Below are 72,089 nucleotides of genomic sequence, written 5' to 3' on the forward strand. Positions count from 1 at the left end.
TAATGTTATTTTGTCAGTGCAACTGAGTTTGTATTTTGTGTTATGGCTGCATGTTTGTTGAAACCCATTGACTTGTTTGCTTATTGCTAGTAGAAGGCATTGGGAGCTATTTTAGTGGAATAAATGATATTTAGTAATTATTCAATTCTACATGAAAATACCTAAACATATGCTCATATATGGATTTACATACCATTTCACAATATAATTAGTTAGGGAAAATTTAACATGAACAGTCACAATAAGATATAAAATTAAAAAATTCTCCCTCAACAATCAACATATATAACATTGTTAAACCAGAAACCTGCAATATGAGTAGAACTATGTCAAAAGGGCTGGAGATTTGGTTTAAGATTTAAGAGCATGGGTTGCTTACCCAAAGGACCCAGGTTCCATTTCAAGTACCCACATGGCATTTCTCAGCTGTCTACAGTTCCATTTCCAGTGATCTGACATCCTCAGACAGACATGCATGCAGGCAAACACCAATGTACATCAAATAAACATTGTCATGGTTCCATGCCCCAACATAAACTATTTTCCCCTCTCTTTGGACTGGTGTGGGGGCACGGGAATAATTGAGACACAGTTCACACAGAAATATCAGAAGCGAGTCTCAAGATTCATCCAAATCCTGAAGATCACCTGTGTTTATTATCCAAACCCCTTTTATCCCCTAAGGTAAACTAAGGTGGAAGTTCATTAGCATTCTGTTTCCGGGGTAGCAGGACTAAAGTCTGTCCATAGCTCAGTCACTAGCTTGGAATTCACACCTCTTTTCAGGCAATCTACATAAATACCAAAGAAAAGGAACAGCATTTCCTGAGCTTTTGTTAGGGTAGCAACAGCCCATCTAGAAGGGCACATGACTGCTCCAGATACTAACCATGGCCTGAGAAATTGGTTGTCACACCATGTAGAAATATGGGCCTACAATCCACTCTCTCTTATTAATTTTACTAAAACCGGTGGTTCTGCAACTGGACAGAATGATCACACCTGGCTTGGGCAAAGACCTCTTTATTTATTCAAGTTTTCCCATCTTTGGAATAGTCATTTATATATGCAAGCTCCTGTATTAGGCATCTGGGAAGAAGCTTCAAACCCATCATTGACTGCTGATCTCTGTGAAAAAAAAGAGATTAATGGAGAGAGACACTTTTGGGCCTTGTGTTGAAAGACCCTCAGAGAGGACCTTTCCTCTCCGATGAAGACCCCAGAACCAGGACACTCCGAGACCAGGCCACAGGATGCAATTAGCAAGAGGTTTATTGAGTAAACACAGGTACCTGCGGGCAGCAAGTCTTTCGGAGGACTTGCGCGCCTGCAGACTCTGGGGAGGTCTTTTTATAGGGAAGAGCAAAAAGCAAGTTTACAGAAGCAAAAGCGTGGTTATCGGTCGACCGGAATGAGGCAGGGGCATGAATGGTTTCCTCTCTCAGCAAGGGTGTCAACAAAAAGCAAGCTTACAGAAGCAAAAGCGTGGTTATCGGTTGACCGGAATGAGGCGGGGGCATGAATGGTTTCCTCTCTCAGCATGGATGCCTGGCAACAGTCATCCTGTTCCTATCTTATAGCTAACCTGCTTTGTTGATATCCTATCTTATTGACATCTTGCCTTGCAGTCTTTCTATCTCTATCTCCTGCTCTCTCAGGCACATGGGATGTTCTTACGGGAGCAGGCTGGCTGCTGATCTGGAGAGTTTTTTTAAAGCAAACAGGACGTTCCCCCTGGAGCATGCTAGCTGCGGGTTTTGAGGAGGGGGTCTGTAGGGTCTTTCAGTGTCTCAGAGCCATACTTTCTTGTCAGGATAAATTATAATGCTTTATGAATAATTATGTTCCCAAAGGTTATAGTCTCCTATTTAAAGGAGAAGAGAATAGCCTGAGTTGAAAACATTTCTTCCGCTAGCTTAGAGCACTTCTTAAATCTTTTACAGCATATCAAGATCTAAAATTCTTTAACATATGCATTAATTCCAAACATTTACAGGGTGTCAAACTTTTCTCAGCAGTTGACAGGTCAATATCATAATTCTTAGCATTGTTGGTCAATATCAACTTTTCCAAATATCTTTGTCAGTACCATAACTCTCAGCATTGTTGGTCAATAACAACTCTTCCAAATCTCTTTAGGTCAGTACCGTGATTCTCGACATTATTGGTCAATACCAACTTTTCTCAACATCTTTTATGCAGTTACAATTATCAGGTCAAGACGAGTAAGAGTACAATGACATTGCTGTTATCAAATACCAGTTTCAGTCTCCGAGTAGCTGTAAAATCCTTAGGCTGCCTCTTAACTGAAGCAGGCTTCAGTCATTTCTTATTTTGAGTCTTTCTTTCCTGAGGGGAAAGCTTAGGTCTTAGTTCTCAGGTACAATATTTTACCCAAAATGAATTCTGTGTCCCAGAAATTAAAACAGTCAAATGTGCAGTCTGCATCTTAGTAAAAGTAAACAGGATTCTTACTTCAGCAAGTGCAGCCGTTGCAGTCACTCAGCAGGGTCTCTTTGTCTGGAATGTCTGGAGGCAAGAATGGCGCTGTGCAGTCAATATGGTGCAGCAGTGCCAGTGGGTCCTGAATCAGGCATTCCTTTCTGTGGCAGCTGGAAATGCTGGATCACAGATTCCTCTTCCATCTCCTCTCAGTTCATTTCTCCTGCTGAGCCATTGTCAATTATGATGTCATCAGGTATGGTATCCTGCTGAATGCACTGAACTAGTTGCTCTGGGAACCAGTCATCCTGGGAAAAACACAGACATGCCCTTGACCCCAAATTAATATGGGGTCTGGCCCTTTCCATATTCCAGTGTAAGGGTTTCTCCACCTTGCTTTAGCAAAGCTGCTCTTTGTACTATTATGCCACAATCTGTCTGCTGATGATCGCTCATGGACATCCATATTTAGAAAACTTAGTGTAAACAGTGCATGATTTAAGGCATTATGCGACATCTGAGGTTACAACTTTCCTGCTTTTTTTTGGACTTGTGTTTTCAAGGAGCTATGCACACATTCCACAGTTCCTTGCCCTTGAGGATTATAAGGAATACTGGCCTTATTATGATATTTCGTTGGTTACAAAATCTTTGAAATGTTCTGTTAACATGTCTGGACCCATCATCTGTTTTTATTACTTTCGGGTTTCCCATGCACGAAAAGCATTTCAAGCAATGAGTTATTACATGCTTGGCAGCTTCACCAGTTTGTGCAGTGGCCATCATGAATCCTGAATACATATCGATTGTCACATGCACATATCTCAATTTTCCAAATTCAGTAACATGAATAACATCCATTTGCCATATATGATTAAGAAGCAGTCCTTGGGGATTTACCCCCAAATGAAGCATGGGTAGATATTGTGGGCATCTCTCACATTGCTTAACAATTTGGCGAGTAGCTTCTCTGGTCAGCTTAAATTGTTTTCTTAAACAGTTTTGATGGTGCAAAGCATGCAACTGCTGAGCAGGTTCAGTCTGAGATAGAACAATTATTTTTGTAAGTTTGTCAGCTAAAGCATTATCTTCAGCTAATGGACCAGGAAGATTTGAATGTGCTCTGATATGTCCCTTAAAACATGGTAACTTTGAATGTTGCATGGCCTCCTGAATCTTCTGAAACAATATCTCAAATTGTTTATTACTAGTCCCTATATAAGGAATGGTTTCCAATATTTGTAAAGCATTATAAATATACTGGCTATCAGTATATAGATTAAAATTTTTTTTGCAAAATTTTGAAACACTAAAGCTACAGCTCACACCTCAACTATTTGAGCTGAAGCTGGTTCTGTCTGCACTACATGTCCTTTAATATTGACCACATAAGCAGCCTTCTCTAGATGAGCCATCAGTGAAAATTAACAAAGCATCTTTTATGGCATCTTTTGCCACCATTTTAGGAAAAATGAATGATTGCAGTTGTATAAACTGCAGTTACTGGTCAGCTGGAAAAAGATTATTGATCTGACCTTGAAATTGAGCAAATGCAATTGCCCAAGAATCACTATTTTGGAATAACCATTCTATTTGCTGCTTAGTGTATGGAACATTGATCACAGCTGGTTCTTTGCCAAAATATTTCCTAGATTCTATTACTGATCTTCTGTGCTAAGCATGCTACTGCTTCAAAATAAGGATTTAATACTTTAACTGGCAATACAAGAAGGTGCAGCGACAAAAGTGATCCATTTTTGCCATAAAACTGCTGTAGAAGCTAGTCTTGTAGGTAAAATACATGCCTGCCATGTTTGGCTGTAATAAATATAGCATACCTGTTGTTTCTGTATAGCCTGCTCTATCTGTGAGAGAACCTGTCTGGCAGTTTCTGAAAGCTGTCTGCTGGAATTTGGATCATTATCTCCTCTAAGGATTTCACTTATAGGCTTGAGGTCTCCTGTAGGAAACCTTAGCTAAGGCCTCAGCCATTGTATATTTCCTAACAACTTTTTAAAGTCATTAAGAGTTTTTAAATCATCCTTCTTAATTTCTATCTTCTGAGGCTTAATTTCTTTGGGATATAATATATGACCTAAATATTGAAAAGATGGTTGCCTCTGTACTTTCTTGGGAGTAATAATTAGTCTGTATGGCTTAGACTCTGTTGTAATAATCCATGTTTCTAGTAGAATTTCCTCATCTCTATAAGCAAGCAGGATATCATTCATATAATGGATAATATAAACCTTGGAAATTGATCTCTAACTTTTTGTATACCCTGAGCTACAAACTTCTGGCATAAGGTGGTGTTATTTCCCATGCCCTGAGGTAAGACACTCCATTGATATCTCTTCATTGGCTCTCTGAAATTAACTGAGGGAATATTAAAAGCAAACCTTTGGCAATCTTGTGGCACCAAAGGGATGGTATAAAAGCAATCTTCTAAGTCTAAAATAATTTTATGGGTGCCTTTTGGTATTGCTATAGAAGAAGGCAGCCTTAGCTGTAATGCCCCCATTTGCTGAATGGTTGCATTAACCTCCCTTAAGTTCTGAATCAATCTCCACTTTCCTGATTCTTTTAATAACAAAAATTGGAGAGTTCCATGGCGAATTAGATGGTGAAGTTTGCTCATTATCCATCTGTTCCTGCACTAACTGCTGGGCAGCTTGTACTTTTTCTTGCGTTAGAGGCTACTGATTTACCCATACAGGTTCATCACTTTTCCGTACTATTTGGTCTGCATGGAGTGCTAGTCCAATGCTTTTCTCTCTTGTATCTCCTACATAATCCTGGTTCTCTTCTAGTACTAGGGCTTTTTCTCCTACCAGAACATCATCTGACCTGATGCCCCAGAAGACTGCAACCAAAACAGCCTCTAGGTATTCCTGTAATTTGCATTCTCCCTGGGGCTAGGTCTCCTTGCTGGGATAAGGCATAATTAATTGTCTTTCTCTGTAAGGCAGCAGCTATGGCCATTCCTTGTGTATATGATTGGCTAATATCTGAGCAAATTTGGATATAATCTGCAATGTTACCCTTCTTTTAAAAAGGTCTTATAGCCACCCTACATACAGAATTGCTGTTCTCAAAGGCTCACTGTTTAATTATCTATCCTGCTTCTGAGTCTCCAATCAACCTATTAGATACCTGTGTTATTCTGGAAACAAAGTCCTGAAATAACTCATCTGGTCCATGTCTTATACTAGATAACTCCTCAGTCTGTTCTTTTAACAATGTTCTTTTTACTACAGGCCTTCTTGGCTGCTGCACTAACTTGGACATATACTGCTATATCACATTCTAACTGTTGATTTGTCCTGTATAAGGTCTGTCACCTACAAGCATCTCATCTGGTGAGTCCTGTTTCTCTCAGCTGTGGCCTGACACTGTTCTGTGAATTCAGTTTTCCACAATAGATAATCTCCTCCTGACAGGCAAGTCTTGGCTATCTGCATCCAATCCACTGGTGGCAGAGCTTCTACAGCTATATTTTCCACCAGTAAAGCATGCCGTGGCACCGTATTGAGTGCAAGCAGTTTTTAATTATTTGAGTAGCTTAAATGATATTAGGAGTATGTATTCTAAGCAGATTTCCTTGCCCATCTCTCTGCTCCATTACTGTGAACAATTGAAATCCTTACCTCTCTTCCCCTCTGCTAGTGGCTTCTCTGCTACAAGCTTGTAGAGGAGATTCACTGCTATTGTTATGCTTCTGTTTAGCTCTCTGTGAATTGCTCTTCTGACAAGCGTCTTGTATCTGCAGTTTCTAGTCTTTGTAATAGCAAGGTTACAATCCTTCTCAAGCCTTTTATTTCTTTCTTAACCCTATTATCCTGTCTCTATCTTCTCAGGGCTGCTGTTTGCTAGTGAGGGAGATGAAGACTCCCTTTCATAGTCTAAATCATTAGTCTCTGGCCTATTGTAACTGCCTTGCTTTGTAAGAGTATCTAGCAACTCCTCAGGTGGCACGGATGGAATTTTCTCCTGCTGTAGGATTTAAGTCCAACCTTTCCTGTATTAGCATCCAGAAATAAGGCATATCTTCAGGGATGCTTCCTGGTTCATAATTACAATAACGTTGTTGGATCCTCATTCCCACTCCTTTCCATGCTGCCACATCTAAGGTCCTGCACTCGGAAAACCGAGGACATATCTCCTCTATGAATTCTAAAAATGCCTGTATCTGATGCTGCTGTACTCTCTCCTCTGTCTTTTAATATGTCTTCTATTAACTGTATAGGCATTTGATTGTTTTTTCTTGCCCCATATGTCTATATTTACAAATTTTTACTCCTGATATTACTGTCCTGCTTTATTTATCTGAATGCTCACTACTCACGTATCCATGTGTGGTGAATTTTTTTTCCTGCATGTTTCTCATGTTCTCATCCATACTTCTGGTCCCTTCTCTGGCATTTCTCGGGGTTCAGGGGTCAGTCTCACATTGCAGGTACCACTATGTCGGGGTCCGATGCCCCAACCTAAACCATTTTTCCCTCTCTCTGGACCAGTGTGGAGGCACAGGAATAATTGAGACACAGTTCACACAACAATATCGGAAGGGAGCCTTAGGATTCATTCAAATCCTAAAGAACACCCATGTTTATTATCCAACCACCTTTTATCCCCCAAAGTAAACTAAAATGAAAGTTCATTAGCATTCTGTTTCTGGGATAGCAGTAGTACAGTCAGGTCCACAACTAGGTCACTAGCTTGGAATTAACACCCCTCTCAGGCATCTACATAATTACAAAAGAAAAGGAGCAACATATCCTGAGCTTTTGTTAGGGTAGCGACAGCCTGTCTGGAAGGGTCCATGACTGCTCCGGGTACCAACCATGGCAGTATCTCCATAGAATGAGTTTGCAGTGATTCATAATTAATAATAAATAAATAAATAAATAATAAAATATCCTATAAAAAGAATGCTGTATTGATGATAGATTTATCAATGTGGAAATTTGATAATTTTTTGAAACTTGAGCTAGAGATAGATCTCAATACTAGATTTGCTTTGTTAGCAAACAAAAAGTCCCAGATTTATCTCCAGGACAACAATAAAAGGAGGTTGATAAAAAAAAATGAAAATTATATTGGTTTTCTATCACAGTGTGGAAATCACAAAATTAAATTGTTCTAAAATTTTCTTTCATTGTTAATATTTTGCAACACTTGGATTTGTTACACCTTTGGCATCATACAACCCATGAGAAATTAATGTTATTAAAACATGTTGTGAATTAAATTGATCACTGGAACAAAATGTCTTTGTGAGAAAGTATTACGTTTTAATTAAAAAAAAAACCCTGAAAACTTTCAATGACTTGTAAATGTCAAATTTGATTTTCATGTTTATCTAAGATCAAATGAGGAATTCTTAAAAGTCTCTTTGTCATGAAAGGAAAGAAAAGAAAATGTTCATTTTTAACAGGTGCCTTGTTGGAGGCCTTTAAGTTTTTTTTCACATTTAGTTGTTAGCATCACATATTCATTCTCAGCTGTGTATATAATAATATAAATGGAAAAGAATTAAATCCTCTTTAGTCATAATACATTTCTCTAAGATTGAAGTATAAAGTAACAGAAGCAAGTAATCTCATTTTGAGTGAACATTTAAAGACAAGAAAACTGACTACAATGTTCACTTTCATTACTTTCAATTTTTTCTATATTCCAAGGTATTTTCAACAACAGAAAATTATTTGATTTTATCATAGCAACTAATAAGGGTCAAGGTAAGAAGAGAGATCTCACTCTGGAGTTGGACTGTTTGGCTTAGAATTATGACTGCAATATTTCCTGTTATATGATTTTGAACCAATCTCAACACCTACTTGATCCATAACTTTCTTTTCTCATTCTAAGTGTACTGATGATTATAATTCCCCCTTTCAGGTGTATGAGGAAACATGTCACTAAACATTAAGTATTTTTCTTAGAAGTTTTGTCTTTTTTTAAAAAAATCTCATTTAACAATAGCTTTATCATTTGAATAATGAGCACATCATAAATCCTATGAATTTAACATTTTCTTTAAGCATGACATGGTGGGTGACAAATTTAGACCTAACAATAGGCATTTGATCCAGTGAGTTTGTTCCCATTATGGTCTTATCTATTTTATTGATTCAGGTTGGCTCACTAACTTAGAGACAACTAAGTTAATCATTAAAATTATTTTTCTAGACTCTTAACCCTTATATTTTACATAAATGATTCAGAGGAAAAATTGAACATAGGAGGAAAAGTGCATATTGAGAAAGCAAACTGGTGAGTTGTTGTAATAGAAGAGGTGGTACAGCTGGTTAAGGACAGCGGGGTGGTGTGCCCAGTCCACCGTCAGGCACCTTGGAGATCAGCTCACAATGCTGACAGAAGTCATATTTGGAGAATTATATAAGATTTTCAAGAGTGAATGTTGAAAGGATGAGATGATAGAAAATTATAAAATTATAAATCTGTCCCTTTTTTCAACTGAAGAGAAATTGAAACCAAAACATTGAAATTCCTCTTGTTGTATAATTGGGAAACACTTAACGGTAGGTTTGGATGATTTTTTATTTATACAAGTTACTGTGGTAAGTTATTTAAAAATACATGTACCTGTTTGTACTTAAATAGGAGTTGTTTGTGTTTTATTATTTAATGGTTTCACCATCCTTTTAGGTTTAAGGGTTTCATGGTCTTTTATCAGTTTGTTGACAGATCGTGTTCGCTTGCCCCGCAGCACAGAATGTACTATTTGTGTTGGAAACACTCCAGAGCCTTGGCTCAAAACTTATCTTTAATTCTAGAGTACTGGCCTTCGTGTGCAACTTATGCTAAGCAGAAGTTTATATATTTTTCTGTTGGGTGGTATTGGTGGATAAATACTGATTTAAGACAGAATCCAATGTACAATTCAGAGAAATTATGAATTATTTTAAGTAAAACAGCCATAACTTGAATAATTTTTATGTAATATATCTTCCTAACATTTTAGAATGTTAAAAACTAGAAAAATAAAGCATGGACACTTTCAACACTTAGAGATAGTCAGTGAGATATAGATGATAAAATTACATGTGAAGATTAGAGAAACTCTAATATTTTAATGATCCTGATACTAAATTGTTCACTATAAAGATATTTAACTATGGGACTTCTAGGCTACAAACTACTAATGGCAAGAGTAGGTAAGCTGTCTCTTGTTGGTCATATTAATTCATTTTCATAATGTCTTAGTGTGGCATCAGTTTCAGGAAGAATCCAATATGAATAATTTTGCAAACAATTAGCATTTACATATGCAAACTGGAAAAATAGAGATATAAATACAAATTAGAGTTTACTACTTTTTAAACATTTAGACCAAGTTTCTTCTAATTATATGGCTTCTGTTTTCCTAAGCAGAGTTTAAGCTAAATGCCTACATTTAAGTTTGATTTATTAAGAGGAATTCTGAATTTATACTCTAGTCCTTCCTCTTTAATATTTATCATGAAATAATAAGACACCCATTTTATAAGATTGATTTAAAAAAGGCTTTGATAATATTATGTTTAATTTTCAGTTAGATATTTTATTTTATTTTTTTAAAACAATCTTTTTTTAGTTTACATATCCATCCCAGTTCCCTCTCCCTCCTTAACTCTCACTCCTCCCACGTATTCCCCCCAGCCCCTATTCACTCCTCAGAGAGGGTGGGTCCTCCTAAGGGAAGTCAACAAAGTCTGTCCCATAACTTGAGGCAGACCAAGGCATGTTCCCTCCCCTGTCTAGGCTAAGGAAGTTATTCTTCCATAGGCAATGGGCTTAAAAAACTCAGTTTATGCCTAGGAATAAATATTGGCTTCACTGTCAATCTCCCTAAAAACTGCCCAAGCCACACATCAGATTTTTTAATGTTAAGTAAGATTTTTAATTTTTTCTTACATATTTTATCTTGCATTATGTATATTTAAGGAATATTATGCTATTCAAATAATTACTAAATTGGGGTTGTCAGCATTCCACTTCATAATTTTTTTTATAAACCTGTAATCGATGCCTCCAATACATAGGTGATTTATATTTCACAATAGCCTATCGAATGCCTTTTGAGTCACTACAGGAAATGAGGCTCCACAAAAGTTATGATGGGGACCAAGAAACATTACATAATCTGTTTTCCTAAGTATGCACTGTGTATGTGTATTTTGATACTACAAAGTATCTATAAATGTTGTACATGCTTTCTTGAAAATTTAAGTATCTAAGATTCTTGAGAGAAACTGTTTTCTTGTTTAGATGATATCAAATTTGAATGTTCATATATATATATATATAATCGAACTCAAAGCCACATATTTACTAGGCAATGGACTATGTCCTTAGCTCTATTTGACATTATTATTACATAAAATTTCTTATTTATATACAAGGTATTGTAAACAGATTCCCTTCCCTTTTATCTTCTCTAAGTCCTATACCCACAGTTTTAATGTCTTTTGTAACTAGTCCAACTTCTTTTTCTTTATTTTTCTGTGCAAGACTTGGGCATATGATCATATTTGCTATGCATTTACACTTGCAACTCATGTTTAATCCATAAGGCAAGGTGTTACAGTGTTTAACTCTGTCCAGATCTTAGATTCTTCTTTTTTATTTTTTATAAAAACAACAAACTATGTTTTTTCATTTTACCTACTCATCCCAGTTCCCACTCCCACCTCTCCTTCCATCATCCCTTCTGCCCCACCTTCCATCAGAGAGGGTAAGAAACACTGCTTTGGTGAAGTTCCAAGGTCCTCTCTGCTATATCTTGGCTGAGCAAGATATTCCTCCAGAAAATATGGTTCCCAAAAAGCTAGTACAAGCAGTAGGGATACATCCTGGTGCTACTGCAAATGGACCCGCAGTCTGCCCAGTCATATAACTGTCGCCCACATTCAGAGGGTCTAGTTTGGTCCTATGTTGCATCCTTCCCTGTCTGGCTGGAGTTGGTAAGCTCCTATTAGCTCACATAAACTGTTCAGTGGGTGTCCCGATCATGATCTTGAGCTCTTTGCTCATGTTCTCACTTCTCTCAGTCTTCAACTGGACTCCGGGAGCTATCATCTCTGCCCTTCCTCTACTATCTCGTTCACTCAAGTTTTCCTACCCACTAGCCTTCTCCCCTTCTTTTCTATCTTCCCTTATCCCCATACCCCTATGATTCATCACAGAAAACATTAAAACCAACGAATTCTTAGATTCTTTTTCTTTTAAATTAACAATTATTTTATATGGTTGTCTGCTTTGCTTGCATGCTTATCTTGCACTGTGTGTATGAAGTGCCCTCACAGGCTTAAAAAGGAAGTTGTATTCTCGGGAACTGGAGAGTTGTAGGGAGTTGGGAATTAAATGTTGGTGTAGAGCATCAAACACAGGTCCTCTGGAAGAGCAGAGGACACTATTAATGCCTGAGACATCACTCCAATCCCAAGTTCTTACTATATTTCCAGACACTCTTCCATGATGTTTTCTGGGTCCCATTGTGAATAACATAGAGTTGGGGCTGAACTCAGTCCTTTGAAGAGTTATGAGTCATTGCTTTGACTGTCACCCATTGCTAAAGAGTTCTTTGTATAAGAATAAGACATATTTCAATCTTTGGTGGTAAATATAAGTATGTAGAAAACAATTCAACTGCATGTTTATTTAACAAAACATTAGTAATAGCTCTATCATAAGACCCATGTTCTCCCAGGCCATAAATAATTGACCATGTTTACAATACTGTGTTTCAGTTTTGAAGGTGATTACATGGAATCTTTAGTTTTCTTTTGGTAGGATGTTCATTTTTACTATGTTAATTCTCCTGAGCTGTGAGCATGGGTGTTCTTTTCATCTTCTGATATCTTCACTTTCTTTTTTCAAGTACTTGATGTTTTTGTTGTACAAGTCTTTCACTTGCTTGGCTAGAGTTACCCCTAAGGTATTTTGTATTGTTGGATGCTGTTGTGAAAGTTCTTTCTCTGATTTTTTTCTCAGTCTGTTTGCCATTTGTGTATCGAGGGCTAGTCATTTTTAAATCTTGTTTCCAATCACTTCACTGATTATGTTTATCAGATTTAGGAGTTCCTTGCTGGAATTTTTGGGGTCACTTTTATATACTCTGGTATAATCTGCAAATCTCCACCAGTTTTCTTACTGCTCTAGCTAGAACTTCAAATACTATATTGAATAGATATGGAGAGAGTGTACAACCTTTCATGTTCTTGATTTTAGTGGCGTTGTCGTGAATTTCTCTCCATTGAATTTGGTTAAACAAGTAATTACTATGAATGGGTATTATATTGTAAAGTAGAGCTTCAGAAATATTGCTAAAATAAAAAATACACTGACTTTCAGTTAGACATATTATCAAATTCTGCCATTGTCAATTATTAAATAAGACAAATTGACTTAGTTACTCTGGTTCTGTGTGTATGTTTTTGTGTATATTGCAAGCCTTAGAATTGACTGTAATATATATTTTCTGGTATAGTGTTCACTTACTAAAAATGAGGAACTTAGTGTATGTCTATTACAGCCATTTAGTGGGAACATAAGAGAATTTACTGATGATTTGCTAGGACTAGGAATATTATGTCCGAAGGAAACCTTTAATACACTTTGGTTCAGAAAGGGGAATGTGTAAATATTAATATATTTATAATAAAAATCAAACAATTCAAGGGTATAATCTCCAAACTTGTCACAGATAAAACATTTACTAATTTTACCTGAGAATATAAATGTAGACTAAAACAAAAACATTTTTCAGTTGCATATATACCATTTTCCTAAGGATAGTGGGTCATAGGAAGAGCACGGATTATCATGGAAGTGTGGAACTGCCTGTGAAATATGAAAAAGTATTGTTTTGTTAAAGGTAGTGTTCATGCAGTTTGTTGGGGAAAGGAGCAAAGAGGAGCATCAGTATTGACAGAGGAATAATTAAACCTGTATCAGTCTTGTTATTTTTCTCAGGTCTGATATGTTCTCCTTTATTCTCGTTAATGAGTGATAGTACCTTCAAAAACCTAGATGTTTAGCATTTCTCTTTTTCTTGCTATTAGGCAACTGTGGACCATAATGTTTGCAATCCTTTACAGTTTATAAATAACTAGTACTTGAATATTGATTCACGTTAGTTTTTATTTTATTGTTCTCTTTCCCCCCTTTTTTTAATTTTTATTTTTCAGGAATAAAGTGGTTGTTAGAAAAAAACACTAAAAACATCATAGCAAAATGAAGTTCTTCCTTCTGCTTTCCTTCATTGGGTTCTGCTGGGCTCAGTATGACCCACATACTCTATATGGACGAAGCTCTATTGTCCACCTGTTTGAGTGGCGCTGGGCTGATATTGCCAAGGAATGTGAGAGATACTTAGCTCCTAACGGATTTGCAGGGGTGCAGGTAATATTTGTTCACAATTTAAATGCAGAGTGCACTGTGGTTATATAAAAATGTTTTCTGTTACATTTTTGATTATTTTTAAGCAATGTTTTACTTCACACATACTTTCTTGAGGAAGAAAAGAGTTTAGGGGATGGTAACTTTGTGTCTTGTTTTAGGACACCAGGAGGCTTTCTCCATTGTGCTGTCAATGATTTTAGTGGTCTAACACAGCAGATCCACAAGTGCACAACCTAAGAATTGCAGGATCATCCATAGTTTTTTTTTAAATATTTATTTATTATGTAAACAATATTCCATCTGTGTGTAATACATGCAAGGCCAGAAGAGGGCACCAAACCCCATTACAGATGGTTGTGAGCCACCATATGGTTGCTGGGAATTGAACGCAGGACCTTTGGAAGAGCAGGCAATGCTCTTAACCTCTGAGCCATTTATCCAGCCCTCATTCATAGTTTTCTACAGGATTTGTTTATGTAAAGTAAGCCATAACTAATCTGATAATCTTAATTATTTTATGTGTAGGTCTCTCCACCCAATGAAAATCTTGTAGTTAACAATCCTTCAAGACCTTGGTGGGAAAGATACCAACCAATTAGCTACAAAATATGTTCAAGGTCTGGAAATGAAGATGAATTCAGAGACATGGTGACTAGGTGTAACAATGTTGGGGTAAGTGAAATCATATTTCCTTTGAAGTTATTATCTGAAAAACCATTTTCTGTCTTATGTTTTCTATTCTTCTTGAAAAGAAACATTCAGACTTTAATTTTTCTTTACATTTTAGCTACAACTCAAAATTAACTTCCTCTTTTATGGTCAATTTTTTAAAAATTTTCTTTTCTTTAATATGAACCATTTAAAGAAAAGTTTAGGGGGATGGGAACTTTGTATCTTCTTTTATAACACAAGGAGGCCCTCTCCATTTTACTATCAACATTTTTAGTGGTTCTAACAGACCATAAAGCAAAACTTGGACTATTTATCCTTGTAACCACACTCATTTTCTACCAACCATTTTCTATTAAGGTAATAGAAATTTTAAGTGCAATACTTACTTTCACTTTTCTAGTAAATAGCTATTTCTCCTTCTAATAATAACCAGTATCTACCATTTTTTTCCTTCAGAAACTAAAAATGACTCACATTAACTCCTTTTAAGAACAATAATGTCTATTTTTCTTAACCTAATTGTATATTATTTTAAAATAACACATTTCATTTGATTTTAGTGATAACAGTTTCTGGGATTTCATTTATGAGCTTTATACATCCTCAAGCTGATATTAGGGCTGTTCATGATTGTCATTTCACATTGGTTCTTTTTTTCACACTTGACTTTTTGTCTTGTCTAAAATTAAACTATAAAACAGCATATCTATCTATCTATCTATCTATCTATCTATCTATCATCTATCTATCCATTTACCTATATATTTGAGTGCTCTGTGCAGTCTAATTATATACAGTTTATCTTTCTATTTTAATTTGAATAACACACTTTTTTGTTCAGGTCCGTATTTATGTGGATGCTGTCATTAACCACATGTGTGGAGAAGGGGCTCAAGCAGGAACCAGCAGTACATGTGGAAGTTATTTCAACCCACAAACCAGGGACTTCTCTGGAGTTCCATACTCGGGTTGGGATTTTAACGATGGCAAATGTAGAACGGGAAGTGGAGGCATTGAAAGCTACAATGATGCTGCTCAGGTGAGGACAATGATCAGCATAAAAAATTTTGTTCTCAGTATGCACATAGAACTTTTGGAATACTATTTGAAATGTAGTTTAGATTCCTTAAGCAATGCATTACTAGGTGTTAGAAATGCAAATAAATCTTCAAAAACATTTCTAGTTATTTAATGTTTTAAAGTTTGATTTGTGTACCAGTATAAAAGAAAGAAATAAAAGGAATGGAAAAGAGAGAGGAAGACAAAGGGTTTTCTCAATCAACTATAATATTACCTATGTCATTTCCTCATTGTTCCATCTTCATCCTGGAAAATATTTTTAGGGTGTATTCACAATAGAACGTGAATGTTCCCACTGCCCATGAATAGGCTTTATGAAGCTTCCTAATAGACCAATTGGTAAATATGTGACTAGTCAAATGGAGTGTGAGGTGACAGGTGACATTTAAATCTATCACCATTTTGTTTTGCTTGTTTTTTTTTTTTTGCTTGTTTGTTTCAATAGGTCAGAGACTGTCGTCTTACCGGTCTTTTGGATCTTGCACTTGGGAAAGATTATGTTCGTGGCAAAGTGGCTGACTATATGAACCATCTCATTGACATTGGTGTAGCAGGGTTCAGACTTGATGCTTCTAAGCACATGTGGCCTGGAGACATAAAGGCAGTTTTGGATAAACTGCATAACCTAAATACAAAATGGTTCTCTGAAGGAAGCAGACCTTTCATTTTTCAAGAGGTAAGGTAATACACACACACACACACACACACACACACACACACACACACACACACATATGTATATATATATATATATATATATATATATATATATATATATATATATATATATAAATGACATCAGTTTTGCTAGCCAAAAGATGGATGGAAGATTTTATTAAACATAATTTCAATAAATAAATGTCTGAATACATTATTAAATGTGAAATTTCTTTAACTCTTTTTTATTTAGATATAACAGACTTAATTCTTTTCCAGAATAAGGGTTTAAAGGAGTGTAGAGAATTTGTGTAGCCTGCAATACTATTGGTTAAATTAGTATATACTCAAGGATGATTATGCCAAGCAGAAAATTTATAGTCATTGACTCCAGCTTGTCTTTCTAAATTTGACTCCTGTCTGAAGTATTATTCAATGTGTAAAATTTGGGTAAGCTGGTAATATTTCTGTGCACATTTTTCATATGAAGAGGTTAGTCCTGTTTTGTAATTGATTTCTTTAGAAAACTACAAGAATTTTAATTGCTGAACTCATCTGTAAGTAAGTACTTTGAAGGTCTGAATTTCTGAATTTTAAATTATATATTAAATTTAAATATTATTTATTGGACAAAAATGTCATTGTCACCAAATTTCTTTCAATTATAAAGAAATTGGAAAACCTAATTTGAGCATCAACAGCATAGAGAATTTAAAAGATATTATTTTGACATTGAATATTTTAATATTACTTTATCCAATTTATGACAGTTTCCTCTATATCTCTACTAGGTAATTGATCTGGGTGGTGAGGCAATTACAAGTAGTGAGTATTTTGGAAATGGCCGTGTGACAGAATTCAAGTATGGAGCAAAACTGGGCACAGTTATGCGCAAGTGGAATGGAGAGAAGATGGCCTATTTAAGGTAAATACATCATGCTTTGTATTGTGTCTGTCACATGTGTGTTGTCAACCAAATACATGGACATCTTAGAACACTCTAATTTATTAACTATATATCAAGAAATTTGTTATCAAGAAGGTTCACTGCTCTTGAAATCACAATTAATCATCTGTAATTAATCATTTTAATTTTAATTGTCAATAACAAGGAGGCATTTAGAAACATCAAGCATCACCTAGAGTTTTTTTTCCTGAGATATAAGCCAAGTAGGGTTTGATAATTATAATCTGTTGAAGTCAGGATATTATTTCAAAAACCATTCTACTCATAAATCAAACTATAATGTGGACACACTATTATGTTTATGCATTGCAAAAATTAGTTTGAAATGTTAAACTGTTTATAAAATACAGTGTAATATTCAATCATATCTTATTTTTCATTTTTTCATAATGTGATATAGATATTTACCCTTCATGAATTTATCTACATTACATTTTTACATGAGCAATGTGAATGAAATACAAATAAGCTTACCATACCTAGAATCATGGGATCTGTTAGGCAATTATATATGTGTATATACACATACCTGGGAGAATTTTTTTCCTGTGGAATAATCTTTTAGTTATATAATCAGTAGTTAAATGAAAATAGATTACAGAAAGAGATACAGATTTAGGGTAACCTAAAGGTATTGTCAAACAATAATCATATTTTTTAAAAATAGGAACTGGGGCGAAGGTTGGGGTTTCATGCCTTCTGATAGAGCCCTTGTCTTTGTGGACAACCATGATAATCAGCGAGGTCATGGGGCTGGAGGATCATCCATCCTGACCTTCTGGGATGCTAGGTAGGCAAAACCACTTTTCACTGCTTTGTTACTTGTCCTTTATGGATGATAAATTTTCTATTCTTCTATTATAATATTATTTTGTAATTTTCAGACTCTATAAAATGGCAGTTGGATTTATGTTGGCTCATCCTTATGGATTCACACGAGTAATGTCAAGTTACCGTTGGCCAAGATATTTTCAGAACGGAAAAGTAAGTTTAAATATATTTTTTTCAATAAAAGGGAAGAGGTTATAATTTCACACAAAATTTGTTGCATAAAAAACATGCCACCAAATCTTAATATACTGTAATTTTAGTAAGTATATTGTAAAAGTACCAACTTCTTTATCATTATGAGAAAATCTTGAAAATTAGAGATCAAGGTACAAAAGGGAAAACATAGGAGTTTAATAATACTTACCTCTTCAATGATATATAGAAATTGTGCATAGGAACACCTGCAAAGATGATAAACAATTCATTTGATGTTGGACTAGAGTTTTGCCTTATCCCTGGGTAGCACCTGCCAGGGCTGAAGGAGTCCCGGAAAGAAGTACCAGAGAGAACAGCAAGAGACTTTTGGAGAACAGCTCTTTTATTAGGAGAGGGCAGGGAACAGATATACCCCAGAAAGAAAAGCTGGTTGGACCCCTGTGGTGGTATGTTACTGGTTGGGGGCAGGAACAACCAGTATGCTTCATGTACATACACGGGAACAGCAAGGGCCAGGGCAAGAAACCTTATAAGGTCATATAGAAAAGAAAGAACTTCCAGCCTGGGATATTTTTCTATTCCGATATACAGCAACGAACGAGTCCTCATAGCCTTGGAGAAACATGAGCTTATCAGTTCCTACATCCACCAGGGTACAGTAGCACCCTGGGGTGTCTATCTGTTGGGGTTTGTTGGTGCAGAGCAGGCAGGGGATGTGGGATATGGGTGAGGCATATGGAGCGGGGAGCAGTCAAACTCCTGCTGCTCTCAGGATGAGAAAATCTGGGGATTTTGGAATGCTTCTACCTCATCTTAGTTTTGGGCCAGCCCTGCCATTTAAAACTTGAGCAAGATAAATATTTGGTAAATACTTTTAGAATATTTTGATGGAAAGAAAAGAAATCATTTGGTGTAACTGAGATTAACTAATATTTATACATATATATAATATTCATACATATGAATTATGTTAAATGAATCAAATAAATTTGAAGACTGATTCAAGAATACTAAGCATTACGAAAATATCATGCAAAACTTTAACTGAACCATTTCAAAAAGCAACCAAAAGCCTGGGGAGATGACATAGAGGGTAAAGCTCTTGAAGACAGTACAGGGGTTCATCTCCCTGGCATGTTGCAATATTGAGCAGTTTGGTGCCTCATCTGTAACACAACTACCAAACAGATAGGAACCACAGATTTGTAGGTCATCAAATTGGATAGTTCTTTGTTTAGAAGAGAGACCTTTCCTCTATTGTCAATAGAGAGACTGTTCAATTGTTTTAGGAAGATGTGTAAATGTGTTGGCAATCATGAAATGCATATTAAAACTTTGGAAAATGTATTACAGAATATTAGAATATATTTATTAGTACTTTTATTTATAAGATGGTATGAAACCTAAGCTTATATTAATTTGAAAATTAATTATACTTGATAAGGAAGTTCTACAGATATTGATATTTTATAGTAAGCAAACAATATTTCTATTTTATAGATGATGAGATTCAGGGATAGAGGACTTATGTATCTTGAATGAGTTTTTTTTTTTAAGACATTGGTACTGGATTCTGTCCTTCTTTAATCTTTCTGATACAAATGCTCTTACTACTTTAGTGATACAAAAGAAATTAGAGAGATATTAAGAAGTTATTGCTTGGAAAGGCACTGAGCGAAAAAAAGTGTGTATAATAAAAGTGTCATATTTCTCTGAAATATGACTCTAGAGAAATACTCAATAATGTTCCAAAGTTAGACACTAAGTATATACTATAGAGAATCAGGTAGCAGAACTTTTTTAGTTTAGTGCAATGAAAATGGAACATGAATGTTAAAATCCTGCAATTTTTTCTTGTAATTAAGGATATCAACGATTGGGTTGGACCACCAAATGACAATGGAGCAACTAAAGAAGTTACGATTAATGCAGACACCACTTGTGGCAATGGCTGGGTCTGTGAACATCGATGGCGCCAGATCAGGTTGGGAGTGTCCCCTACAGATCTTGTCTAATAAGAGAATTGTTTAACTTTTTGTTTTAAATTGTTGAATATAAAGGGTACGAGCATTTTACGTGATATTGTGCTTCTAGGAACATGGTTGCCTTCAGAAACGTAGTCGGTTTTCAGCCTTTCTCAAACTGGTGGGATAATGGCAGCAACCAAGTAGCTTTTGGCAGAGGAAACAAAGGATTCATTGTCTTTAACAATGATGACTGGTAAGTGGAAATCAATTAAAGTAGGATTGTATACTTTTATAATTTTACCTCCTTCCTTTTGCTTCCTGTTCATTTGTAGCTGAAAATATTTTTTGTTAATGGATTTAAGAAAGCACAGTTACCTGAAAACAAGAAAAAAAAAGATGCTTCTCTCAATTTGTTTCTCCATTTTTTATAAATTTTGTTTTAAGTAGAATTTATTTTGCTGTTGTTTTTGGTGTATTCTTACACTGTCATATTCATATATTCTCATTCATATACTCATGTGATATCTGTACAAAGCATATAAACATTCAGCAAGTCTTAAAATCAGTGAACATATGAGATGAGTATTATTAGATTCAAAATACTTTCCCCCATCTCCTAGCTCTGTATCACAATATTTATTTTTCTGTTCCCTGGTTATCTAAACTTAAATTTTCTGCCTCTGTGTGATGAATACTTTCAGATACTGGCTGTTGGTTTTTCTCAGGAGGCAATTGAGGTTTTTTCTACAGTTGTAGATTATTGCCCTTCTGATTTTGATGCATGTATGTGTTTTCTTCTCCTTGAACATTTTCTTATATACAACTATACGTAGAGAATCTTTGTGCAAGTAGTTGGCAATCTCAGTGTCAAGTTTCATTTTTTTTCCTTATTTTGGATTATTATTAGTTTCTTTTCTGATGCTGTGATCAAACATCATGAGCATGTCAGCTTGCAGAAGAAAGATTTTATTTGGGCTTGCAATTCGAGGTCATTAGAATGGAAAAGCAAGGTATGAGGGCAGGAATAGGAAGATGATTACTCACACTTTGAACCGCAGTACAATACAGAAAGTGCTCACTGGAGAAGGTAGGAGTCTTTCTCTGTCAAAGGCTGCTTTCAGTGACACAGTTCCTCCACATCCACATTAGCTAGCCTCCCCAAACTATGCCACCACAGGGAACCAAATTTTTAATTTAACAAGTGCTCTTTTTACATATTTATCTATGTATCATAATCTATATCTATTCCTGTATCATTTATCATCTATCTATGTATCTATCTTTCTTTCTATCTCTATCATAATCTATCTATCTATCTATCTATCTATCTATCTATCTATCTATCTATCTATCATCTATCTATCTATCTATCTATCTATCTATCTATCTATCTATCGTCTATCTATATCGATCTGTCTATCTTTATGGCTAGTAAATTGTAACTTATAATTACACACCACACAGTTTAGGAAGTTACTTAATTTGGAGATGGTCTGCTTTCTTGAATTTGTTTGAATTTGACTCTTTTTTCCTTTTCAGGTCATTGTCAACAACTTTACAAACTGGTCTCCCTGAAGGCACGTACTGTGATATCATTTCTGGAGATAAAATTGATGGCTATTGCACCGGAATTAAAGTCTATGTTTCTGGTGATGGCACTGCACAGTTTTCTATTAGTAATACTGCTGAAGACCCATTTATTGCAATTCATGTTGAATCAAAACTCTAAAATTTAAAATAAATTTATACTGAGAGCATCAATCATTTGTATTTCTTTTCTTTTGCATAATTTAATTTTTATACTTCATTCAACTTATAAAATCTGTAATAGTAATGATCTTGAATTGTTAAAAATGCTATTTAAATCAATGTAATTTTGTGAAAATTATATACAGGGATTTTAAAATGTTTTAGAAGATTCTCTTTAAGTTGTTTGTTAATGGTAATTCTCAGATCTATGAAGATATCCTGAGAAATATATTGTTTTTATCTCAAGTATCATTTGTTTCATAGTACCCTAATTTCTCTTCTTTCATATATATGTATGTATACACACTCACACATATATATATGTATATATATATACTCACTTTGATCTTATTCATTTCCTTTTCTTCCATTTTCTCTCCCATTTTTCACCAGATTTCTTCTTATTCAATACAAACATTCCCTTCCCCGTTTTTTTTATGACTTTTTTTTGACCATAGGTAGGGTTGCCTGCAAGAGCATGGATAGAAAGTTATTACTTGAGCATTATTACTTGAATAAAAGCAAATGGCCAGTATATAAAACACTGAGGAATATATCTACCCCATGTTAGCAACTGCTAATTGCTTATAGCCTCCCAAGAAGGGATGGGGCCAATTCATAGTGGAATCTTTGAGTGCCAAGTATCAAGCAGTACTTGTGAAGTTAGTTAATACTCTCAGAGTTTATGAAAGCAAGAGTTTTTTCATGTACCAATGACATCATCTCACAACACTCCCTTCAATCCTGTTCTTTTGCTTTTTTTCCACCACCTCTGATATTCCTTGATCTTTGAATGGGGTTTTATAGATGTCATTGCCGTGCACCGCGCCCCCGTGTCTGCGCTTCGTGCGCTATTACCCAGTTCGCGAGCTTCGGGGAGGGGAGCTGGAGGTTAAGATACACAGACACACACAGACAGAGAGACAGCGACACGGGTCATCCTTGAATTCCCCAAGAATGCCTCCTTTATTGTGTTCAGGGGCAGATTATATAGAGATAGCCATGGCCCAGCCAAACCCACCAGAAACCACTCTCCTGCCATCAGGAACTCCTGAAGGTCTCATGCTCAGAGCAGCTGTAGGCACTCAGATCAGAGGATTACAAGAAATTCAGAATCTGGGGTCTCACTTCTCCCAACATGTCCCTTTCTAGGATGAGTGCTCATCAGTCTCTTAATGTTATCACTTTGACCAGTATGAGTTTCTGCTTTGTCTGTCACTCAGAAAAAGAAACTTCACTGACCAAGGGTTAAAACAATACAAATCAATGGTATGAACATAACCGTGTAGAAAATAGAAACAATAATGTCTGCTTAGCAAAAGATCCATAGTAGTTTTTCTCAAAAGTTCATTTACATACTGAACTATGAGCTTTTGGTTAGGTTTAGAGTACCAGGTAAGATTTCCTCTTGTGAAGTGAGTATGCAATCCAGTCATTATAGATTTGATTATCTCCATAGCCATTATGCTATCTCTATACTAGTGGGTACATCTTGCCTGGCATGTTGGTTTTGTAGCTGACAGAAATTATAGTTAGATATGTCCTCTGATGACTTTTCTATCCTCAAAGTCTGTATAGAACCTTTCAAAACTAAGAAAACTATCAACCTAGAAGGAAACATCTAGCTCAGTTATGGTTTGATTTTTTTTAATGTTCTGTCTTCAAAATATCCTAAGTAATAAGGGCTTACTTAAGATGATTCAGGCTAACACACTACTCTAGTCAGGATTTGAGGCAAGACTAGACCACAAATGATACAGCTAACTCTTCCAGGACTTCACAATTAACCCAACCTTTTCTTTTCAGGGTCCCTTAAAGATATTGTCACACCCAGACAGCAATAATCAAAAATAAGAATAAGACAACCACATTCACGAGAGGTCGTGTGGGTGGTTTTTGGTTAGCCAATAGGTTATGGACATATGTCATTGTTTAGCTGGTTGGTTATAACCTGTTGTTGGTAATGGATATTAGTCAGAAAAAAAGCTAAACAAAGATAATTAGATCCAAGAAGCTTGTTTTGAAAGGAAGATATATAGATATAGATATAATAACATAAAAGGTAGATTATTGGATCGACTTTTAAAAACAACTATTAGTTTTAAATGTTTTACATTGGATTGGACTTTTGCATATTGTATAAAATTTTGTATATTGATACAATTTTGAGATTAAATTTATTAGAAATACTGTACAGACCATTCTACTCTTTTCCAATCTAAATTAATAAAAATGAGTATATACAACTCATTTAACAATGTAATGTAAATTTCTAGTCCTTGAAAATTATTATTACCAACTGTTTAAGATAATAAGATAATGCAGGTTAGTAGTTAATTACCTATAATAGTCAAACACGTGATCACATTAGGTGTGTTTTCAAGGTCAAATAATATTTTACATAGACAGGTCATCTTCAAACACTATAGAGATCTAAACATAATGACATATAAGAAGTTTTGAAGCACTATGCAAGACTTACATAGATCTAATCTACATGGTAAGTAGAAAAAAACAAGATCTCCTGATTATATTGGGAGCATGGGGACTTTGGGGGAGGGTTGAAGAGGTGAGGGGAAAAGCAGGGAAGGGTACAGGGAAATTTTTAGAGCTCAGTAAATATCAATAAAAAACAAAAATACAAACAAAAAATAAAATAAGAACAGGAATTATAAAAAAAGATGAAACTTGTAAGTGTTTATATAGTATAATAATTGATTTTGATTTTCTTTTTCATAATTTTTTGTTGATTTAATTTTCATTTAATGTAAAACAGGAAATAGAACCAAGTTCATTATTATATTTTGTAATTAGTTTGATATTTAAATAAATATAACATTTGTAAATAAGAAATATTTATATATTGTGTTTGGTTGTGAGGTTAAACTTTAATGGCTAGACATCTTTCCAGTCCATATATATTGTATATTATAAATAAGTGTTGGCCTAGTTACAATATGTAGACACAGAGGTATTGGACATCTAGGAAGGAACTAAGGGGAAATCTGTAGCTCTTCTTAGGTACGGGAGATAAAACAGATTTTATAGGTGGACTGCAGCTGGAGGAGGGGAGAACTAGAACAGGAGGATTAGGTAGGAAGAAAGAGGGTAGATAATGATGATGGAGGGAATTCAGTGAGAGACAGCTAGAATTAAGGCGCAATTGAGGGGTGGTATAGAAACTTAGTTCAGTGAAATATATAAAGGCAATCTTAATAAAGTCTCCAAGTAACAAGGAAAAGCGGTCCCCAAAAGGCCATCTCTTGTTACCAAGCAAAACTTCCAGTACTGATAATTGGTGGTATCTAATGAATTTGTTGGCCACAAGGGTTCAGTGAAAATCCCAAACAACTCAGTCTGTTGCCAAGACAAGAGATAGCACTCCAAAAACTGAAGCAAGATCCCATTGGTAAAGAAAACATTCATACAACTCATTGAATATTGAGACTTTAATTAGTACCTACATAGGACCTTCACCTCCATGGACTTGTGTCTTAGGTATGGGAAGGTATTCTGTTGCCTTCCAGAAAAGAACCATAAACATGAACCCAAACACAACCTTGTGATCTACAATTTATTTGTAGCATATTCTGCAAAATATGCTACAGCAATGGTGGCACAAGGCTTATGGAGGTAACCAACCAATGTCTGACTTGACTTAAGGCCACCTCCCAAAGAATCCATTCTTGGCATTGCTTGGGTGACCAGGAACCAAAGACTAGATGGCCTGGAGACCAAATATAAGACCAAAAAAAACTTCTGTGCCAGAATGGATGGAGGACATCAGCATTAACCGTCTAAATCAATTGAGCAAATCGCCAATAACCTCATAGAGACTGAAGCAGCACTCACTTGGCCTACACAGATCTGCGGCATGGACTTTGTGACTCTATTACTTAGGAATATAAATGAGGCTTGGTCACTTGAGTCTTTAAGACTTGAAATTTGTACATAATTGTGATGAAAGTCTACACAAAAAGATCTAGATGTCCTTCTTCATATCCAAGATTTTTGTGGGCTGACTAGTTATCCATTACCAAGTAGCATTCCAAGTTTAGCCAGAGAAAAACAATATACTCTACCTACAGTCTTATGACACATGGGTTATTATACATAAATAACTAATGTGACAGAAGACAGTAAGGGAGGTGAGTATAGAGGATAGGATAGGAGGGACATTTCTATAGTTTGAATGTAAATATTAAATGTTCCTCATGGGCTCATGAACTTGATAAGTTTGTACTCCAATTGTGGTAAGTTTAGAGAAGCTAATGAACCTCTAGGAGATGGAGCCTTACTAGGAGAGGATACTCACTAGAAGAAGATTCAAAGTTTTATATTATTGCCCCATTTCTTTTGTCCTCTCTGCTTGTTTTTGCAGGGCAGTACATGGAGGCTGTGATCTCTACTCTTTTGGTTTGTATTCCTTCCAACATTAAGCTGTTTCTTTCTAAGTCATTTCTTATTAGCAATTAATACCAAGAAGTAACTCTTAAAGTCCACATAATGTGTAGGCTTTGAAACAACTTTGATGGACAAATAAAGAAGAGTTTGGAACTGGGCACTAGAAAGTCATTAAATGCTGAAAGTATAGAGTATTGGGTTTTCGTCTTTTGTTTTCTGTTTTTTTTTTTTTTTTTGGCTTGATTGGGAAGACTAGAAAACAAAGAGAATTACTAAAAATGGAAGTCATGTTCAAGAGATTTCACAGAATAACATGGTCTCTGGAAGCTGCTGGTCTTGAAGTTCTTCACATGATAGTTGGACAAAAAATCTGCTGTAAAAAAATTATGGGCTAATGTAAGTTATAAGAGTTATAAGAAGCTTGAGCTAATAGGCCAACAAGTTTATAATCAATGTAAAAAAAAGTATCTGGCTGTATTTTTCTGACACCTAGACTGAGACTGGATTTTAACATGGTGGAATAATGAGATTGGCAGAAGAAATTTCAAAGGAGAGTACAAATAGACTGTGGAATGATTGTGCTCACAATTCTAACCAAGATGCATATAGTAAATGGCAATAAATACAGTAGGAATATATTATTAAAATGTTCAGTTTTGGCAAATAAATGATTCACAAGCAATAGGAAAAGCTTGTTCTTGAAAAGCAATTGTAATACTTAAAGAAAAAAACCTCTTGCTAATCACTGAGACAAATAAAGAGCTGTCCTAAAGGGATTGTTCCACACATCATAGGCTTCATTTTATGGAAATGCACATTCAATTTAAAAGATGAAGTCACTTAAGTAATTTCCCGGACTTAGAAAGCAACTTTTGGAAGCAGGATTTCTTCAAGGTCAACATGATAACCAGTCTGAAGACCCGAAAACTTTACAGGTTAGCCCTTTAAAGAGCTAAAGCATATTACTCTTGTGAGAAAATTCAGAAAATAAAAAAATTAGGTATGTGATATTCAGGATGAAAAATAGCAAAAGAAATTTCAGTAGGTTTCCATTTGTGTTCTAAAATAACTTTCCTGAAAAATTATTCCATAAAGATGCAGTAATAATTTTGAATATAAATGGTCTGTTGTCAGTCACTCCTGCATTGTCCTATATGTAGGAAATATTATTATATACCTCTAATGTAGTCATACAATAAAATGTGAAATAACTTAAGGATTTTTAAAATTATAAAATAGTCTTAGGATAGTAGTTTAGAGTTAGAATGCCTACAATTTACATATTCAATTGAATTCTCATAAAAATTTCACCACTATTATCACAGACATGGAAAACATGATCTTAAAATTCTGGAAGCAAAAGAGATCACAGATACCTAAGAGAATTATAAGGAATGAGAAATAATAATACTAGAAGGATCGCATAACCGAGTTGAAGTTGTGATGTGTAACCGTAGTGCTAAAACTATCATTGGCATAAGCTCAGAAACAACCACATAAATAAATGGAGTAAAATAGAGGGTCCACACAAAAGCCAACAGGACGAATAGTGGTTAGGTTATTGGAGTTGTTCTTGGTTTCCCACTAGAACTAAACACTAAGAACTTATTACTTAGGGTAGTTTGGAGACAGGACATAGAGAAATCAAACCATAACTGAGCTGGATGTTTCCTTCTAGGTTGCTAGTTTCTTTTGTGTTCAGAATTTCTATGCAGACTATGAAGGTTAAAATTTATCAAAGGACATACCTAATGTAAATTCTGTCAGCTACAAAACCTAAATGCCAGGAAGATGTACCCACTAGTACATTGGTAGCATAATTGATATAGAGATAATCAATCCACAATGACTGGATTGCATACTCACTTCACAAGAGGAACTCTTTCCCGGTACTCTAAACCTAATGAAAAGCTAATAGTCCAGCATGGCAATGAACCTTGAAGAAAAATACTATGGCTGTTTAGCTAAGGAGACACCATGGTGTCCATTTATTTTCTACACGGTTATGTTCATATCCATTTTTTGTATTGTTCTAGCACTTGTACAGTGAGGTTTCCTTTTCTGTGGGTGACAGATACAGCAGAAACTCATACTGGTATAAGTAATAACATTAAGAAACTGATGAGCACTCATCCTAGAAGGGGACATCTATAAACCCCATTCAAAGTTCATGGAATATCATAGAAGAGGTGGTGGAAAGAAAACAAAAGAACAAGATTGAAGGGAGTGTTGTGAGATGATGTCATAGGTAGATGAAAGGACTCTTGCTTTCATATACTCAGTGAGTATTGACTAACTACACAAGTTCTGCTTGATACTTGGCACTCAAAGATTCCACTATGGTTTGGCCCCTATCACTTCCTGGGGAGCTATAAGCAATTAACAGTTTTTTAACATGGGGTATATATGATCCTCAGTGTTTAATATACTGGCAAGTTACTTTTGTCAATGACTAATGTTCAAGTAATAACTTTCTACCCATGCTTTTTCCGGCCAACATATCTAAGAGCAGTTGGTCAAAACAAGATATAAAATTGGGAGGGAAAATGGAAGATAAGGAAGCGAATAAGATAAAAAGTAATTATATTTGAGTACAAGAAAAATATTTAATAACGAAGAGAAATTATGGTACTCTGACACAAATAGTACATGAGATTAAACTATATATTTGTCAGGATGTCTTCAAAGATCTGAGAATTGCCATTGACTAATAATTTAAGGAGAATCTTCTAAAATACATTAAAGTCCCTGTATATAATTTTCACAAAATTACATTGATTTCAATAAACAATTTTTACCAATTGAAGTTCATTTCTGTAACAGATTATATAAGTGTAAATGAAGTATAAAAGTTAAATTATGCAAAAGAAAAGAAATACAAATGATTGATGCTCTCAGTATGAATTTATTTTAAATTTTAGAGTTTTGATTCTACATGGATTGCAATAAATGGGTCTCCAGCAGTGTTACTAATAAAAAATTGTGCATTGCCATCACCAGAAACATAGACTTTAATTCCGGTGCAATTGCCATCAATTTTATCTCCAGAAATGACATCACAGTATGTGCCTTCAGGGAGACCAGTTTGTAGGGTTGTTGACAATGACCTGAAAAGGAAAAAAGAAGTCAGATTTAAACCGACAAATTCAAAAAAGCAGAATACCTCCAAATTGAGTACTTTCTTAAACTTGTGGTGTGTAAATATAAGTTGTAACTTACTAGCCATAAAGTTAGATAGATGGATATAGATGATAGATAGATAGAGGAATAGATAAAGATTATGATATACAGGTAGATGCTTGAAAAGAGCACTTGTTACGTTAAAATTTGGTTTTCATGTGGTGGCATAGTTTGGGGAGTTTAGCTAATGTGGATGTGGAGGAACTGTGTCACTGAAGGCAGGCCTTGATAGGGAAAGACTCTGACCTTCTTTAGTTAACATTTTCTGCATTGTAGTTGGTTTCAAAGTGTGATTCATCAGCTTCCTATTCCTGCCCTCATACCATGTTTTCCAGTTGTAACCCCCTGGGATTGCCAGCTCAAATAAAATCTTTCTTCGGTAAGGTGACTTGCTCATGCTGTTTAATCATAGCATCAAAAAGGAAGCTAATACAAAAATCCAAATGAGCAAAAAATGGGACTTGACACTGAGATTGTCATCTACCTGCACAAAGATTCTCTAAGTACAGTTGTATACAAATAGGAAAATGTTCAAAAAGATGGAAATATATGCATGCATCAAAAGCAGAAGGCCTGTAATCTAGACTGTAGAAGCAAACTCAATTTCCTCCTGGGAAAAAGCATCAGCCAGAGAAATAATAAAATTTGTCACACAGAGAGAGAAAATTTATGATTATATAACAAGGGAACAGAAAAATAAATATTGTGATACAGAGTTAGGAAATGGGGAATTTTTTGAATCTAATAATGCCCATACTATCACTGATTTTAAGACATGCTGAATGTTTATATGCTTTGTACAGATATCACATGAGTATATGAATGAGAATATATGCATATAACAGTGTAGGAATACACCAAAAACAACAGCAAAACAAAATTATACTTGAAACAAAATCTGCTTTAAAAATGGAGAAAGAAATGAAGAGCAAGCATCTTTTTCCTATACTTTTCAGGTTCTGAAATTCATTAACAAATCTTAAATTCATTAACAAAATTTATTTTTCAGCTACAAAAGAGCAGGAAACAAAAGGAAGGATGTAAAGGTATAAAAGTATACAATCTTACTTTAATTGATTTCCACTTACCAGTCATCATTGTTAAAGACAATGAAGCCTTTGTTTCCTCTGCCAAAAGCTACTTGGTTGCTGCCATTATCCCACCAGTTTGACAAAGGCTGACCATTGACTACGTTTCTGAAGGCAACCATGTTCCTAAAAGCACAATATCACGTAAAATGCTTATACACTTTGTATTTAACAATTTCAAATAAAAAGTTAAACCATTTTCATATTTGACAAGATCTGTAGGGGACACTCCCAACCTTATCTGGCGCCATCGATGTTCACAGACCCAGCCATTGCCACAAGTGGTGTCTGCATTAATCGTCACTTCTTTGGTTGCTCCATTGTCATTTGGTGGTCCAAACCAATTGTTGATATCCTTTATTACAGAAAAATGCATTAATTTATAATTCATATTGCATTTTCATTGCACTAAAGTTAAAAATTTCTGCTACCTGACTCTCCATAGTATATTTAAATTCCAAATTAATCTTAGTTTAGGTTCTATACTATCTTTTAGATAAAAGTACTAATAAATATATTCTAATACTCTGTAATAAATTTTCCAAAATTTCATGATTGTCAACACATTTACACATTTTCCTGAAACAAGTGAACAAGCATTCTCTCCATTGTCAATAGAGTAACCTTTTCTCCCCTAAACCCAGAATAGCGAATATGGTGGTCCAGAAATTTGTGACCTCCACCTATCGGGCAATTGTGTTAAAGTTGAGAAGACAAACTTCTCAGCATTGAAAGATGTCAAGGAACTGAACACTTTTTCCTCCTGCAATAGTTTTACCCTCTAAGTCATCTCCCTAGACCGGTACTGCTTTTTAAAATTGTTCACAGTAATGCAGTACCTTACTATGAACTAATATTTTGCAATGCTTAGTATTCCTGAATGTGTCTTCAAAGTTGTTTGCTTTATTTAACATACTTTCTTAGGTAACCTCAATTAAACTGAATGATTTAGTTTAACGACATAACAACACGTGAATCCAATTGGCCTTTCTTCCTGGGCTCTAACAATTTGCTGCTTCCTCCTAATAAATGAGCTTTCCTTCAACTATCCTCTTTCAGTCCTGGCTGGTGCAATGCCCAAGATGAGGCAGGACTCCAGTATAGAATTAAGCAATTTTGTTTCCCTTCTTTATAGATGTTATTATGCACAATCTCCATATCAAATTGACAAGGTAAGTATGATTAGATGCCTGTGTTTTGCTTTGTGTACCTTGTTCTACAATTATCAAGATTTTTTATAGTGACAAATCAGTGAATACTTATGCAATGTACTTATATTGCTCATATTACAGTAGATAAATATTTGATGGCATATATTTTACATAAATATTTTTATATTAAACTAAAACAGGACTGCAACCATTTCCTTGGAAAAATGTATTCAAACTTACATTTCCATTCTCAAAATATCTTGGCCAGTAATAACTTGACATTACTCGTGTGAATCCATAAGGATGAGCCAACATAAATCCAACTGCCATTTTATAGAGTCTGAAAATTACAAAATAATATTATGATAGAACAATAAAAAATGTGCAATCACTAAAGGGCAAGTAACAAATCTTCAACGAATGGTTTTATTTACCTAGCATCCCAGAATGTCAGGATGGTTGATCCTCCGACTCCATGACCTCGTTGATTATCATGGTTGTCCACAAAGACCAGGGCTCTATCAGAAGGTATGAGACCCCAACCTTCGCCCCAGTTCCTATTTTTAAAAAATATTAATACATTATTATTTTACACTACCTTTAGTTTATCCTATGTCCATACCACTTTCAATAATCTATTTATATTCATTTAACTACTGATTCTATAAATAAAAGTTTATACCACAGAAGAATTTCTTCTAGGTATGTGTATATACACATATGTAATTGCCTAACATATCCTATGATTTTCTGTATAGTAAGTTTATTTGCTTTCCATTCACATTGCTCCTGTAACATTGTAATGTAGATAAACTCAAGAAGAGTAAATATCCATATCTCAATATGTAAAATGAAAAACAAATAAGTTAAGATTGAATATTACACTGTTTTTATAAATATTTTATAAAATCTTTTTTATAAACATTTTATAAAATAAAACAGTTTAACCTTTCAGACTAATTTATTGCAATACATAAGTATAACAATATGTTTGCATTATAGCTCTATATATGAGTAATGGTTTTTAAAGTAATATCTTGACTTTAGCAGATTAGAATTACCAAACTCTAGTTGGCTTATATCTCAGACAGAAAACGAAATCTCTAGGTGATATTTTATGTTTCTAGAGTTTCACCTTGTTATTGGCAATTAAACTGAAATAATTAATTCCAGAAGATTAATTGTGATTTAGAGAGCAGTGAACCTTCTCAATAGTTAACTTCTTGATAAATATTTAATATTTAATAAGTTAGAATGTTCTAATATGATCGTGTCCTGGGGTGACAACACATATGTGACAGAAACAATAACAAAGCATGGTGTGTTTACCTTAAATAGGCCATCTTCTCTCCATTCCACTTGCGGATAACTGTGCCCAGTGATATTCCATACTTGAATTCTGTCACAAGGCCAGTTCCAAAATACTCACTGCTTTTAATTACATCACCACCCAGATCAACTACCTAGTAGAGATATTCAAAATACGGTCATTTGAATAAAGAAATATTAAAATGTTCACTGTCAAAATAATATCTTTAAAATTCTCTATGCTGTTGATACTCAAATTGGTTTTCCCTATTACTTTATAAATTATATGCACCACTATTGAAAGAAAGTTGCTGACAATGTCATTTTTATACAGTAAATAATATTTACATTTAATAGATAATTTAAAATTTAGAAATTCATACCTTCAAAGTACTTATTGACAGAAAAGTTCAGCAATTAAAATTCATTTAGTTTTCCAAAGAAATCAAATGCAAAACAGTACTAACCTCTTCACTTGCCAAACGAGCACAGAAATATTAATCAGTTTACCCAAATTTTACACATAGAATAATACCTGAGACAAGAGACATATTTAGAAAGACAGGCTGGAGTCAATGACTAAGATTTTCTGCCTGTTATAATCATCCCCAAATATACACTAATTGATCCATTACTGTCACAGCCTACACAAATTCTCCACAATCCTAATTTAAACCCTTATTCTGGAAAAGAATTAAGTCTATTATATCTAAATAAAAGGGATTTAAAGAAATTTTGTATTTAATACGGTACTCGGACATTAACCTATTGAAATTATGTTTAATAAAATCTTCCATCCATCTTCTGGCTAGCAAAACTGATGTCATTTATATATACACACGTGTATTACTTTACCTCTTGAATAATGGAAGGTCTGCTTCCTTGAGGGAACCATTTTGTATTTAAATTGTGCAGTTTGTCCAAAACTGCCTGTATGTCTCCAGGCCAAATGTGCTTAGCAGCATCAATTCTGAACCCTGCTACACCAATGTCAATGAGATGGTTCATATAGTCAGCCACCTTGGTACGAACATAATCTTTCCCAAGTGCGAGATCCAGTAGGTAAGACATACGACAGTCTCTGACCTATTGAAACAAATTAAAACAATCCAGACAGAAGGTGATTGATTTAAATGTCATCTGTTACTTCGGACTCCCTTTGGCTAGTCACATATTCACCAACTTGTCTATTAGGAAGCTTCATTCCTAACATTCACATTCTACTGTGAATACACCCTAGGAATATTTTCCACTGTGAAGACTGAACTATGGGAAAACGACATAGGTAATATTATAGTTGATTTAGGAAACCCCTTGTTTTCCTCTCTCTTCTCCATTCATTTTTATTTCTTTTTCTTAATGTGGTAAAAGAAACAAACTTTGAAACATGTATAACTAAAAACGTTTTTGATGATTTATTTGAATTTCTTATGCCCAGTAATACGTTGCTTAAGAAATCTAAACGATGTTTCAAATAGTATTCCAAAAGTTCCATGTGCATACTGAGGACAGATTTTTTTTTAATTCTGATCATTTTCCTCACCTGAGCAGGATCATTGTAGTTTTCAATTTCTCCACTTGCACTTCTACAATTGCCATCATTAAAATCCGAACCAGAGAATGGAACTCCAGAGAACTCCCTGGTTTGTGGGTTGAAATAACTTCCACATGTACTGCTTGTTCCTGCTTGAACCCCTTCTTGAGTCATGTGGTTAATGACAGCATCCACATAAATACGGACCTGAAAAAAACAGTTTGTTATTCGAATTAAATTACAGAGATAAAATGTATATAATTATACTGCATAGAACACACAAATATATAGAGAGGGATAGATAGATAGACAGGTGGTAGATAGATAGATATGCTGTTTTATAGTTTAATTTATACAAGACAGAAAGTCAAGTGTGAAAGAAAACCAATGTGAAATGACAATCAAGAACAGTCCTAATATTTGCTTGAAGAATCATAAAGCTGATAAGTGGAAAACCAGAAACTGTTATCACTAAATCCAAATGAAAATCATTATTTAAAAAAATTAGGTTAAGATATAATGGACATTATTGATTTTGAAAAGAGTTAATGTGATTCATTTTGGTTTCTGAAGAAAAAAATGGTAGATACTGGTCATTATTAAAAAGAGGAAATATCTATTTGCCCTAAAAGTGAAAGTAAGTATTTTATTTGAAATTTCTAATACCTGACTAGAAAATAGTTGTTAGAAAATGACTGTGGTTATAAGGATAAAGAGTCAATGTTTTGCCTTACGGTTTGTTAGATGCATTAAAATATTTACAATATAATGCAGAGGGATTCCTGGTATCACAAAACAAGATACAAAGTTACCATTCCCTAAAAATCTCTTTAAATGGCTCATATGAAAGATTTTTTTTCAAAATGGATCATAAAGCAATAGTTAATTTTGAGTTGTAGCTAAAATGTAAAGAAATATTAAAGGTTTATTTTTTAAGAAGAATAGAAAACATAAGACAGAAAATGGTTTTTCAGATAATAACTTCAAAGGAAATATGACTTCACTTACCCCAACATTGTTACACCTAGTCACCATGTCCCTGAATTCATCTTCATTTCCAGACCTTGAACATATTTTGTAGCTAATTGGTTGGTATCTTTCCCACCAAGGCCTTGAAGGATTGTTAATTACAAGATTTTCATTGGGTGGAGAGATCTACAAATAACACAATTAAGATATTCAGAATAATTATATTTTACTTACATAAATAAATCCTTCAGAACAAACTATGGATGATCCTGCAATTCTTAGGTGTGCACTTGTGGATCTGCTGTGTTAGAACCACTAAAAACATTGAAGGCAAATTGGAAAGGGGCTCCTGATGTCCTAAAACAAGACACAAAGTTACCATTTCCTTAAACCTTTTCTTCCTCAAGAAAGCTATGTGTGAAGTAAAACATCGCTTAAAAATAATCAAAAATATGAGGGAAAGCAATTTTATACAAAAACAGTGAACTCTGCATTTAAATTGTGAACAAATATTACCTGCACCCCTCCAAATCCGTTAGGAGCTAAGTATCTCTCACATTCCTTGGCAATATCAACCCAGCGCCACTCGAACAGGTGGACAATAGCGGTTCGGCCATTTTCAGTGTGTGGCTCATATTGAGCCCAACATATCCCAATGAAGGAAAGGAGAAGGAAGAACTTCATTTTGCTATGATGTTGTTAGTGTTTTTCTAACAACCACTTTATACCTGAAAAAAAATAAACATGCAGTTGAATTGCTTTCTCCATATTTGTGTTTACCACCAAAGATTTAAATACGTCTCATACTTAGTTTTTAGAGTTTTTTTTACTAAAACTTAATACTTTCTTACTGATTAATAAAGACATTTTGTTCCAGCAATCAATTTAATTCACAACATGTTCTAGTAACATTAACTTCTCATGGGTTGTATGATGACAAATGTATAATAAATCCAAGAGTTGCAAAATATTAACATTAAAATAAATTTTTAGAATAATTTAATTCAGTAATTTCCACACTGTTATAGAAAACCAATATAATTATCATTTTAATCAACCTCCTTTTATTGTTTTCCTTAAAATAAATTGGGACATTTTTTGGCTAACAAAGCAATCTAGCATTGAGATATATCTTTAGCTCAAGTTTCAAAAATTATAACCTTTCCACATTGTTAAATATATAATCAATACATCATTATTTTAATAAGATATTTTATTAACTATTTATTTATTATTATTTGTTAATCACTGCAAACTCATTCTATGGAGATATTGCCATTCTGATTCCAAAACTACGTATGTGTGTCACTTATATGGGAGAGTCCAGCCCATTGTGGGTTGTGCCATTGACGTTCCTGGGCCGGTAGTCCTGGGTCCTATAAGAAGCAGGCTAAGAAAGCCATGGAGAGCAAGTCCCTGCCCTGACTCTGCCTATGGTATACTGTCAAATATAGAATTCTAAACTATATAAACCTCTTCCACCTCAGGTTTTTTGGTTATGGCATTTCACTATATTAATTGAATCCCTAACTAAGAAACTTATGGACTGACCTAATTAATACTGTAAAAATAATGCATAATAGAACATGATCTACAGAATCAATGCAATACTCATTACAATTTAATGATATTACTCAACAACTAGAAAATAAATCCCAAAATTCATATAGAAATTCAGATGATCACAAAAGCTTCCTAAGCAGAAAGAGCAACACTTGGGCATTATAATACATTAACTGAAATTATATTACAGTATTACAAAGCCAAAGTAACAAGGACACAATAGAATACACCATTCTTTCTATTTTGGTTGCTGTTATTTAATGTCACATACATTCTTTCTTATTTAACATCTATAGAAGATGGGACATAAAAATAGGCAAGTGGCATATGCTTAAAAATAAATTTTAAAATTAAAAATTTTATAAAGTAAAATATTGAAAAAATAATTCTAAATATCTGTGGTACTACCCTAATTACTTATACTTACCTAAACTTGTACCAGAACAAACACCAAAAATTAAGCACTAGACCAGAAAAACAATTTAAGAATATATTAAAAAAATAATGAAATCATAAGAGTTCTAGTTACTAAATAAAATGAAAAAATAGAAAAATGGCATAAAATGAGTAGAAATTTTCTACAGGAAAAGGTGGTGAATCAGCATAATATAGCTTAAAATACTTTTTTTTTTCAATCAGAAAGATACAGAGAAACATACATGGGTTGATTAAAAAAACCTTTCTTATAAAAGGAAATCTCAAGTAATAAATGTTAATGGTATAAGAATTGAGATGAATAGAAGAATATATATTTCCTATGTGACCTTATCCCTGCTGAATGAAGAGTACTGTGCTGTTCTATTTCTTTAGAAGACACGCTTTCTGGCTTGTTCATTTGGTCCTTAATAATTATTTCTGTTATTATTCTATGTATCTCCCAATTTGATTGTACTTTTCTTTGAGATAATTCTCATCATATTGCATGTTTCTGATTCAACAATGATATATATGTTGATTTTGAGGGAGAATTTTTAATTTTAATCTTATATCTCATGTGAGCTTTCATATAATTTTTTTAACTAATTGTATGGTAAAATGGTATGTGTACCCAGTTATGAGCATATGTTGAGGTATTTTCATGTAGAGTCAAATAATTACTGAATATCATTTATTCCATTAAAATATCACCCAATGTCTTCCACTAGCAATAAGCAAACAAGTCAGTGGATTTCAACAAACATGCAGCTATAACACAAAACAGAAACTCAGTTTCACTGACAAAATAACATTTAGACACTAACAAGAAATTTGTACTCAAACAAAATAACATAGCCTTCATGAACACATACCATGTGCCGCCTTCCAGTGCAGCTGGACTCCTCTGCGCTGGGTCAGGAATGCTTTGCCTAATCTGAGCAGCCGAATTTATTATCAGCTAGGAAAAACATTGTTCTTATTTTTGGCTGTTCTTCTTGGATTCTGCTTCCATAAAACTTTCACCGGTAATCTCCATAATGCACCATGTAGAAAGAACAATGTGTGTTTCCTCTGGCCACAGAGTCATTGCATTTCTGGTGTCAGAGTAATGGCGAAGATAGTAGAGAACAGGCTGTGCTTTGACCTGAACTGTTCAATACTGAACAGAATAGCAGCTTTTGGGTTGTGTACTACACTGATTTATCTATTCCATGAGGCACTAGTTCTTCCATTATGAAAAAAATTATCAGAGTAGTACAACTTTATATCATCTTAGATCAGTAAATAGCCATCATCTACCTTGGAGACAGACTGATCATTTGTTCATAATTGTTACAAAAATATTTATTTGTGACTTTTCCAAAAGATATCAGGATCATCAGACATATGGGCTGATCAATTTAACTTCCTGCCACTTTGAAGGTATAGTAAAAGTGCAATGAAAGTGTCTCAGGAATTAGTCAGACCATATCAACTACAAGCTACACCAAGAAAAAGTGTAGATTCATTGAGAAGACACTGATTTAAAAAAAAAAACTCCAGCTTGCTTATTTCAAACGTCAATCATAATTTTTCAGGAAGATGTGGGAGGCTAGTTGAATCAAAAGTCATGCACGTTGCCCTCCAATCTATAATGAATAGACATTAAAAATGAAGCTAATGCTAAGATTTTATATAAGAGGAATTCCCCAGCTATGAACAGAGCCAAGATAAGACATAGATTATGTCTGCTGTATCCAACAAGATGATGGATATGTGAATTCCTAAAGTTTGTAAGCTCACACCACAGTGCAATGTGGTCAGAATGTTGGATGTGGAGACACAGAATTTAGCATTGACTAATTGGATTTTGTTCTTTCCTTGGTTTTACTTTCACTATTTTCTTTCTTTCTTTCTTTCTTTCTTTCTTTCTTTCTTTCTTTCTTTCTTTCTTTCTTTCTTTCTTTTTTTTTTTTTTTTTGGATTTTCGAGACAGGGTTTCTCCGTAGCTTTTGGTTCCTGTCCTGGAACTAGCTCTGGTAGACCAGGCTGGCCTCGAACTCACAGAGATCTGCCTGCCTCTGCCTCTCAAATGCTGGGATTAAAGGTGTGCGCCACCACCGCCCGGCTACTTTCACTATTTTCTATTCCTCCTTTAGACAACGAATCTTTCACCCCATGGCACCTTACACTGAAAGCACATAGAGTAAAATTTTCTTAAAGAGTCTCACAGATCATATGCTTTCATTAGTCCTCAATGGAAATTCGGGACATAAATTTAAGATATACAGGATGGCTGAGACTATTGAAATCTGGCGAAATGTACTGTGAATTTTGAAATGCACGTGAATCTGTGTGGGGGAGGGGACAGAAGAGGAAGGTTGCTGTTAGAATGTATGACTTCTTCCAAAAATACACATATAGTGGAAGTTTCATCCCCACCTTAGAAACACATCAAAAAGTAATAAGATAAGTACCGTGATTACAATATTGGTGAATTAATCTAGTCATGAATTATTATTGACTGAGATAGCAAAAGGAATTTCATGGTTAAAGAAGAAAGTCCCTGAGGACATAGCTTTGAAGGAATGCTTTATCCCTGGTTCCTTCCTGTCTTTCTCCAGTTAATGAACATGAAATGACATGCTTTGTTCCAGCTCGTGATCCCTGTATTGATGTTCTGCCTCACAGACCAGTTTACATGTAATAAAGGAAGTGGATGTGTAATGTAATCTCTCAAACCATGAATGAAATGAAGTAAATCCTTCCTGCCTTTTTTCCTCCAGGATATTTTTTCACAGTGGTGGAAAAATACTACTGGAAGTTGAAAATTTAATTTGGATTCCATATCCTTAAAATGTGTGTCACCAAATTCTGCATTGCATCATTTAAAAAGCATAATATATGTGTGTTTGTCACTGGGGAAGCTGTGGTCTCCTGCTTTCAAGAGTGACAGTGTATTTTATCATGCATTGAAGTACTCTATTGTAGAAGAAAAGCTTTCAGTTTTTATGTTGTCTGTTTTATTTTCTATTGGATAAACCAGAAGTTTCTTTGTATACAACTTAAAATACAATAAAGTATATTATGACATGTTAATATATTACTTGAAAGTGAACATATACCAATACAACAATCCATATTAAATAGCATAGTAAGAGAAATATTTGATATGATTTTGAGCAGAAGAAAAATGTGAAATTTTCAGTTAAAAACTCTCACTGTGAAACATTATTTAAAATATATTGTTCTAAATGGGTTAATGTTACAAATATACTCAGTGTCTAATTCCTATTGCATTAGTGATCCGTAGAATTTAAAGAAAAATAAACTTTCACAATCATTCCTCAAAACCATAATCCATGTTGTTTCTTTTGGAATATGAAAATAGTATTTCTTCTTCCATAAAGAGAGAGATGAAATCACACATCAATCATTGTGTCGTGACTGTAGTGCAATTGAAATTAGGGGAAAATATCTCTACATAGTCTTGTGATTTACGATTTTTCCCTATATTATGTCGTCTCTCATCACCTAATATTATTCTGTCTATGATACCTTTCTAATTTTTAGACTTTAACTATGTGAATGCCTTTTTACATATGTATATATGTAAGTATGAATGTATATGCTATAGGTTAGGAAAAAGATATGACAAAGAACATGCTAGGTTTTTTTCTTTTCTTTTTTTCCTTCTGAGTTTGGGTCATCTCACTTAATATTATACTAATTATATTAATTGCATTTTCTGCAATTTTGATCATCTTTTTCTTTTTCTTATTTTTGCATAATATTCCATGAGGTATGTATACCAAATTTTCATTATCCATCAACTTTTGATTGACATGTACACCATTTCCTTGCTTTTGTGTGGGGGGCAGTAACAAACAGGGATGTGCAACTATCTCTGTGGTAAGTGCTGGTTGCCATTCGCCCTATCAGAGGTACAGCAAATGGCAATTGAAGGAAAGGAGTCAGTTCACCAGAAAAAATAGCTCTCTGATGGATAGGTCTCATTCAATCAAAGCCTATGAGAATACAGACTCCAAACTGTCTTTTGCTTCTGCTGTATCTTTGGTATCTGATATTATGGACATGGTGTGGGTACTTCCCCACTACCATACTGTAATGTATATATCTCAGTCTTAAGAGCAGTTATAGCTGTGCCTTTCTAAAAGATGACTCCTTCTTAAGTTGTATTATTTATTCGATATCTATAATGTTAGCTACCCAGAGTTTGATGTGTAGGCTGTACAAAGAAATACTGCACAAGTAAGGAATTGTATAATCCCTGAAAGCTGTTTTATATCACAGCTCAGGCTGATATAGGATAATGATTGCATTTCCAGCTAATAAGACAGCCTTTCTTACTATTAGCTGATTTTTGAAGGTCAAAGTAAGTTCAGATTAGACCAGACCCTGCCTTGAAAGGTTCCCTGTTAATGGGTATTTAAGAAAACATTCTCAGAAAAGCAGTCTAGTCCACTAACACAAAATTGCCAGCTGTCAGATTTGTTGAACCAAGATTAGGCACAAAGTGACTTAATTATCATGGTAGTTTCTCTCCCTAGTTCTGGCAAATTACTTAGAACAGCAATTAACTCTCTGTACAAGGCTACAGAGAATAATCTGACTTCATAGCACCCACAAAAAGGTTCCAATTTTCCTTTTTTATGGTCTAAAGTTACACACAGGATAGGAAAATATATTTCAATATTTTAATATGATTTTAATTTCACTGTGCCTTGGAAAATGCAGAATGTGCTTATACTAGGAGATTTAAGTTATACCTGAGTCCAAACAAAAGCTTTTCCCCAAAATGTCTGAAGAAAGCCCCATATTTCTGCTAAATAGAAAAAAACTGTTAGTAGAGGAGCGATAATATGAGCAAAGGGGTCACGATCAGGATGGGGAAACCCAGATAAACAGCAGTCCCGAACTGGTGGGAGCTCACTGACTCCGGATTGACAGCTGGGGAACCTCCATAAGACGAAACTAGGCTCTCTGAATGTGGGTAACAGTTGTGCGGCTTGGGCAGTCTCTGGGGTCACTGGCAGTGGGACCAGGTTTAAGCCTACTGTTTGTATTGACTTTTTGGACCTCATTCCCTTGGGAGGGATTTCTTGCTCAGCTAGATACAGCCAGGAGGGCCTCTGTCCTTACTCATTGTGATTTGACAAACTTTGTTGACTCCCCATGGGAGGCCCAACCTTCTCTGAAGAGAGGATTAGAGGTAGCATGGGGTAAGATGGGGGAAGCAGAAGGAGAGGAGGGAGGTATAACTGGGAAAGGAATGTGAAAAAAATTATTGTTTTAAAAAATAAAATACATGTTTAGTATACTCAGGAATATAGGATATATGCACAAATTCCTTCTTTTTCTTAGACTCCTCAATAGTCTAAGTTTCTAACTCTTTTTTCACCTTATAAGATTATCTCTTTAGATGAGAAACACAATGACTGATTATTTGCCGCTGCAGTTACGCTTTACAGCCAATTAAGAACTTGAAATTTATTGCTTGTATTCTATTGAGGAGGCTCTGTCTCTTATCACTGGAATGTGACTTTAAAATATTACTCCTATATTCAGCATGAAATGGTCTATTTGAGATGTGTGTGTGTGTGTGTGTGTGTGTGTTAAGAATAAATAAAAGCTAGGCCAACATGAGAAAATACAGAATTCAGCAATATGAGAAAATAAAGAGAGCTACCATCAGAACGTGTGTGTTTCTTTACTAACCCCTCAGATAGATAAAGTCTTATCTTCAAGATAGTGGAGATTCCTTGCAAGCCCTGTGTGCAGACTTGGAGCTGGTTTTCTAAGACTGCAATAGGTAAGGTTGTGGCGATTGCACTACTTGCCCATGAGTGGCACAGGTGTATCCTATACTAGATTGATTTTATTTCGTGAAGACTTTCCAAGTTAATTTCCATAATAGCTACATTAATTTGCAATCTTTCCAGCACTTAATAAATGTTTTTCTTTCTCTTCACCCCCGCTACATGTGTTGACAGATTTCTTAATGATAGCCATTCTGACTAAAGTGAAATGGTATTTTGTAATAAGTTTAATTTGCTTGAACACTGAAAATTTTTTACAATAGTCATTGGCCATTGGGTTTCTTCCTGTGAGAACTATTTATCCTATTATCCCAGTTGTTCATTTTGTTTCCTTGGTGTTTAATTGCTCATATTTTTTAAAATTATATTAGACTCCTTTCAGAAGTAGAGCTGATAAATATTTTTCTTCCATTCTGAGAGCTTTTAAAAAATGTTAGTAGGTTTTCCCCTTTGTTTTGCTTTGTTTGCTATACATAAACTTTTTAAATGTGATGTAATCCCATCTGCTGATTCTACTGCATTTTTTTTATAAAAAAAAATCTGCCAGTATGCCTCAAGTGTAATTCAATAATGTCAAGAAAAATTCTGCCTCTGAACATTTAAAGTCATCTCTGAAATGTTATACTGTGAACTGATCAATATCCTAGTATAATTCCCTCACCCTAGACTATAAAAGAAGAACCGGCCCCAACAGATTTGAGAGCATGTAATTCTGCAGTCATTTGTTTGGGAACTCCTTGAGGAAGATCACCTGAGGATTAACACTGATTGTTCCTGGATCTCAGGTCAAGCATACTTTCTCCGGACCAGGATACATGGTCCACTTCAAGATGATATTCCAAACTGACACTCAAAACGTCCTGCCATGTAGATTTGCACTTGAAAATTCTATTCCTTGGTAGTCCTGCATCTGTGTTCATTAATACCTTATCTGGACATGGGGATCACCTTTCTATATAAGTATCTGCCTTGTATTATTGCTTTCAATATTAACCCTTCATACTCTACAACCTCAATCATTTTTTGGCAGTTTGGTAACTGGCATATCATATTTTTATGTGAATAAAGCGTGCCAACTCTTACTGATTTTAGCAATCAATATTGGAATAAATGGAGGTGGCAGATCAAGATATTCTACATATGGTGAATGAATTTCAAGAATTGCGAATATAGATTGCATTCTAATGAGATACTTTGGAAGAGCATCAGGAATCATAGACAGGATGATAAGACACCGGAAAAGCACAGATAAACAGAAGTCTAACTCAGTACAAAGTGCAAAGCAGCCCATCAATTCATAAGAATCCCCAGAGGGTTGTAGGTGTGGATGGGGGAAAACACAGACTTTTCAGACTTCTCATTCAGTGATAAAGCAGATATTCTTGGGGAAGTAACAATCATCCACAGCATAAGTCTGCAGTTCTTTAAAGTCTTGAATCTAGTGGGAGAATTTGATGAAACAATGATTCATGCCAGTTCAACAATCAATAGAAGATCGATTTTGTTACTCCTCTAGCTCCAGAGAGTGATAGGAGAGTAACATCTACACCAATAATGTGTCATTTAATGTTACAATGCTAATGGGACAAGCAGTATTTTAAGTAACACAATTTCTGTGTGATTATTTTGGTTCTGGGTGGCTGGGAAGAACAAACAGCTCCTCCTACACCCTCTTACATCCATCTGACCAGAAGCAGTTCAATCAAATGAGACACCTGAAAAGATTCATCAAAATCAAGAGGATTTTTGTCTTATTTGTTTTGCTTTAGTACCCTGCATGAAGTAATAAATTGGGAGAGGAATAAATTTGGCTTTAATGGCCTTTCGATTATAATGGTTGTCTGTCACTTAACAAAGACAGGTTGGACATAAAGTTACAAGAGTGTAGCAGTTCTATAAGGGGCTGTGTGTTTTGACTGAACTACTTAAAAGAGGTCTAGACAGGCCCCCAAAACTTGATGAAGATGACATTCACTAATTGTATATTTGACAGTTTTATGCTCTATATGGCTATGTGACATTTCAAGGTATTAAAGTACCATCATATGGTTATCCAATCAGATACTGGCAGACATTTGAGATGTTTTCATTTTGAACAAAGCTCTGATGAAATAGTACGAACAGCATTTTCCAAAAACAGTTTTTATATTAAATGTGCTTATATCTAGAAAAAATATATTTTATATTCATAGACATTAGAAATGCTTGTCAATTATTCAAATGCTCATTCAAAGTGAGAATAAAATTTGATGCACAAAGTCATGAAATAGCAGTGACACTTTTTTATAACCATAATTTAAATAACTTTATTAACTTGAAAACAAGGTTATTCATTATTTTATGATTTCTCTAAGAGTGCATTACTAATATGACATGTCTGTACAGTGTAGGTGTGAATTTCTTTTATTAAAAATTTCCACCACCTCCCCTCTTTCCATTTCCCTCCCCTCCCCCCACTCTCCCTTCCCTTTCCCTTCCAGTCCTAAGAGCATTCAGGGTTCCCTGCCCTGTGGGAAGTCCAGTGTCCTCCCCCCTCCATCTAGGTCTAAGAAGGTGAGCATCAAAATAGACTAGGCTCCCACAAAGCCCGTCCACGCAGTGGAATCAATACCCAGTGCCATTGACCTTGGCTTCTCAGTCAGCTCTCATTGTCAGCCACATTCAGAGAGTCCGGTTTGATCACATGCTCGTTCAGTCCCAGTCCAGCCGGCCTTGGTGAGCTCCCATTAGATCAATCCCACCGTCTCAGTGGGTGGGTGCACCCCTCGTGGTCCTGACTTCCTTGCTCATATTCTCCCTCCTTCTGCTCCTCATTTGGACCTTGGGAGCTCATTCCAGTGCTCCAGTGTGGGTCTCTGTCTCTTTCTCCATCCATCACCAGATGAAGGTTCTATGGTGATATGCAAGATATTCATCAGTGTGGCTATAGGATAAGGCCAGTTCAGGCACCCTCTCCTCTACTGCCCAAGGATCTAGCTGGGGACATCTTGGACAGACCTCCTGCCTGAAAGAGCCAGAGTTTGCACTTACAGGACAGCCCAGAAAGCTGGCATTTTAAAAGTGCATGGCTTTTTTTTTTTTTCTGCTACGGCTTAAAACCAAAAAATATGTGGTCAGCTTTTCATCAACACCATTTCAGTGTTTTGTGTTAGGGCCTCTTAAAAGAGCTGCAAGGTTTTACAGCTAAAGCTGAGTCAGGAAGCCTCTGTTAAAGGAGATACATTTGCCACTAGCAAACAGAGCCCACATGAGAAAAAGCTGCTATCAATAAGCTGTGCTTAACTCTATTCTTTTTTGTCTAGAAAAACTTCTCAAGCTCTCTCAGGCCTTTAAGTATATTTAGTCAGCCCAACGTTTCCATGCCGTTTGTTGTTGGGGTTTCTGTTCTACCTGGTTCCCACAATTGTTAAGTCCCAAAGAAATCACACAGAGGTCTGCATTAGTTATAACTGATCGACCCAGTACCTCAAGCTTCTAATTAACTCTTACAACTTACATTAGCCTATTAGTCTTATCTGTGTTAGTCAAGTGGCTCAGTACCTTATCTGCAGGGCAGTCACATCTTGATGCTTATGTGGTTGGGATAAGACTTAAGTCACATTTTCTTCACAGTTATCATAGATAAAATATTTTTCTTTGTTTCACGTTCTTTCTGTTTGAGTAGAAGATTTTAAATTTCTGAAATCTTACATTGCATTTTTATCTAATAGTAAAAAATGTACTTCTTATTGTCACCTTTTAAATTTTTTGACATAGCAAAATGTTCACTTTTAAAATTAATAGCTACAAATACTTACCTTATTTCTGTTAGGTATTAGGCCAGATGTGAGGATTAATTCATTTTATATAATTCCTTTTTCTTCCCACAATTCTTGGGTTTTCTTCCCCTTCATTGTGTTTAATGGTAAGTATCTACTTTCTCCTATAATGAAGAGATATCTATCTAACTTCTGGTCTTCAGATGCACAACAGATTTTGCATCAGTTCTTCTAATGATCATACAAAATTTGAAACACAACACTCCCATTTTACACTATGTTTTGCTTCCTCAAAAATAGATTTTTTGTTTATAATTGCAACAGTTTCTGTTTAGCTTCATTTAACAGTTCTATATCTGTTTCTTAATCTTAAAATATTGTTGATCTAATTTCACATTATTTTCCTTACCTAATTTTCTTTTCTAAAATAAATCTATCAAGAATCAGAAGATATATTTTGAAGATTTGCTAGTATGTTAGATTCCTGAGTCTAGCTGAAGCATGCACTTTTCTTCTCCAGGTCGGTATTTATGTGGATGCAGTTATTAACCACATGTATGGCTCGGGCCGTGGTGCAGGGACAAGCAGTACCTGTGGAATTTACTACAATACCAATAACAGGGATTTCCCAGGAGTTCCACATTCTACTTATGACTTTACTGATGGAAAATGCAACAGAGAAATTTATAACTACAATGATGCTGATAATGGAATATTATACAAGAATAAAGAAAAATAATCAAAATTGCAGAAAATGCCTGGGAATAGAGGATATAATATTAAGTGAGATGACCCAAACTCAGAAGGAAAAAAAGAAAAGGAAAAACCTAGCATGTTCTTTGTCATATCTTTTTCCTAACTTATACCATGTATATTCATACATATATACATATGTAAATTGGTATACACATAGGTAAAGTCTAAAAACTTAGAAAGGAGTCATAGACAGCATAATGTTAGGTGATGAGAGAGCATATTATATAGGGAAAAAGACACAAAAATCATAAGACTATGTAGAGATATTTTCTCCTAATTTCAATTCCACTATAGTCACCACACAATATTTGATGTGTGATTTCAACTTTTTGTGTATTGAAAAATACTATTTCCATATTCTAAAGGAACCAACATGGATTATGGTTTTGAGGAAAGATAGTGAAAGTTTATTTTCCTTTAAATTCTACTGATCATTAATGCAATAGGAATTAGACACTGAGTATATTTGTCACATTGACCCATTTAGAACAAGATATTTTAAAATGTTTTAAGGTGAGGGTATTTAACTGAAAATTTCACATTTTTCTTCTGTTCAAAATCATATCAAATATTTTTCTTACTATGCTATTTAATATGGATTGTTGTATTGGTATATGTGCACTTTCAAGTAATATATTAACATGTCGTAATATACTTTATTGTATTTTAAGTTGTATACAAAGAAACTTCTGGCTTCTTCTACAACAGAGTACTTCAATGCATGATAGTAAACACTGTCACTCTTGAAGCAGGAGACCAAAGCGTCCCCAGTGACAAACACACACATCTTATGCTTTTTAAATGATGCAATGCAGAATTTGGTGACACACATTTTAAGGATATGGAATCCAAATTAAATTTTCGATAACAAACTTACACTAGTAATTTTCCATCATTGTGAAAAAAATATCCCGGAGAAAAAAGGCAGTAAAGATTTACTTCATTTCATTCATGGTTTGAGAGATTTCATTACACATCCACTTCCTTTATTACATGTAAACTGGTCTATGAGGCAGAACATCAATACAGGGATCACGAGCGGGAACAATGCTTGTCATTTCATGTTCATTAACTGGAGAACGACAGGAAGGAGCCAGGGATAAAACATTCCTTTAAAGCTATGCCCTCAGGGACTTTCTTCTTTAACCATGAAATTCCTTTTGCTATCTCAGTCAATAATAATTCATGACTAGATTGATTCACCAATGTTGTAATCACCCTAGTTATCTTATTACTTTTTGATGTGTTCCTAAGGTGGGGATGAAACTTCCACTATCTGTGTATTTTTGGAAGAAGTCATATATTCTAACAGCAACCTTCCTCTTCTGTCCCCTCCCCCATACAGATTCACGTGCATTTCAAAATTCACAGTACATTTTGCCAGATTTCAATAGTCTCAGCCATCCTGTATATCTTAAATTTATGTCCCGAATTTCCATTGAGGACTAATGAAAGCATATGATCTGTGAGACTCTGTAAGAAAATTTTACTCTATGTGCTTTCAGTGTAAGGTGCCATGGGGTGAAAGATTCGTTGTCAAGAGGAGGAATAGAAAATAGTGAAAGGAAAACCAAGGAAAGAACAAAACCCAATAAGTAAACGCTAAATTCTGTGTCTCCACATCCAGCATTCTGACCACATTGCATTGTGGTGTGAGCTTACAAACCTTAGGTATTCAAATCTCCAACATCTTTGTGAATATAGCAGACATAATCTCTGTTTTATCCTGGCTCTGTTCATAGCCAGTGTTTTCCTAAACAGACATTCCACATTCAAAATACATGTAACTCTTATATAACATCTTAGCATTAGCTTCATTTTTAATGTTTAATATATTAGAGATTGAAGGGCTACACACATGAATTTTAATTCACCTAGCCTTTAATATCTTCCTGTAAAATTATAGTCAAAGTTATTTGAAAAAAAAAAACCTGGAGATACATTTTTTATAAATGAGTATCTTCCCAATGATTCTCACGTTTTCTTGATGTAGGTTGTAGTGGATATGGTCTGACCAATTCCTGAGACACCTTCGTTGCACTTCTACTATACCTTCAAGGTGGCAGGAAGCTATATTGATCAACACATATGTCCGATGATCCTGATATCTTTTGGAAAAGTCGCAAATAAATATTTTTGTAACAATTATGAACAAATGATCAATCTGTCTTTGATGTGCTCCTAGGAAGATTGTAGCTATTTACTGATCTAAGATGATATAAAGTTGTACTACTCTGATAATTTTTTCATAACGGAAAAACTAGTGCCTCATGGAATAGATAAATCAGTGTAGTACACAACCCAAAAGCTGCTATTCTGTTCAGTATTGAACAGTTCAGGTCAAAGCACAGCCTGTTCTCTACTATCTTCGCCATTATTCTGACACCAGAAGTGCAATGACTCTGTGGCCAGAGGAAACACACATTGTTCTTTCTACATGGTGCATTATGGAGATTACCGGTGAAAGTTTTATGGAAGCAGAATCCAAGAAGAACAGCCAAAAATAAGAACAATGTTTTTCCTAGCTGCTAATAAATTCTGCTGCTCAGATTAGGCAAAGCATTCCTGACCCAGCGCAGAGGAGTCCAACTACACTGGAAGGCGGCACATGGTATGTGTTCATGAAGGCTATGTTATTTTGATTGAGTACAAATTTCTTGTTAGTGTCTTAATGTTATTTTGTCAGTGAAACTGAGTTTTTGTTTTGTGTTATAGCTGCCTGTTTGTTGAAATCCACTGACTTGTTTGCTTATTGCTAGTGGAAGGCATTGGGTGATATTTTAATGGAATAAATGATATTCAGTAATTATTTGACTCTACATGAAAATACCTCAACATATGCTCATAACCGGGTACACATGCCATTTCACAATATAATTAGTTAAAAAATTAATATAAACCCTCAAATGAGATATAAGATTAAAATTAAAAATTCTCCCTCAAAATCAACATATATTATTGTTGAACCAGAAACATGCAATATGATTAGAATTATCTCAAAGAAATGCACAATCAATTTGGGAGATACATAAAATAATAACATAAATAATTATTGAGGACCAAATGAACAAGCCAGAAAGCGTGTCTTCTAAAGAAATTGAACCGTACAGTACTCTTCAACAGCAGGGATAAGGTCACATAGGAAATATTTATTCTTGTATTCATCTCAATTCTTATACCATTAACATTTATTACTTGAGATTTTCTTTTATAAGAAAGGTTTTTTTAATCAGCTCATGTGTGTTTCTCTGTATCTTTCTGATTGAAAAAAAAGTATTTTAAGCTATGTTATGCTGATTCACCACCTTTTCCTGTAGAAAATTTCTACTCATTTTATGGCATTTTTCTATTTTTTCATTTTATTTAGTAACTAGTACTCTTATGATTTCATTATTTTTATAATATATTCTTAAATTATTTTTCTGGTCTAGTGCTTAATTTTTAGTGTTTTTTCTGGTACAAGTTTAGGTAAGTATAAGTAATTAGGGTAGTACCACAGATATTTAGAATTATTTTTTCAATATTTTACTTTATAAAATTTTTAATTTTAAAATTTATTTTTAAGCATATGCCTCTTGCCTATTTTTATGTCTCGTCTTCTATAGATGTTAAATAAGAATGAATGTATGTGACATTAAATAACAGCAACCAAAATAAGACAGAATGGTGTATTCCATTGTGTTCTTGTTACCTTGGCCCTGTAATATTCTAATATAATTTCAGATAATGTATTATAATGCCCAAGTGTTGCTCTTTCTGCTTAGGAAGTGTTTGTGATCATCTGAATTTCTATATGAATTTTGGGATTTATTTTCTAGTTGTTGAGTAATATCAATAAACTTGTAATGGGTATTGTATTGATTCTGTAGATCACTTTCTGTAATGCATCACTTCCACAGTATTAATTATGTCAGTCTATAAGTTTCTCAGTTAGAGTTTCAATTAATGTGGTGAAATGCCATAACCAAAAAACCTGGCGTGGAAAAGGTTTCTGTAGTTTAGAATTCTATATTTGACAGTATACCATAGGCAGAGTCAGGGCAGGGACTTGCTCTCCATGGCTTTCTTAGCCTGCTTCTTATAGAACCCAGACTACTGGCCCAGGAATGGCAATGGCACAACCCACAATGGGCTGGACTCTCCCACATTAGTGACACACATAAGTACTTTTGGAATCAGAATGGCAATATCTCCATAGAATGAGTTTGCAGTGATTAACAATTAATAATACATAAATAGTTAATAAAATATCCTATAAAAATAATGGTGTTTTAATGATAGATTTATCAATGTGGAAAATTTATAATTTTTGAAAATTGAGCTAGAGATATATCTCAATGCTAGATTGCTTTGTTAACCAACAAATGTCCCAATTTATTTTAAGGAAAACAATAAAAGGAGGTTGATAAAAATGATAATTATATTTGTTTTCTATAACAGTGTGGAAATAAATGAATTAAATTATTCTAAAAATTTCTTTTATTGTTACTGTTTTGCAAAACTTGGATTTATTATACATTTGTCATCATAACACCCATGAGAAGTTAATGTTATTAGAACATGTTGTGAATTAAATTGATTACTGGAACAAAATGTCTTTATTAATCAGTAAGAAAGTATTAAGTTTTAGTAAAAAAGAAAAAGAAAAAACCCTAAAAACTAAGAATGAGACATATTTAAATGTTTGGTGGTAAACATAAATATGGAGAAAGCAATTCAACTGCATGTTTATTTTATTTTTTCAGGTATAAAGTGGTTGTTAGAAAAACACTAACAACATCATAGCAAAATGAAGTTCTTCCTTCTCCTTTCCTTCATTGGGTTATGTTGGGCTCAATATGAGCCACACACTGAAAATGGCCGAACCGCTATTGTCCACCTGTTCGAGTGGCGCTGGGCTGATATTGCCAAGGAATGTGAGAGATACTTAGCTCCTAACGGATTTGGAGGGGTGCAGGTAATATTTGTTCACAATTTAAATGCAGAGTTCACTGTTCTTAAATAAAATTGTTTCCCTCATATTTTTGATTATTTTTAAGCGATGTTTTACTTCACACATAGCTTTCTTGAGGAAGAAAAGGTTTAAGGAAATGGTAACTTTGTGTCTTGTTTTAGGACATCAGGAGCCCCTTTCCAATTTGCCTTCAATGTTTTTAGTGGTTCTAACACAGCAGATCCACAAGTGCACACCTAAGAATTGCAGGATCATCCATAGTTTGTTCTGAAGGATTTATTTATGTAAGTAAACCATAATTATTCTGAATATCTTAATTGTTTTATTTGTAGATCTCTCCACCCAATGAAAATCTTGTAATTAACAATCCTTCAAGGCCTTGGTGGGAAAGATACCAACCAATTAGCTACAAAATATGTTCAAGGTCTGGAAATGAAGATGAATTCAGGGACATGGTGACTAGGTGTAACAATGTTGGGGTAAGTGAAGTCATATTTCCTTTGAAGTTATTATCTGAAAAACCATTTTCTGTCTTATGTTTTCTATTCTTCTTAAAAAATAAACCTTTAATTTTTCTTTACATTTTAGCTACAACTCAAAATTAACTTCTGCTTTATGATCAATTTTGAAAAAAAACCTTTCATATGAGCCATTTAAAGAGATTTTTAGGGTATGGTAACTTTGTATCTTGTTTTGTGATACCAGGAATCCCTCTGCATTATATTGTAAATATTTTAATGCATCTAACAAACCGTAAGGCAAAACATTGACTCTTTATCCTTATAACCACAGTCATTTTCTAACAACTATTTTCTAGTCAGGTATTAGAAATTTTAAATAAAATACTTACTTTCACTTTTAGGGCAAATAGATATTTCCTCTTTTTAATAATGACCAGTATCTACCATTTTTTTTCCTTCAGAAACTAAAAATGACTCACATTAACTCTTTTCAAAATCAATAATGTCCATTATATCTTAACCTAATTTTTTTTTAAATAATGCTTTTTATTTGGATTTAGTGATAACAGTTTCTGGTTTTCCACTTATCAGCTTTATAATTCTTCAAGCAAATATTAGGACTGTTCTTGATTGTCATTTCACATTGGTTTTCTTTCACACTTGACTTTCTGTCTTGTATAAATTAAACTATAAAACAGCATATCTATCTATCTACCACCTGTCTATCTATCTATCCCTCTCTATATATTTGTGTGTTCTATGCAGTATAATTATATACATTTTATCTCTGTAATTTAATTCGAATAACAAACTGTTTTTTTCAGGTCCGTATTTATGTGGATGCCGTCATTAACCACATGACTCAAGAAGGGGTTCAAGCAGGAACAAGCAGTACATGTGGAAGTTATTTCAACCCACAAACCAGGGAGTTCTCTGGAGTTCCATTCTCTGGTTCGGATTTTAATGATGGCAATTGTAGAAGTGCAAGTGGAGAAATTGAAAACTACAATGATCCTGCTCAGGTGAAGAAAATGATCAGAATTAAAAAAAATCTGTCCTCAGTATGCACATGGAACTTTTGGAATACTATTTGAAACATCGTTTAGATTTCTTAAGCAACGTATTACTAGGCATAAGAATATTAAATAAATCATCAAAAACGTTTTTAGTTATACATGTTTCAACGTTTGTTTCTTTTACCACATTAAGAAAAAGAAATAAAAATGAATGGAGAAGAGAGAGGAAAACAAGGGGTTTCCTAAATCAACTATAATATTACCTATGTCGTTTTCCCATAGTTCAGTCTTCACAGTGGAAAATATTCCTAGGGTGTATTCACAGTAGAATGTGAATGTTAGGAATGAAGCTTCCTAATAGACCAGTTGGTGAATATGTGACTAGTCAAAGGGAGTCCGAGGTGACAGATGACATTTAAATCAATCACCTTCTGTCTGGCTTGTTTTAATTTGTTTCAATAGGTCAGAGACTGTCGTATGTCTTACCTACTGGATCTCGCACTTGGGAAAGATTATGTTCGTACCAAGGTGGCTGACTATATGAACCATCTCATTGACATTGGTGTAGCAGGGTTCAGAATTGATGCTGCTAAGCACATTTGGCCTGGAGACATACAGGCAGTTTTGGACAAACTGCACAATTTAAATACAAAATGGTTCCCTCAAGGAAGCAGACCTTCCATTATTCAAGAGGTAAAGTAATACACGTGTGTATATATAAATGACATCAGTTTTGCTAGCCAGAAGATGGATGGAAGATTTTATTAAACATAATTTCAATAGGTTAATGTCCGAGTACCTTATTAAATACAAAATTTCTTTAAATCCCTTTTATTTAGATATAATAGACTTAATTCTTTTCCAGAATAAGGGTTTAAATTAGGATTGTGGAGAATTTGTGTAGGCTGTGACAGTACTGGATCAATTAGTGTATATTTGGGGATGATTATAACAGGCAGAAAATCTTAGTCATTGACTCCAGCCTGTCTTTCTAAATATGTCTCTTGTCTCAGGTATTATTCTATGTGTAAAATTTGGGTAAACTGATTAATATTTCTGTGCTCGTTGGTCATGTGAAGAGGTTAGTACTGTTTTGCATTTGATTTCTTTGGAAAACTAAATGAATTTTAATTGCTGAACTTTTCTGTCAATAAGTACTTTGAAGGTATGAATTTCTAAATTTTAAATTATCTATTAAATGTAAATATTATTTACTGTATAAAAATGACATTGTCAGCAACTTTCTTTCAATAGTGGTGCATATAATTTATAAAGTAATAGGGAAAACCAATTTGAGTATCAACAGCATAGAGAATTTTAAAGATATTATTTTGACAGTGAACATTTTAATATTTCTTTATTCAAATGACCGTATTTTGAATATCTCTACTAGGTAGTTGATCTGGGTGGTGATGTAATTAAAAGTAGTGAGTACTTTGGAACTGGCCTTGTGACAGAATTCAAGTATGGAATATCACTGGGCACAGTTATCCGCAAGTGGAATGGAGAGAAGATGGCCTATTTAAGGTAAACACACCATGCTTTGTTATTGTTTCTGTCACATATGTGTTGTCACCCCAGGACATGATCATATTAGAACATTCTAATATTAAATATTAAATATTTATCAAGAAGTTAACTATTGAGAAGGTTCACTGCTCTCTAAATCACAATTAATCTTCTGGAATTAGTTATTTCATTTTAATTGCCAATAACAAGGTGAAACTCTAGAAACATAAAATATCACCTAGAGATTTTGTTTTCTGTCTGAGATATAAGCCAACTAGAGTTTGGTAATTCTAATCTGCTAAAGTCAAGATATTACTTTAAAAACCATTACTCATATATAAAGCTATAATGCAGACATATTGTTATACTTATGTATTGCAATAAATTAGTCTGAAATGTTAAACTGTTTTATTTTATAAAATGTTTATAAAAAGATTTTATAAAATATTTATAAAAACAATGTAATATTCAATCTTAACTTATTTGTTTTTCATTTTACATATTGAGATATGGATATTTACTCTTCTTGAGTTTATCTACATTACAATGTTACAGGAGCAATGTGAATGGAAAGCAAATAAACTTACTATACAGAAAATCATAGGATATGTTAGGCAATTACATATGTGTATATACACATACCTAGAAGAAATTCTTCTGTGGTATAAACTTTTATTTATAGAATCAGTAGTTAAATGAATATAAATAGATTATAGAAAGTGGTATGGACATAGAATAAACTAAAGGTAGTGTAAAATAATAATGTATTAATATTTTTTAAAAATAGGAACTGGGGCGAAGGTTGGGGTCTCATACCTTCTGATAGAGCCCTGGTCTTTGTGGACAACCATGATAATCAGCGAGGTCATGGAGTCGGAGGATCAACCATCCTGACATTCTGGGATGCTAGGTAAATAAAACCATTCGTTGAAGATTTGTTACTTGCCCTTTAGTGATTGCACATTTTTTATTGTTCTATCATAATATTATTTTGTAATTTTCAGACTCTATAAAATGGCAGTTGGATTTATGTTGGCTCATCCTTATGGATTCACACGAGTCATGTCAAGTTATTACTGGCCAAGATATTTTGAGAATGGAAATGTAAGTTTGAATACATTTTTCCAAGGAAATGGTTGCAGTCCTGTTTTAGTTTAATATAAAAATATTTATGTAAAATATATGCCATCAAATATTTATTTACTGTAATATGAGCAATATAAGTACATTGCATAAGTATTCACTGATTTGTCACTATAAAAAATCTTGATAATTGTAGAACAAGGTACACAAAGCAAAACACAGGCATCTAATCATACTTACCTTGTCAATTTGATATGGAGATTGTGCATAATAACATCTGTAAAGAAGGGAAACAAGATTGCTTAATTCTATACTGGAGTCCTGCCTCATCTTGGGCATTGCACCAGCCAGGACTGAAAGAGGATAGGTGAAGGAAAGCTCATTTATTAGGAGGGAGCAGTGGATTGTTAGAGCCCAGGAAGAAAGGCCAATTGGATTCACGTGTTGGTATGTCGTTTGGGCCAGGGGAAGGAAGCTTATAGGTCATATAGAAAAGAAAGGATGTTTTAGTGGTCTGATAAATGGCAACCAGTCCTCATGGCCTTGGAGATGCATGCACTTATCAGTTGCTATATGCACCAGGACATGATACACCCGGGGATGTCTATCTGCTGAGTTCTGCTGGCACCTGAGCAAGGCAGGAGATGGGTGTGTAGTCGAAGGAAGAAGTAGCCAAGTGTTACCTCTCAGCATGAGAACATCTAGGTTTCAGGCATACTTCAACACCTTCTTAGCTGCAGGCCAGCCCTGCAGTTTAAAACTTGAGCAAGAAAAGTACTTTCTAAGTACTTTTAAATTTTTCTGTGGAAGGGAAAAATCATTCAGTTTAATTGAGGTTACCTAAGAAAGTATGTTAAATAAAGCAAACAACTTTGAAGACACATTCAGGAATACTAAGCTTTGCAAAATATTATGCAGTACATTACTGTGAACAATTTTAAAAAGCAGTAACGGTCTAGGGAGATGACTTAGAGGGTAAAACTATTGCAGGAGGAAAAAGTGTTCAGTTCCTTGACATCTTTCAATGCTGAGAAGTTAGTCTTCTCTACTTTAACACAATTGCCCGATAGGTGGAGGTCACAAATTTCTGGACCACCATATTCGCTATTCTGGGTTTAGGGGAGAAAAGGTTCCTCTATTGACAATGGAGAGAATGCTTGTTCACTTGTTTTAGGAAAATGTGTAAATGTGTTGACAATCATGAAATTTTGGAAAATTTATTACAGAGTATTAGAATATATTTATTAGTACTTTTATCTAAAAGATAGTATAGAGCCTAAACTAAGATTAATTTGGAATTTAAATGTACTATGGAGAGTCAGGTAGCAGAAATTTTTAACTTTAGTGCAATGAAAATGCAATATGAATCACAAATTAACGCATTTTTCTGTAATAAAGGATATCAACAATTGGTTTGGACCACCAAATTACAATGGAGCAACCAAAGAAGTGACGATTACTGCAGACACCACTTGTGGCAATGGCTGGGTCTGTGAACATCGATGGCGCCAGATAAGGTTGGGAGTGTCCCCTACGGATCTTGTCAAATATGAAAATGGTTTAACTTTTTATTTGAAATTGTTAAATACAAAGTGTATAAGCGTTTTACGTGATATTGTGCTTTTAGGAACATGGTTGCCTTCAGAAACGTAGTCAATGGTCAGCCTTTGTCAAACTGGTGGGATAATGGCAGCAACCAAGTAGCTTTTGGCAGAGGAAACAAAGGATTCATTGTCTTTAACAATGATGACTGGTAAGTGGAAATCAATTAAAGTAAGATTGTATACTTTTATGCCTTTACATCCTTCCTTTTGTTTCCTGCTATTTTGTAGCTGAAAAATAAATTTTGTTAATGAATTTAAGATTTGTTAATGAATTTCAGAACCTGAAAAGTATAGAAAAAAGATGCTTGCTCTTCATTTCTTTCTCCATTTTTAAAGCATATTTTGTTTCAAGTAGAATTTTGTTTTGCTGTTGTTTTTGGTGTATTCCTTCACTGTTATATGCATATATTCTCATTCATATACTCATGTGATACTCATGAAAGCATATAAACATTCAGCATGTCTTAAAATCAGTGATAGTATGGGCATTATTAGATTCAAAAAATTCCCCATTTCCTAACTCTGTATCACAATATTTATTTTTCTGTTCCCTTGTTATATAATCATAAATTTTCTGTCTCTGTGTGACAAATTTTATTATTTCTCTGGCTGATGCTTTTTCTCAGGAGGCAATTGAGTTTGCTTCTACAGTCTAGATTATAGGCCTTCTGCTTTTGATGCACGCATATGTTTCCATGTTTTTGAACATTTTCCTATTTGTATACAACTGTACTTAGAGAATCTTTGTGCAGGTAGATGACAATCTCAGTGTCAAGTCCCATTTTTTGCTCATTTGGATTTTTGTATTAGCTTCCTTTTTGATGCTATGATTAAACAGCATGAGCAAGTCACCTTACAGAAGAAAGATTTTATTTGAGCTGGCAATCCCAGGGGGTTACCACTGGAAAACATGGTATTAGGGCAGGAATAGGAAGCTGATGAATCACACTTTGAAACAAACTACAATGCAGAAAACGTTAACTAGATAGGTCAGAGTCTTTCCCTATCAAGGCCTGCCTTCAGTGACACAGTTCCTCCACATCCACATTAGCTAAACTCCCCAAACTATGCCACCACATGAAAACCAAATTTTAACGTAACAAGTGCTCTTTTCAAGCATCTACCTGTATATCATAATCTTTATCTATTCCTCTATCTATCTATCATCTATATCCATCTATCTAACTTTATGGCCAGTAAGTTACAACTTATATTTACACACCACAAGCTTAAGAAAGTACTCAATTTGGAGGTATTCTGCTTTCTTGAATTTGTCGGTTTGAATCTGATCTCTTTTTTCCTTTTCAGGTCATTGTCAACAACCCTACAAACTGGTCTCCCTGAAGGCACATACTGTGATGTCATTTCTGGAGATAAAATTGATGGCTATTGCACCGGAATTAAAGTCTATGTTTCTGGTGATGGCAATGCACAATTTTTTATTAGTAACACTGCTGGAGACCCATTTATTGCAATCCATGTAGAATCAAAACTCTAAAATTTAAAATAAATTCATACTGAGAGCATCAATCATTTGTATTTCTTTTCTTTTGCATAATTTAACTTTTATACTTCATTTACACTTATATAGTCTGTTACAGAAATGAACTTCAATTGGTAAAAATTGTTTATTGAAATCAATGTAATTTTGTGAAAATTATATACAGGGACTTTAATGTATTTTAGAAGATTCTCCTTAAATTATTAGTCAATGGCAATTCTCAGATCTTTGAAGACATCCTGACAAATATATAGTTTAATCTCATGTACTATTTGTGTCAGAGTACCATAATTTCTCTTCTTTATTAAATATTTTTCTTGTATTCAAATATAATTACTTTTTATCTTATTCGCTTCCTTATCTTCTATTTTCCCTCCCAATTTTATATCTTGTTTTGACCAACTGCTCTTAGATATGTTGGCCGGAAAGAGCATGGGTAGAAAGTTATTACTTGAACATTAGTCATTGACAAAAGTAACTTGCCAGTATATTAAACACTGAGGATCATATATACCCCATGTTAAAAAACTGTTAATTGCTTATAGCTCCCCAGGAAGTGATAGGGGCCAAACCATAGTGGAATCTTTGAGAGCCAAGTATCAAGCAGAACTTGTGTAGTTAGTCAATACTCGGTGAGTATATGAAAGCAAGAGTCCTTTCATCTACCTATGACATCATCTCACAACACTCCCTTCAATCCCGTTCTTCTGTTTTCTTTCCACCACCTCTTCTATGATATTCCATGAACTTTGAATGGGGTTTTTATAGATGTCCCCTTCTAGGATGAGTGCTCATCAGTTTCTTAATGTTATCACTTATACCAGTATGAGTTTCTGCTGCATCTGTCACCCACAGAAAAGGAAACCTCACTGTACAAGTGCTAGAACAATACAAATAATGGATATGAACATAACCGTGTAGAAAATAAATGGACACCATGGTGTCTCCTTAGCTAAACAGCCATAGTATATATCTTGAAGGTCCATTGCCATACTGAACTATCAGCTTTTCATTAGATTTAGAGTACCGGGAAAGAGTTCCCCTTGTGAAGTAAGTATGCAATCCAGTCATTGTGGATTTGATTATCTCTATATCAGTTATGCTACCACTATGCTAGTGGGTACATCCTGCCTTGCATGTTGGTTTTTTAGCTGACAGAATTTATATTAGGTATTGGCTTTTGTGTGAACCCTCTATTTTACTCCATTTATTTATGTGGTTGTTTCTGAGCTTATGCCAATGATAGTTTTAGCACTATGGTTACACATCACAACTTCAACTCGGTTATGCGATCCTTCTAGTATTTCTCATTCCTTATAATTATTTTAGGTATCTGTGATCTCTTTTGTTTCCAGAATTTTAAGATCATTTTTTTCCATGTCTGTGATAATAGTGGTGAAATTTTTATGAGAATTCAATTGAATATGTAAATTGTAGGCATTCTAACTCTAAACTACTATCCTAAGACTATTTTATAATTTTAAAAATCCTTAAGTTATTTCACATTTTCTTGTATGACTACATTAGAGGTATATAATAATATTTCCTACATATAGGACAATGCAGGAGTGACTGACAACAGACCATCTTTATTCAAAATTATTACTGCATCTTTATGGAATAATTTTTCAGAAAAGTTATTCCAGAACACAAATGGAAATCTACTAAAATTCCTTTTGCTGTTGTTTCATGGTAAATAGCACATACCTCAATGATTTATTTTCTGATTTTTCTTATAAGAGAAATATGTTTTAACTCTTTAAAGTTCTAACCTGTGAAGTTTGAGGTCTTTAGAGCTGGTTATCATGTTGATCTTGAAGAAATCCTGCTTCCAAAAGTTCCTTTCTAAGTCTGGGAAATTACTTAAGTGACTTCTTCTTTTAAATTGAATGTGCATTTCCATAAAATGAAGCCTATGATGTGTGGAACAATCCCTTTAGGACAGTTTGTTATTTGTCTCAGTGATTAGCAATAGGTTTTTTTCTTAAGTATTACAATTGCTTTCCAAGAACAAGCTTTTCCTATAGTTTGTGAGCCATTTATTTGCCAAAACTGAACATTTTTAATATTATATTCCTACTGTATTTATTGCTCTTTACTATTTGGATCTGGATTAGACTTGTGAGCACCGTCATCCACAGTCTATTTGTTCTCTCCTTTGCAATTTCCTCTGCCGAGCTCATTATTCCACCATGTTAAAATTCAGTCTCAGTCTACGTGTCAAAAAAATACAGCAGATTCTTTGTCAGACTATCATGTGAAAAACTTCAAAGCCAGACGCTTCCAGAGTCCATGTTTTTCTGTGAACCCTCTTGAACTTGACCTCCACTTTTAGTAATTCTCTTTGTTTTCTGGTGTTCCCTACCAAGCAAGCAAAAAATGAAAATAAAAAGCAAACAAACAAAAAAAACAAACAAAAAACCCCAAAAAACAAAAAAGACAAAAAAAGACACAAAAAACAAAAAATAAAAAACCCTCAATACCCAGTACTATTTAATTTCAGCATTTAATGACTTTCTATTCCCCAATACCAAACTCTTACTCATTTGTCCATCAAACTTGTTTCAACGCCTACAGATTGTGTTCATTTTAAAAGTTATTTCTTGTTATTAATTGCTAATAAGTCTGATCATCAGAAACGACATAGCAAAAAAACAAGTTTATGTTGCAAGGAATACAAACCAGAGGAAGCAGCCTCCAGGTGATTTTCATACTGCCCTGCAGAATCAATCGGAGAGGAAAAAGGAAATGGGGCAATGGTATAAAACGTTGAATCTTCCTCCAGTGAGTACACTGTCCTAGCAAGGCTCCATCTCCTAGAGCTTCCATAGCTTCTCTAAACTTACCACAACTTTGAGATACCATCTTACACCTGTCAGAATGGCGAAAATCAAAGCACCAACGATAACCTATGCTGGAGAGGATGTGGAGTAAGGGCTGGTTGGAATGCAAACTTGTGCAACCACTTTGGAAATTAGTGTGGTGGTTTCTCAGTAAACTGGGAGTCAACCTACTTCAGGATCCAGCAATACTATTCTTGGTAATATAGTCAAGAGATGCCCAATCATACTACAAAAGCATTTGTTCAACAATGTTCAAAGCAGTACTATTTATAATAGCCAGAACCTAGGAAAAACCTAGATGCCCCTCAATAAAAGAATGGATAAACAAAGTTTGGAACATCTACACATTAGTGTACTACTCAGCAGTAAAAAACAATGACATCTTGAATTTTGCATGGAAATGGATGGAAGTTGAAAACACTATTCTGAGTGAGATAACCCAGGCCCAAAAAGATGAATATAGTATGTACTCACTCATTAGTGGATTCTAGCCATAAACAAAGGACATTGAATCTATAGTTCACGATCCTAGAGAAGTAAATAATAAGGTGAACCCAATGAAAAACATATAAAGATCCACCTAGAAATTGGAAGCAGACAAGATCGCCAGGCAAACGTTGGGAGCATGGGAGTGGGAGTGGAGTGGGGGGGAAGGAGAGAGACAGATGGAGAAGTGAGAAAGGGAGGATTGGTTAGAGCTTGGGGGAGTGGGATGGTTGAGATGGACGAAGGGTGGATATGGGAGCAGGGAAGAAGATATGTTAGTTAAGGGAGCCATTTTAGAGTTGGCAAGAGACTTGGCTCTAGAGGGGTTCCCAGGTGTCACGGACATGTCCCCAGCTAGATCCTTGGGCAGTAGAGGAGAGGGTGAGTGAACTGGCCTTGTCCCATAGTCACACTGATGAATATCTTGAATATCACCATCGAATCTTAAGCCAGCCATGGGTAGAGATAGAGACAGAGACCCACATTGGAGCACTGGACTGATCTCTCAATGTCCAGTTGAAGAGCAGAAGGAGGGAGAACATGAGCAAGAAAGTCAGGACCGCGAGGGGTTCGTCCACCCACTGAGACGGTGGTACTGATATAATGGGAGCTCACCAAGGCCAGCTGGACTAGGACTGAACGAGCACGTGATCAAACCGGACTCTCTGAATGTGGCTGACAATGGGGGTTGACTGAGAAGCCAAGGATAATGGCACTGGGATTTGAACCTATTGCATGTACTGGCTTTTTGGGCTCCTAGTCTGTTTGGATGCACACCTTCCTAGGCCTGGATGAATGGCGGAGGGTCTTGGAGTTCACACAGGGCAGGGTCCCCTGCCCTCTCTTAGGACTAGAGGGGGAGGGTGGTGGGTGAGTAGGGGAGCGGGAGTAAAATGGGAGGAGGGGACGAAGTGGAAATTTTGAATGGCATTATTTATAAAGCAATAAAAAATAAAAAAGAAATAAAAAAGAAAGAAATGCTAATTCAAAGTGACTAAATTAGTTGCAAAGTGAACAAATTAATTGCAAAATGTCCAAATTATTTTCTGGCATGAATCTCAGAAGGTCTCACCTGTTAAGAAATTGGTGCTAAGAGAGGGAGAATCAGGTTACTCCCTGATAAAATATCAAATGCTAAGCGGTCTTCTCTAAATATGTATACATATGCTCATCACTAACTGGAGCCAGCCGGTTGTATTTATATATACATACACATATATGTAATAATTAAGAGAATAATTCATGAATTAGAAAGGTGAAGCAGTGTATAAGAGGAGGCGGAGGATAGAGTGGGTAGGCTTAAAAATCATGTGAATAGAGCATACAAATATCAAATTCTTCTATAAAAGAAATAAATGTAAAAATAAAATAAAATCACAGAGACAAAAGTTCTTTTTGTTTGATACTTTATAAATAATACCAATCAAAAGTTCCACTCTCTTCCCTCCTCCCACTACCTTTCTTCTGTATTGTTGTTAAATTCAAACTTTACTCCATGGTGATCTGATAAGACAAAACGTTCTTAAACCTTTCATAACAATTTTCATTTCTTCTTAGTGACTTTGAGTGTATGCATCCACCTTTACAACTTTGATACCCTTTACCCCTCACATATTCCATACATTGTCTAAAGCACTACTTGACTACTGAAAACTTTTCTGCTCCTGTTCTAATTTTTGATATGTATTTTATTTGCTGAAAAGAAATTTCACTTTATTTATTATGTAAATTCAATCCCATTATTAATTAATTATTTTACCCATCCTTGTCTGTTAGAATTGATTTTTGTGTTAATAAGATCCTGAAGCAATTTATCCATAATTCTCTTAAAATTGTTACTCTGTACTGAACTTTATTTGTTGACTGAATTTTCTTTCCCACTTCATCTCAAAGAAATACACAGAGGTCTACATTAATCATAACCCGATTGGCCTAATAGCTCAGGCTTCTTATTAACTCTTATAACTTATATTAGGCCATAATTCTTGTCTGTGTTATTCATGTGGCTTGGTACCTTGTTTGGCAAGGCAGTCACATCTTCCTTTCACTGTGTCTGGTTTCTTCTGTGTCTGGATGATGACTGTAGACTGCCTCTTTCCTTCTCCTAGAATTCTCTTGCTCTCGTTGTCCAGCCTATACTTTCTATGTGGTCACCCTGCCTATACTTTCTGCCTGGCTACTGGACAATCAGCATTTTATTAAACAAGTAAAAGAAACAAACATTACAGGTTAAAACCATTGTCCCACAGCATTTATTACCATTTGTTTCTGTGCATGGTCTGTGTCTCCTCTCAGACATAACAGTACCTCTAGAACACATCTAATAGAATATAATACAAGTCGTATATATGACTTAACATTTATAATTGTCAGTTAAAATGAAGCAAAATACAAGAATTAATATTAATAAAATAATTTTATTTTACCTAATACATCAGGATATATTCTTTGAAGATTTAAGCAACATGAAATTATTTTTCCCTTCTGTTTGTATACTGAATCTGAAAAGCAAAGTCCGTTTTTCACTAGTCATGAATTCTCTTTAGACTAGCAACATTTCACAGCCAATAGCCAATTATTGATAGTGTCTCATATTGGAAAGCACAACTTTAGTGTTCTAGTGTAATAAATAGAACATTGTAATAAAAAGAACACTGAATTGCAATTAGACCTATTGAAAATGCTTAATCTAATATTTATTATATGGGTGTGACTGCTTTCCTCACTTTCTTTGATCCATAGTTTTTATGTGTGGAATTTTTTAAGGATTAGAACTTAGTGATTACAAAATTTCTGATTTAGTGTTTATTTATGTGAAAACAAGGGCATTACTCAATTCAACATCTTGGCCAGTACCTGGAACTTGGAACTTAAGGGTTTGTCACAGTCATTTATTGAGCACAGAACACATTACCACTCTTATGGCATTGTCTGGTCCTCATAGAGTCTCAGTGGTTCTCTTCCTGGTCTGAATTGTGGCACCTGGCCTAATTCAATGGCCTCATCTAATTTCAGTTTCCCTTTCATAGAAGCTCTAATGCCATTGACATTTCTGTTGCTTTTAAATATTTCTCCGATATTCTAAATTCTGTTCATCTGTAAGCATTACTTTGCCATGATCTCTTTTTCTCTGATATTCAAAGCATCCTCTGCTAATCTTCATTCAAACTACAAGGTCACATTCTTAGGAGTAGTCTCCAAACACAAGACATCCATGTTAAACTCACTATATTATCGATTTTCTCATGATCTTCATCTATATTATGCTATTAACACCATTATTGCTTTAGTAATATTTATGCAGTTTTCTTTTTATACTAAAAGGAACTTCTAGAATAGGAACCTGCCTTGTTCATCATTATAGTCCTCACATACTCTTTCTTTGGCAAAATGAGTGCACTAACTCATCACTGGCTAAAAGGAAGGGTGGGTTGTTTCTTAACCTATACTATATTTTCTTTCATAGGTATTGAGGTTCATTGTAAAAAGCAATGAATTTTCATTTTTTTATTAAGCAATGTTTCAGGAATACTGCTCTGATCACTGATTGATCCTATGGATTGATGAAGGGGAAATGCATATATGTATGATCCAGAGGCATTTAAATTTAATGTCATTCCTTATATAAATTTTACTAATTTATTTGTTTTGAGGACTTTCTATATATATTCTTCTGAACTGCCAGATATCCTAATTTATCTTTCACTTTAGTACTAAAATAGCAGGTACATTCCATTATGTTTTTCAATTTCTTAAAATTGAAAGAAATTATTAAAATGAAAAAAAAATCTTAGTAGGGAGCCAAAAGCCAAATTGATGATCCTATGACTATTTTTAATGGGCAATGCAAAGATTTATATATGGAAAGTTCTAGATATATTTGGTTTCAGTTGTGATGTACTATTGGAGGACATAAACAAGATGTAATACCAATCAAATAATATTTGACCTTAAAAATACTAAGTTTATTCTCCATGAAAGTTTCTGAGGATTCTTCATCTGCTCACATCATTGCTGCTAATCTCTTTCAGATTACAGCTTGTACTCTAAATATTTGTTCATGAACATTTATTTTCCAAAATTTCCCTCTTTCAGCATATAAAGAGGTGGTAGAGAGAACACTGACAACTTCAAAGCAAAATGAAGTTCTTCCTGTTGCTTTCCCTTATTGGGTTCTGCTGGGCTCAGTATAACCCACACACTCAATCGGGATGGACTTCTATCGTCCACCTGTTTGAGTGGCGCTGGGTTGATATAGCCAAGGAACGTGAGAGATACACCGCCTCTGAGAACCACACTGCACTACCGGAAGGAGGCTTTCCTTGTAAGCAAAGAACTCAAAAGTTTTGAATTAAAACTTAGTCTAGGTGATCCAGAGATTGGAAGGACTGTTTCAGTATAGCACCGAAAGGAAAGCAGCCCACTGTGTACACAGTAAAGCAGTGGAACCGCGGTTCGGTCGCGCACAGATTTGCAGATCGTATTTTTACCTGTGTGTGTGTCCAGCTCGCTGTAGTTGGGCTTCTTGGAGGCGTTGAAATGTTTCTTGACCAGGAAGGAGCGCGGCATGGTGGCGGCGGGCGGGCACGGGCGGATATCGGTCCAGGCGGCGGTCCTACTGCATCGCGGCGGCTCAGGTGCGGCGGGGGACAGGCGGGCGCCTCTGAAGTCACCGTGCTCCCTGCCCGACTGAGCTCTTCTGGATTGGGAGGGGTTTTCTCCTTGGCTTTTACTAGAAGCATCCAATCACAGCCGAGAGGTTCGGATTTCAGCTCCTCCTTGTGGGACGGCTGTAAACAGAGGAAGAATCTGTTGTCAGACTAAATTATTCTGGTTCAAAATGGGCTGTTCAAGGCATTTCAGCGGAGGCCTAAGATATATTAAATGTTTTCAAAGAGAAAATTTCGGTTCTTGAACATTGCGGGAAGGCATTCCCGCGAGCTGACCGCGGACGACTTGGCTTCCAGATGTGGGCCTTGCTGGACGCGGCCTGGGCGGGAAGGAAGGGCCGCCCTCGGTACCGCGCAGCCTCTGGTGACTGGAGAGCCTATATTTGTGTGAGCCACCATGTAGTTGCTGGGAATTGAACTCAGGACCTCTGGAAGATAGAGAGCCTATATTTGGAAGTAGCACTTGGAGGGGGTTTATTTGCACACGGGCCAACTATGGCCCTGATTTTTTGGAAAAGGGAGGAGAAGGCGCCCCGCAGCCGCCGTGGCTGGTCTGGCCAGCTCTAGGACTGCGCGCCTGGAAGTTAACTTGCTGGCTGCTGCGTTAGCCGCTTGAAAGGAATGCCTTGCAGTCTGTCCCAGGAACTGGAAGAGTACAAAGATAAAAGGGAAGCTTGGGCAGACTCCGACAATAGGCAGACTCTGGAAGAATCATGGAACGTTCTCAAGACGACATGAAGACTTACTTCCTTTGTAGCATGTAGAGTTTTAGTGAAAGAAAACTTCATTTGTGAATCTTTACAGACAATTAATTCTTAGTAGTATCTGCTTTAATTTAGTGGTACTTTCTTTGGCAGGGGTTTTTAACACTCCGCCCAACCCCTGCTCCCCCACCACACAACTTTCCTGATTTGCATTAAAAGATGGCAAAGGGTTCTTTTGCAAGCTACTTGACTGGCAGCTAGACAGTCCAGTAGCCAGCCAATCCCTTGCATTTGCATATAGGAATAGGTCTAAAACTGCTCCGAAGTGACTCTTTTTAAAACTGCAGTTTTCGCTATACGCGTAGGCAATTCTGTTTTATTTCAGTGTTATCCCAACAAAATCTGAGAAACAAATCCCCCAGAAGACAACTGACTTCTTTTTAAAAGGTGCTGGAAGAGAACAGCGGAAAGAGAATACCACCGTCTGTGTTGATACTTGTAAAATAAAAGTGCATTGTCAGGCGGCATAACTTCTTAATCTGGGGATGAGAAAACAGGAGTATGTGGGCGGAGCGGGAGGGAGGGGAAACCCACAGACTTCCTGGGTTGATTTCAATGATTCCTGTCCCTTCTTCCAACAGTCACTGATTTAAAGGTCAAGCACAGAAAGGAGTTTATATGAATCCTTATATTAAAGGAACTGAACCTTCAGGGGACAGGAAAACACAAGAATCCATTAGATATCTCCCTAGGTTACCATAAGTGCGGACGAGAGCTGGAATCTGAGCTTACCTAGTGGGTTTGTTCCTATTCAGGCACCTGCTTTATAGAGAAGAATTCTTCTTCCCCTTGCCACCTAATTTCCTGCAAAACGCACCGTTTGTTAGAGATCTAATATCGTTAAGACAACACAAAGCCACGGGGCAACTGGGAATGTCAAAGGATGTTTAAGTATTTGTTTACTAATAATTATCACACACAAGATAACCTGTAAAATTAGTTCTTACTATCTATTTAAAAATTTGGTAGTCATTCATTGTGGCTGGAAAAACAAAAGCAAAAAGAACCCTTGAATTTGAACCACAAATGCATAAACCAGCCGAGTTTTGTGCCCAGGGGCCCCGGGCTGGGGGCTAAGTTAAGAGACTACGACAAAAATTCATGTATTCTCTCCTGCAAGGAGCCTGTATGCTGGCTCCAGGCTGCTCGGAAGGCTAGCCACAACATAGAGCCAGAGTTGCTCTAAACGCCTGAGGTCTGTTCCACCTGTCAGCAGGGGGAGAGTCCACAGGCTGCTGACATAAGTCACATTAAACAGGTGCTCTGCTGGGGCACAGCAGAGGACAATTGGTGCTAACCTGATGTGGCAAAAATTCAAGAATGGAAGTCCAGCACACCCGAAGCCAGCTGAAGTACTCTGCTAGTGTAGGACAGGTTTTCTCCCTGCAAACACCAGGCTTTTTTGGGTGAGGGTGTTGACCTTTTTGCTTTGCTTAGACAGCACCACTGTATTTTAAATGTTTCATTCTGAATTCAAATAAAGAGAGAGAGAGAGAGAGAGAGAGAGAGAGAGACAGAGAGACAGAGAGACAGAGAGACAGAGAGACGGCTTACAAGTAGCCTTTCCTAATGCAGGGAATTAGTCCTAGGCAGGAGAGAAACTGGTGTTCCTTAAGTAGGCAGCTTAGAGAGGCGACTTAGAGAGAGATACTCCTTGTAGAGAACCCCAGCCAAGTGAAGCTAGAGCTACCCCGTAAGTTAAATTAACTTAGGCTGTAAAATGTCATCTAAGGAAGGGAAGAGTACACAAACCCCCATGTGCTTCTGTAGTGGACCTCATCACCCCTCTGCAGGCTTAAGTGCACTGGGAGGTAATCTTGACCTGTATTCCAGGGAACTCATTCCTGGGTCCGATGGAACTCTAGAAAGTTCATGCCATCTTTTCACTTTCTTGCATTTCCTCTACTCTTCAACAAGCTGACCAGGATGGCTTGAATCTTTCCCACGAGGCTGCCTGGATTCTTGGGGTCTTTCTTTATCCTGGCTGTAATTTTTTTCCCAGGAAAGGCACAGTCCTGTTCTCCCAACAGAGAAACGCTTTGGTTGGAATAGCTGCTACTCACTTTGTGCACTCTTAGGTCTCCACACAGGAAGCAGAGTGGAGGCTGCCAGCTGTATTTAGGAAATGAAGTATGTCTGTTGCCAGGTGATATTTCCAGGTCTTAAAGAAATGGGACATCACATGTAGTGTTGTGCTTCTCCGAAAAATTAACCATACTTTGGAACGACAGCGTGTGGTTGGACCATTAATACCTGTGAACGGTGTGAAGTGATGAAAAGCCATTGGTTTGCCTACAGTATCTGGAAATTATTATAAAATATTATTGATTTAAATAACTGCTAGATAGGATCAAAATTTTGTCTTGTTAACTGAATCTTCATTGACAGTGGTGTGATATCTTTTGTTTATATATATTTATATCTTTATGTGAATTTGGACATATATTTTCATTCCTGATTTATCATTTGATCTGGGCACCGGGAGAGACATCATTGGGGTGAATGAGTGCAGGGGCAGCCGGGAACAGGGAACTCAGACGTTCCTCATCCCTCCTACACTTCCTGGTCATCCTGCAGGGGCTATACTGCCCGATACCTCCTCTCTCATCCTATCCCATCCAGCTTACATCCAGATCCCCCCACCACCTGTCTCCCTCCCTCTCTCCCTTGTTTGGTGGCATAGCACCTCCCAGCTCAGCCTGCTCGGGCGCTGGGACCGAACCCGAATCGGGAGGGCAAAGGGGAGGGCTGTAGTTCCTTTGTCTCCATAGCCTGCCTGCAATAAGCAGGGTGGGCCCTTTGTTTGCAAGCTACCCAAGCAGCACGGAGATCCTATCTGGACACCAGGAGAAACATCACTGGGGAGTGACATCACTGGGAAGGTACATCAGTGGGCAAGAAGACCTGATCCCGTAAAAGAAGATCCATAGGGGAGCTTTCAGACGAAAAGATGGGCAGGCACCAATGCAAGAATTCACCCAACAATGTGAAAAACAACATGAAACCACCAGAACCCAGCGACCTCACAACAGGAGGACATGAACACCTTAATCAAGAAGAAATAGAAAGTGATAGACGCCCTTTAACAGCATATAAAAAATGCCCTTATAGAAATGGATGAGAAGTATAACAGAAAGTTTGAGGAATTGAGTAAATCAGTGAATGATACCCTAGGAAACCAAGGAAAAACAATCAAGCAGATAATGGAAACAGTTCATGACTTGAAAACTGAAATGGAGGCAAAGAAGAAAACACAAACAGAGGGCAGGCTGGACATGGAAAATCTAGGTAAACGAATAGAGAGTACAGAAACAAGCATAA

At 35.3% G+C, this 72,089-nt stretch overlaps 3 protein-coding genes across 3 annotated transcripts in view; 2 read left to right on the plus strand and 1 right to left on the minus strand.

Moving 5' to 3' along the window:
* Amy1a (amylase alpha 1A) overlaps nucleotides 1–21,942 on the plus strand; it is a 22,045-nt gene extending 103 nt beyond the window's left edge. Inside the window, exons 2-11 of the mRNA XM_075981559.1 lie at nucleotides 13,638–13,851; nucleotides 14,377–14,523; nucleotides 15,365–15,562; nucleotides 16,049–16,279; nucleotides 17,052–17,185; nucleotides 17,895–18,017; nucleotides 18,112–18,211; nucleotides 20,080–20,198; nucleotides 20,309–20,434; nucleotides 21,721–21,942. Coding sequence (XP_075837674.1) covers nucleotides 13,684–13,851; nucleotides 14,377–14,523; nucleotides 15,365–15,562; nucleotides 16,049–16,279; nucleotides 17,052–17,185; nucleotides 17,895–18,017; nucleotides 18,112–18,211; nucleotides 20,080–20,198; nucleotides 20,309–20,434; nucleotides 21,721–21,910 — 1,536 coding nt within the window. The 5' untranslated portion in view covers nucleotides 13,638–13,683 and the 3' untranslated portion in view covers nucleotides 21,911–21,942. The remainder of the gene's footprint in view (nucleotides 1–13,637; nucleotides 13,852–14,376; nucleotides 14,524–15,364; nucleotides 15,563–16,048; nucleotides 16,280–17,051; nucleotides 17,186–17,894; nucleotides 18,018–18,111; nucleotides 18,212–20,079; nucleotides 20,199–20,308; nucleotides 20,435–21,720) is intronic.
* Nucleotides 21,943–29,157: 7,215 nt separating this feature from the next.
* On the minus strand, nucleotides 29,158–36,292 carry LOC142853850 (alpha-amylase 1-like). The gene is made up of 10 exons (XM_075979007.1): nucleotides 36,081–36,292; nucleotides 35,604–35,750; nucleotides 34,605–34,802; nucleotides 33,917–34,147; nucleotides 33,083–33,216; nucleotides 32,188–32,310; nucleotides 31,994–32,093; nucleotides 30,839–30,957; nucleotides 30,603–30,728; nucleotides 29,158–29,441 (listed from the first exon to the last, which is right to left on the minus strand). The coding sequence occupies exons 1-10, from the start codon at nucleotides 36,246–36,248 to the stop codon at nucleotides 29,252–29,254; spliced, it is 1,536 nt and encodes a 511-aa protein (XP_075835122.1). The 5' UTR covers nucleotides 36,249–36,292; the 3' UTR covers nucleotides 29,158–29,251.
* Nucleotides 36,293–50,464: 14,172 nt separating this feature from the next.
* Nucleotides 50,465–60,092, plus strand: LOC142853851 (alpha-amylase 1-like). Its single transcript, XM_075979008.1, has 11 exons — nucleotides 50,465–50,488; nucleotides 52,623–52,834; nucleotides 53,164–53,310; nucleotides 54,117–54,314; nucleotides 54,771–55,001; nucleotides 55,702–55,835; nucleotides 56,605–56,727; nucleotides 56,822–56,921; nucleotides 58,299–58,417; nucleotides 58,528–58,653; nucleotides 59,813–60,092. Exons 2-11 carry the CDS (start codon nucleotides 52,667–52,669, stop codon nucleotides 60,000–60,002), a joined length of 1,536 nt encoding a protein of 511 aa, XP_075835123.1. The 5' UTR covers nucleotides 50,465–50,488; nucleotides 52,623–52,666; the 3' UTR covers nucleotides 60,003–60,092.
* The last annotated feature ends 11,997 nt before the right edge of the window (nucleotides 60,093–72,089 follow it).

The sequence above is a fragment of the Microtus pennsylvanicus genome, chromosome 7, assembly GCF_037038515.1.
Source record: "Microtus pennsylvanicus isolate mMicPen1 chromosome 7, mMicPen1.hap1, whole genome shotgun sequence".
Classification (NCBI taxonomy): domain Eukaryota; kingdom Metazoa; phylum Chordata; class Mammalia; order Rodentia; family Cricetidae; genus Microtus; species Microtus pennsylvanicus.

Coding starts and splice junctions, on each gene's coding strand:
- LOC142853851 (XM_075979008.1), top strand. CDS start 52,667: ATGAAGTTCTTCCTTCTCCTTTCCTTCATTGGGTTATGTTGGGCTCAA. Junction 54,315..54,770: donor ACTACAATGATCCTGCTCAG/GTGAAGAAAATG, acceptor TTGTTTCAATAG/GTCAGAGACTGTCGTATGTC. Junction 56,728..56,821: donor CTGACATTCTGGGATGCTAG/GTAAATAAAACC, acceptor TGTAATTTTCAG/ACTCTATAAAATGGCAGTTG.
- LOC142853850 (XM_075979007.1), bottom strand. CDS start 36,248: ATGAAGTTCTTCCTTCTCCTTTCCTTCATTGGGATATGTTGGGCTCAA. Junction 30,958..31,993: donor GATATTTTGAGAATGGAAAT/GTAAGTTTGAAT, acceptor TCTGTAATAAAG/GATATCAACAATTGGTTTGG. Junction 30,729..30,838: donor CATCGATGGCGCCAGATAAG/GTTGGGAGTGTC, acceptor TTGTGCTTTTAG/GAACATGGTTGCCTTCAGAA.